This window comes from Falco rusticolus, chromosome 19 (genome assembly GCF_015220075.1).
Source record: "Falco rusticolus isolate bFalRus1 chromosome 19, bFalRus1.pri, whole genome shotgun sequence".
Taxonomy (NCBI): Eukaryota; Metazoa; Chordata; class Aves; order Falconiformes; family Falconidae; genus Falco; species Falco rusticolus.
The window spans coordinates 1,856,942-1,927,636 of NC_051205.1; the positions used below are offsets into that span (position 1 = coordinate 1,856,942).

Genomic DNA, 70,695 nt, shown 5'->3' on the forward strand with positions numbered 1-70,695 from the left:
TAGTTCATTTACGTTAACACCATCTGGCTGGCAACTGTATTATATTTTGTATCTTTTATATTTTAAATTCTACTGAGAGATGGGGGACAGACTGTAAATATTAATCTTGAAACTCCAGCGTGCAGGTCTACTTATTTTGCCTGCTTCATGTCCCCATTTGAGTGGCTCAGTCAGGGTCAGATGTGCTGGCACATCTCTGCGATCCACTGTAAGGCAGAAAATGAGCATTTAGTTAATGCATAATAGCAATGCTGCTGCCTTTAAACCGCACTCCGGACTTGTATGCACTTCTTGTACAGATCTCGTCACCCCAACAACCAAAGCAAAAGGCGATTTATGGTCTGAAGAGAGGCTTTGCTCACACTGATAAATGCTGCAGTTTATTCTCCTTTTTTTTTTTTTTTTATTTCCCCCTCCCCTCAATTTTTCTTTACAGTTAGTTCTGTGTGTACTCTGGGATAAACTTCTTTCCAAACTTCGGTGGCAGATCCTCACCTGCTCCAATTCGTAGAATCATAGAACAAGGATCTTAAAGACCATCCAGTTCCACCACCACCACCCCGCCATGGGCAGGGCCACCTCCCACCAGCCCAGGTTGCCCCCATCCCCATCCAACCCGGCCTGGGGTGTTTCCAGGGCTGGGGCACCCACAGCTGCTCTGAGAGCCTGTGCCAGCACCTCGCTGCCCTCACGGGGAAGCATTTCTTCCCAATATCTCATCTAAATCTCCCCTTTTTCAGTATAAAGCCATTGCCCCTTGTCCCATCACTCCATGCCCTTGCAAAAAGCCCCTCTCCAGCTTTCTTGTTACCCCCTTTAGGTACTGGAAGGCTGCTACAAGGTCTCCCCATGACCCAACTGAATTTAGCTGGTCCCAGTTTGTATTATGCTCCGTAATAATTTCATCAATGTTTTCTTAAAACAGTCCAGCTCAGTAACTTTGTGTCTAGCTCTCTCTCCAGTGCACGTCTTCACTCCAAGATTCAATATTTTCCAAACTGGGTAATACCTGTATTCTTGGCCACAGGCAGCGTTGTTTACAGGAGCCGGTGGCACAGAGCACTTTTCAGGAGGGAATCAGAATTTGTTCAAATTGAATGAGAAAAATCAATGATCATTCTAGAAGATGTTTTTAAGAAGGATCTCAGCCATCCTGAGAAACCAATAAATGCTTTAGCCCTCAACTTTCCCTGTACCCCTACACCGTACAGGAGAGACACACGGAGAGGGGAAACTCCATCTGTTTGTTGGGTTTTTTTTTTTTATTATCACTGCCCTCTAACAGGATTCTTCAGGGCAAGACTTTAGGCAGCAGCGACCCGATGGCCATCAAGGCTCGACCCCTTGATTGACACAACGATCAGTCAGATTGACAGTGGTCAGTTATCTGGGGGATGCAAAGGATTCAGCTCGCAGACTCTCAGCAAGTAATGAATTCCAGAAGTAAATTCCATTGGATATTATGGTGGCATCCCAGACTCAGGTGAATCCAGGTGCCTAACTTTATATAAGATGGAGGAGGATATAAAAGTTAATCACAAAAAAGGAGCTTGATTCATTCCCACCCAAAATGAACAAAGGGAGTGGACTGATACCAGGAAGGACCTGGTCATTGAAGATTTTAAAGGAAACGAACCATGAGATGTAGCGTTGTGCAACAACATGATGAAGCAGGGAACACCACAGTAATTAGGATAAGCCAGAAAAATTTTTGCATCATCAAAGTTTGCTGAATACGCAACAGATATCAGTTGGTAAAGCAGCAGGTCCTCGTGGAGTTTAAGACAGTGGAAAACAAGGAGTTTAAGAAAGTGGAAAATAGTGTTCAATTGTCAAATCTTTTCTGGACACTCCTCTTGCTATATGATCCCTGTAACCTGGCAAAGATTAAATTTAGTCACTGGTTTCCCGAGTATTGAAATGCAGACAGAAGGGCAGCTTTACTTGCTAACTATAAATTCTGTTAAAACCATGATTCTTGTAAGAGTTTGGCATGAATCTATCTCCGAGGAAGCCTTTTTGACTTAAGACAGTCTGAAAAGTTGTTTGTAAATTATTGGTCAAGGACTTCTAGGACAGCAGAAGGTTGTTTAGGGTCCCCTGTTGCTCTGATTTTCACATGGGTTAATCTTTACACATAATTTTAAAATAGTTTTCTAATTCCTTAATCTGAAAATATTTTGCTGTAAGCAACTTTTGTTTTGTACATTCAGCTTTGCTATGAAGTTGTGAGTATCCTCAGCAAGACTTTCCCAGTTGGCTGACAACTCACAGCATCCTAGAATTTTCTACGTGTGTGGGGATGGAAGGTTTCTGTACAGCCATTTTGGAGTGTATCACCAGACTTTTTGTTTAAACTTGAATTTAAAATCCATACTCCGGTCATCTGAGGCAATTCAGGGGTGTGAGGTGGGTGTAAGCAGTTTGTAACCATTCAGGCTTTGTCTAGGTAACGAAGAAAATCGCAGAGATGAGTTGTTTGACCCACACCATGGACTTGTAACAGCTCCACTTGCAGATCTTTAACTGATGCTGAGAGATGAGCAAGGGAAAACTGTATCAAAATGTGCATCTAAGCGCTATTTCTACAGAGGTTTCATGGAAAGACAGCTAAGGATTACACAGCAGGAAATATTCTTTACATCTTCAAGGTGCTGAGATGGTTGGCTGGTGGTGGGGAAATCTAAGCAGGGAGCCAGTGGCCACAGTCCTGTCCCTGCCCTCTACTGAGCTGTAGTTTTGTGAAGAAAAATGGATATCCTTGCACAAATACCCCATGTTTTCTGTTTATTTTTCTTAATCCCAGTGTGTTTATTTTTTTTCTCGCTGATTTCATCAAAATATTTGAAGGAGAAGCGAGGTAGAAAAATAAACCATGAATAAGAAAACATAAACAGAATTAGCACAAGGCAGGAAGATGATGCAGGTGCAGGCTGTTGGGATTCTGAATGGTCTGATTTGGTTTTTTCTTACTTCTGGCTTCATCCTGACAGAATTTCTTGCTCTCTTAAGTGATCCTTGAGGACTTAATGGTGACAGATCATCTCCCCTGAGGGAGGTCTGGTGCATGCAATGCTTGGCTGCATCAGTAGCTTCTCCTTGCCCTTTGTGACCCTTCTGTAAAATTGTATGACCCACTATTTTTCCTTCCATGTTTATTTTATGTCTTCAGGATGGAGATGGGTTTTCTGCCTTTCTTCTGGCCTGGGAGGGCAGGACCTGCTGTAGAAAATCAAACCCACCCAAATTCTAACTGTAGCGCTGGCAGGAATTGGCACACCTGTAATTTCCTTCCCAGCTCTCCCTCTGAATCAGAAACTGATGTGAAGACAAACACTTCGCCCTGATGTCTCAATTGCCTTTCCTGTTACAACCGCACAGACCACAGGGGTGTTGTGAAAACACCGTCTTTTCAAGCGAGGGCTGCATTCCTAACCGCATAGTCCCCGGCCGGCAAGACACACCTGCACCCACCCAGCAGCCGGCTTTGTGCAGGGCGAGGTCCCCGCGGGGCTGTGCTCCCAGCACTTCCCAGTGGGATTTGTTCCATGGCTGGTGTCCAAAAGGCAGGCAGATGTGCATGTCACCTGCATGTGTTTGGCTACCCATTGCCATGGCACGGATACCCCAGGAGGGTGCCCTGGGTGTGTTTGGGCCTCCAGGACTTTTAGGACATCACCAAACATCACCCATGGGCTAGGATGTAGAGGGAACAGAGCAGGTCTGACAAACCTGTTGGAGAGGTTGGAGAAGGTGCTGGAATTGTAGCCCTGTATCCATGATCTGTGCAGTGCACTGTGCTTGGCATTGCTGCCCTGGGTCTCTGACCCCCCAAAACAAGGCTGCAGCTTATGGTTTTGTCTTCGTTCATAAGCACGGCCACAATGTGGTTAGTTAAGTCCAGCTACACCAGGAGTTCAGGCACTTCAGCAGGTGGAAAACAATGTTTTCAAGGCTGCACAAGTCAGACCATCAGTGATTTTGACTGTTGTTTTGGGAGAGGAAGAAGCTAGTAAACCTCACCAGGCTTATTGTCCCAGGATGCATTTATTTCTCAGTTCAGGGGGAAATGCCTCTGTGATCTTGTGGCAAAGAGTGAATAGACATCCTTTTGCCGTACACTGAATCCTGAAGTATGCCCGTACCTTCCAGGCTCCCCTCACCCTTAATTTTTCAGTAGTGGTGCCTGACCTTCATTTCTTTCTCTTTCCAATGTCCTATTGGGATGTGCTGGGAGGAATGGTACGGTGGCTTGGATGTAATTGTTGCAAGGAAGGCTAAGGAAGAGCTCCACAGGTACCTCACTGGTTTGTAAGGTATTGGGGCTCACCATGCTCACAGGGACAGTAGCATTTACCCCACCGGAATGCAGGAAATAAGGGGTGGAGGTAGTGTTCACCGTGAATGTGCCTGCATCAGATTTTTCCTTTGGATTCCAAGGCTGCCAAACACAGCAAAACCATAGTACTTGTGTCAAGTCCCTGGCTGTGAAACATCTAGGATCTACGTCAAGGTCTGGGATTTCTTTTGAACAGCTTAAGTAATGCAAAAGACTAGTCATCAGGGATTATTTTAGCATCAGTAGGTTGCAGATTTTGAAACCATACAAATAAAAGCAGAAAACATGGTATTGCAATGCAGAAAGGATTTTATTGGAACTGACAAATGGGATTGATCAGACTACAGCAATACTACAGGGAACAATCCAGAGGAATTAAGTTAAATTTGCATGAAGGGGTTGAGCGCAGAGACAGAATGTTGTGAGCAGAGATCTGATACAAGTGTGAAATACAGTATCTGGGCTTGTTTCCCAGGATGTATGAGCGTGCCTGCCTAGTGAGGACTCCACTGCCCCTCTGAAAGCCGTGCTCCTCCCATCACTCACAGATTTTCAGTTTGCTTTTGTTTCTTCTGGGTTTTGCCATCCAGGGAATCCTTGCAGGGCTTAGCAGGGCGGTATATCCCACAGCTGCGGGAATAGCAGGGGTAGGAGTACCTGCCACCCAGGGAGGCACCCGACCCAAAGGAGCTCTGGGCATCCCAGGAGCCCCCGTAGCCAAAGGAGCTGCCCAGCTCCACTGGGGCTGAGGTGCCCACAAAGCTCTCCTGTGGGCAGGAGCTGAGGATGGGGCCTGGGAAGGTGATGGTCACGGGTGGCGGGTAGACCACGGCACGGGAGTCCCCACAGGAGGTGACGCAGGGCTGGCTCCAGGCGTTGGCATATGGCGCGGGGCAGCTCACGTCGCAGGGCGAGTAGCTGCTGGAGTTGCAGACCTGCCTGTAGGAAGACATCCTTCTGGCTGGAAGCAAGCCTGGAACACACACGGGGGGAGAGCGCGGGTCAGGGGCAACGGTGCAAGTGCGTTAGCAAAAGGGAGCCCTCATTTATTCACACCAGAGACAGTGAAGGAATACATTCAGTGAGCAAATCTGTTTCAAATTAAAGGTGAGAATGACAAAATGCATTTTACTCTATTTCCTATTACTCTGTTTCACATCTCGAAGTAGTTCTTGCAATACCCATCTGAATTTCTTAGAATTGAACTGACCTTTAGCTCAAAGCTTCCCCTGCCCCGCAAAGAACACGACTTACTTGGTTGAGCAGCAGAAGAGAACTGAGTCTTCCAGAGAAGCAGTTTGAAGACTCTGGGCTACAGGTGCTTTTATACAGTTTCTCAGTTTGCCTGGGGGAAGTGAACCACTCTTGTCCTCATGTGTCCTCATTGTCCCTCAAATACACTTTTTTGCTTGTGTCACTCAAGGTAATTGTTGGGCTTAATTGTTTCTCCTAACTGAATCCACCGTAGATGGTTTTACATCTACATCATAGCCTGTAGACTTCTTGCATGTCAAATGTGAATCTATGAATCTGCAAATTAATTTTTCAGATTAATTTGCTGTCTTACAACTTAACCAATATTTCTGTCTGAGTTGGCCACATATTGGTGTTTGCTTATTTTTCACAGTGTTATAAATACTGTGTCAGAGATGGAGATCTCAGACCTTTGTCCAAAGCCACAGTAGTCTGTTTGATCCTTCTGTTACTATTTCAGCTTAACTTTTTTGCTTTTGCTAGCAATTCATTTAGAGAGAAAGAGAAGTTGAGTTTTGGAAGCACTAATCGTAAATCCTTCTTTTTAAACTCAAAATCCATCTTCAGCATTGAACTGTTAGCTACAAGTTGTCATCATGGGACAGACTTTTGCAACACTCAGAAGTGAGCCCTGCAAAACAATGTAGTAGATTGTAGATTGTGCCCTGTTTAATGACAGGTCTTAACTTTTACGTATGAGACACAGAAATTAATATCCAGCTCTTCACGGATGTAACTGGGCTTAGAACTGAGGCAGAAGCATTGTCACGATGCTTAGCCTTGATTTAGGGAATACCCTTCGCTAATCCTAACAATTTCATACATCAACATGCATTGCTTACTGTATTTGGAAACAGAAGTGCGTGATTAAATCTCAGCAATTTGTATTAGCCACCATGTCCTCGTCCTATTATTTTCTTGGACTGAGACATGCCAGAAAGTCTGTGTCGGTTCTGTTGAGGGTACTGATTGTACAGCCTTGATTTCCCATAAATGAGCTTTTCTTCTGTGTTGTGCAGACAGGAATTTTTCTTCCCCTTATGTCTTGGAGGTGGACAATGTCCTCTTTTGTTTCCTGCAGTTCTCCAAATGGTGGTCCCTGACTTGGCGTGACAGAGCAGGAGATGAAAGAATGAGGACTTGATGTGCTGAGCGCTCCTCCCAGCTCTCCCAGTAATCCCCAAGTGTGGCTGAGAGCGCTGGTTAGCCTCAGCCTTTTAATAATCCCATCAAGAAATCAGCAATAAAATTTAGCCAATTCAGCTGGGTGTTGTACAAGTGAGTGGTTGTGTAGAAAGCGGTGAAAAAACGAGATTTTACATTCTCATCTGGCTTTTTAAGGATTTCATTCCAAGGCTTTTTCACAGAACCAAGGGGAATGTGTCACAAGACTTGAAGAGTCCGGTGTGAGGACACCCTGCCTTCCAGGTCTGACAGATCCCCAGGTTTGGGGTTTTGCCCAGGAAACTAATTTCATTTAAACCCATCTCATGGATCACTGCATGCTTTGGGTGCACACCACAGCCAAATTTTCATCTGATTTCTTCTGCCTCCAAGTTAACCTTTTCCTCTTGCAGTTTTGTGCTATATGATGCATTCTTTCCTAGCAGGTAAAATACTGCTCTGTGCCAGCCTGTGTAACACCCACGTGAAATGGGGAATCACTACTGATGATTTCTAGAAGAGATGACTAAGACAGAGGGCAAATAATTTACCAAACGTCTCTTGGCAATTAAGCGAGCCTCTGGGAGGAGATCTCGGGCATGTCTTGTACTTGTTAGTGTTATTATTTATAATTATCATTCTATCATCTCTTAGCTTATGTAAACGAGGTTGGCGCCCAGATACCATGAAAATAGAGAGCTCAGTCACTGCTGTCAGGAATCAATAAACGAAACCAACTAGTTTTAGGCATGGTGAAAGGAAGGATTACCATCCCTGCTGGTGAGAGCTTCCTGCAGTGAGCACAGAGGGCAGCTTCTCCTCGCCCCGATGCATGCAGGACAATGAGGGCATCTAAAAACCTCTCCCCAGACCCTTGGCGAAGGTTACGTTGGAAATCTGCCCCAGACCACTGGGTCTTAACTGGGAGATCTTTACCTTGCCTTGGGTCTGGACTTGATGCTATTTTCTATTTTCCATGTTGGAGTTTCCCTAGTAGGTTCAGGAGCAAGACCAGAGTAAAATCTCTGTTTATTATAAATAGCAAAGAAAACAATTTCCATCCCGCTTCATAAATCCAGAGGAGCATAGAATACAACTCAGAGTAGGGCAGGGACATGGTTCCTTAAATGAGTTTTGCTGCCCAGAGGGAATCATCATCCATAATCTAATTCAGCTCTCCAAGTACTGAATGGTACAAGTGATACTTATGACATATAAATCCTTTAGGATCATCAAATTTACACCTAGGTGCAGGAGGACCCCAACATCTGAGTGCTCACTTTCACCTGTGGCCTGTTACATCGGGGGAGGAGCTGGATACAATTTTCCAGTTGTAAATTTATTTATTGCAAACTCCTGTATGCAGCTAGACCTGTCTGAAAGGGTCCAAATGTCGTTTTTTAGAACAAAGTTGCTCAAAGCAGCACATTTTGGAGTGACTCATGTGTGAGGCTACTCCCTTCCTAGCATTTCGAAGCAAGGGTTTCCTTGCCCTTTTTAATATTTTTTTCAATTAGGGCAATATATAATTATACTCCCCAGGAATGGTGTGGGATCAGAAGGCACGTGCAGCACCTAAGTCCCGTTTCCCCTCTCTCCACCACCCCGACCCCTTCAAAACAGGCTGTAAAAAAACTTTAAAATAGGCTGTAAAAAAGGCCTTTGTCTCACAGAGCTGCTTCTCTGCAGCTGTCAGCAGGCTGATCACTAGACCGGAAGCACCAGAGGGCTGTGGGGTATAGATTTATTTCTTTTTTTTTCCCACCCCTTGAGGCAGAAGGGAGTGGGGATAGAAAGGGAGCAGCAAGGTACCCTGCGAAGGTGGTATAAAGGTCTCTAAGTTTCATCTCCCTTTGCAACTAAAAGGTTTGAAAACCTTCACACCAAGCCTGACAAAATCAATACATTGTTTAAAAAAATAAAGTCTATTTTGTGAAATCAGCAGTCCTCTGTTCTTCTGAGTTATGTTCTTTGAAGCTCGGACAAGTGGAAGAAGGAAGTTAACATCTGCAATGAGTAGAAAGGAACTAAGGGTGAATACTATCCCTATTTTGAGACGAAAGATTTCTTCAGGCTGCACTGTGGCTGTGATACCATTCGACTAATAATTGCTTAACAGCAAACAATATGCAAAGATTCCTCCACCCGTTGACGTGACAAATGCAGGAAAGTTTGTTTTGTAACTGGGAAGGACCGCATGCCCAAAGCGTGGCTCAGACCCTGGAGCTGCTCTGAGGAACCGTATAAAAGTCCTTGGAGCACATGGCTCTTCAACCTGCTCCTCCGGGCTTGCTTCTTGGCTTCTCCTCGGTGGCAAACTGAGTAAGTCTGACTTCAATTAATTCTGTTCTATGAGTTTAAGAGCCACTTAAATAAGAGTTTTAATGTACTGTTCTATGAGTTTAAGAGCCACTTAAATAAGAGTTTTAATGTACTTATGTCTGAGCACTTAATATGTCTTTGTCTATTATTGGAAGGATGTTCTTTTCATTAAAAAAGATCCTGTGACAACTTCCAGCTTGGCAAGCTTTGGAGGGATGGGATTTATGTGGAAAGCATGGGGCTTGGTGTTTCAGTGAAAGAAAGCTTAATGATTTTAACTATGCCTGGGAATGCTTTGCAAATGAAGAGAATAGGTTCAGGAACAGTTTTAAATAAATATTGCTAGATTAATCCTCGTCTTTCTTTAATGAAGCTTTGAGGACTTCTAATGTTATCTAATCTTTGTTATTTCTGCGTATGAATTGCAATCACACGTTACACTTAGGTATGGAAGGGTAACTTTCTGGACGTTGTGTGGTGTGAATAAATGAGGGCTCCCTTTTGCTAACGCACCTGCACTGTCGCCCCTGACCCATGCTCTCCCCCCGTGTGTGTTCCAGGCTTGCTTCCAGCCAGAAGGATGTCTTCCTACAGGCAGGTCTGCAACTCCAGCAGCTACTCGCCCTGCGACGTGAGCTGCCCCGCGCCATATGCCAACGCCTGGAGCCAGCCCTGCGTCACCTCCTGTGGGGACTCCCGTGCCGTGGTCTACCCACCACCCGTGACCATCACCTTCCCAGGCCCCATCCTCAGCTCCTGCCCACAGGAGAGCTTCGTGGGCACCTCAGCCCCAGTGGAGCTGGGCAGCTCCTTTGGCTACGGGGGCTCCTGGGATGCCCAGAGCTCCTTTGGGTCGGGTGCCTCCCTGGGTGGCAGGTACTCCTACCCCTGCTATTCCCGCAGATACACGACTTACAGTCGTGGGAGCTGTGGGCCCTGCTAAGCCCCACAGCAGCCATCCCCAGCAGGGACCAGAGTAAAGTCCCAGTCCATGAGGGAGCAGAGGGACATGGCTTTCAGAGGGGCAGCACACGGGGATGCAGTGGGGGTCCTCAGGAGCTGGGCACGCTCAGCCACCCTAAGAAACAAGCCCAGACCCTGTCTTTCCCTTCCTGTTGGATTAGGTACCTGGAAACAAGATCCCAACTCTGTGGTTGAGGGGCTGTTTACTTGAGAAATATAGGAAAGACTTTAGTTTAAATTCAAGTGGTTTATTGAAGACTAAACATCACCGCAAATTAGATCCTGTATATTCTGGCCTCTCTCATGGACTGACGTTTCATGGCTTTTTGAGGTATAGTGGAAAATCTTCTCAAATTTCCAGTTTGGGAGCTACCCTGTTTCACATAGTCTGGGATTCAAAAAAAAAACAAAAAGTGAAAACCAAACTCTACTCTCAAATGCTGCAAATGCAACAAAGAAGATCCTCTTACAAACTGCAGCCCCAAAAGAAGACACATCCTTCCTCACCAAACCCTGCAAATATATTCTGTACTCTCCGGATTGCCATGTTCTGCTGTTATGAAGTCCTTGTCCCAATTCAATTAAAGTTTATATTGCATGACAGAATTTGCCTTCTGGTTTCCTTTTCTCCTCAGCTTAAAACTATTGGACAATGATGCTAAAATGATGCCTCATTTGAGGCCCAGGCTCCTCTGGGTGTTCACCAACAGAAAGGACAAGGTCTTGGCTGTTGCTTGTATATTGTCCACTCATCCATAAGACATGGCCATCCCCAAAATCTTTTGTAAGGATTTGTGGTCAAAGGCGTGTGATTAAACAATTGCACCAGCCTGTTTGGTCAGAGGATATCTTCATCCTCCCACCAGCTCACAGAGAGAGAGAGAGAGGAGTTGCCCTCAGTATCTCCACTAAATTTAAAAATGTATTTGCTGGTTAAAGTCTTCTGCTAATTGCAAATGCCATGCAAGGAACAGATTTCCATTTTTATCCTGGGGAAGCCCTGGCTACATCTGGACCCAAACAGCACAGAAGCAGCGGGGACACATGCAGCCTGATTTTCTCTGGCTACTAAGAGCATCTCTTTCTGCTAAAACTGAAGGGCCAAAGCCCTTGTTTCCAAAGTCACCACGTACTTGTGACAGGAAGAAAACTGCCTTTTGGCGACTACTGGAAACAAAAAGAAGGACAAAAAGTCTTTTCATTGACGCAGAGGTAAGTGGAAAACTGAAGTGGAATGAACACCAGGTCAGTGCTATGTAATATGGCTTTTAATAGGCGTGAGAAGCAGGGCTAACAGTTGCAATGACACAGGGAATAAAGAGAAACACTTCAGGACTCTTTCTACCACAAACTTTGTGATATCAAGTCAAGCATTTGGTAAGAGAATTGCTGCTTTCCTCATTACAGCTGTAAAACTTGAGTTGTGTCTCCTATTTTACCCCTTCGCAATATATTCATTTTAAAGCAGACATACCAAGAAATAAGTTTCCCAGTGCTCTTGTACCTGTGGAAAGCCACAAAACAATGTACAAACTCTTACAACACATTATACTGATCATTGTTTAACCTCAGGAGTATGGAGGATCCCTCAATATTTGCAGTGCAGATATTTTTTTGTTTTGTAACTGAGCACCAAACCTCTCCCCCAGAAACAGTGCAATAAATGCAGAGGCAGGAATGTATAAACAGAAGATGCCAAAAGCCTAAAGTGTAAAATATGCTTATAGGTTGAGCTCCTTATATTTTTCAAATAAATAACAAGTTTTCTCCAAGATGGAGCTTTAGGGCAATGAAAATCTTCAACCTAAATGGGTAGAAAATAAGACTTTTGAAAAGTGGTTAAAAACATTCTGAACTAATTTGGACAAACACCTTCTGCTTTTAATTTTAAAAGTTAAAGTTTCTTTCAAAAACTGTTTTCTAATGTGGATTTTTTTTTTTCTTCTTCCTTGAAAGATTTTCTTTAATGGACCTTGACTAGATTTTTTCAACCCCCATCTGTGTGTGTATTTACACAGTTTGCCCAGCTCTACCTATGTACCTGTTTTTCTGGGCACTGCTGAGAGCTCCCAGCTCCTGCAGGTTTCAGCCAGAGCTGTGAGCTCCCAGCTCCGCTCATGTTCAGACTCAGTTTCCCATCCATTATTTGCTGCCACGTTTTTCACACCCTGATTGCTCCGTGCAATGAGGTCTCAGGAATATTTAGCATGGCCCACAGCTTCCTTGGCTGTAGGTGCTGTCCTGGTGTTAGGAGTATGGGCTACAATTTCCCCTTCCCTATGATGAGCATCCAGAATTGTAAGACCCGCTGTCATTGCATACACCCCCATAACCACTGGAGCCCCCAAGAAGGGTGAAGCCCCTTAAGCCAACAACATCTCCAAAGCCCCTTTAGCCATGACAGCACCCAGCACCAAATGGGTGGTCAAAGCCAAGTGGTCCAGAGCTGCCCACAGGAAAGCGTTGTGGGCAAGAGCTGAGAACCAGTCCTGGAAAAGTCAGGACAATGGGTGGTGGGTGAACGACAGCTCTGGAGCCATCACAGGATGTCGTGCACAGCTTGTTGCAGGTGTTGGCCTAGGGCTGAGGGCAGGGCACCCCACATGGGCTGCTGTAGGGGATGCACAGGTCTCTGCAGAAAGGCATCATGCAGGGAAGCCAGTGAACCTGAAACACAGAGAGAGCAGAATAATGCTTTGATCCCTTGCAACTGGTGCGCAGCTCCTTGCAGTGAAGTCGCCCACCAGTCCCCTTCTACACCTGGGATGAACATGACATGAGTGACAGAGAAGCTTGGAGGGCAGCCGGGTGCTCCAAGGCTTGTGCCTAGATTGCTTTCAGTAAGTAGCCAGCTCCCCTCCAAAAAAAAACCCGAACACAAAACGGCAAGTTGCATCCCAATTCCAAGCTAGACCTGATTCTTTTCATTTTAAAGCATTGTTAGAAACCCTGGTTACTTCAGAGTTGGGCAGAAGCATTAACTGAGCACAACTGTATGACATTCCCGTGGTGACGCCTGGAGCCAGCGCCAAAGCAGCAGCTCTCTAATGGGATGCCCTGTAGGCATTAGACGAGTTCCTGTATCCCTTAGGGCACTGACTGCAGCATCCTCTTGCCTCCAGGCATAGACAAAATTAAGAATAAGAAGCTCCTTTCACAGAAATATTTACAGTCAAGGAGCCTACTACAGCAAAACTTAGCACAAACATGATGGTAAATGGCATCAGACAGGGTCTGGAGCTAAAAAGGCTTGTTCTGGAAAGGAGAGAGCTACTGTTTGAGGTTAGACCTGGGCTCAGCCTAGCCTACTGTTTCTCACAGATATTCTAGTTTCTTTTAGTTTTCTGTAAGAAATATTTAGTATTTGATTATGGAGTTATTTCTGTAGGAGAAAGTTGCGCCCTACCCCGAAACCTGAGTCTTTCTATATGTTTCCACGTGGCCAGGAGATGTGAATTTGTGTATGCATGAAAAAAAGAAAAAAAAAAAAAAGAAAAAAAGAAAGGTTAAAATTTTAAGTTTCCACAGTTGCGTATGAAAGCACAAACATTTGATTAAATGAGAGCCTGGCTAAATAACTATCCTAAAAAATAATCTCCCATATCAGAGTATTTCTATAGTGAAATTGTATAAAGCAAAAGGGAGAATTTAGACCCCTACATACTTAGTGGAAAGTATCTAAAGCTCACGTTGGTCTCTAAGTCCCACATTAGCTCCCCAAACCTGTGTCATCAAAGCCACCACAGATGACTTGCAGTAGGAGACTTGTTTCTAGCAGACAGCTATAACCATTCTGAGAGTAACAAAGCTTAACACTAAAATTAAAGATGTAACAGTCAAAAGAATAAGCCAGATCAGACTTACTTGATCACTAAAGAAAGAGTAGCAGGTAAACAGCCTTGAGCTGCAAGTGCTTTTATACAATTTCTCCAACTGCCTGGAGGCTAGAAGACCTGTTTGTTGGTGATTATCTCATTTACTTGCAAATCAGATGTTGTTGCTCAGATCATTGCTTCAGCTGCTGTAATTATCTTTCTTAGGGCTAGCTGTTCCTTCTGAGCCCCATGCTGTGTGATGCCCATCTGACAACGGGGGGGGGGGGGGGGGGGGGGGGGGGGCGGGGCGCGGGGAAGAGGCGGGAGGCTTCTGTTCTGTCACCATCACCAGTAGTAGCTGAGAACACAGAACCTTTATTTGCAAAGAAAGCCTGTGAAATTCCTCATTAGATTTTGAAAAAATTGGCTTCAATTCCCTGGTCAATGTGCTGAAGAAATCCAAATCTTCCAGTTGGAAGCAGAGCTGGAAACTAAATAAACCTGTGGACTCTCCATTTCCATGGAGAATTATAATTTCTTTACACAATGAAATAGCAAGCAAAGTCATCACTGGAGAAGGAGGGCTTCTGTCGTTTGTGCTGCATATGCTTAATCAGGAGAGTTTAATTTAGCACACGGTAAAGGCCAGTTTTCAAACGTTTTTTAAACAGCATAAGCCCAGATTTTATGTAGAGTAATCCTTTTAGGTATCTTTGCAATTGATAGGGCAAATTTATACCATACAAAGACCAGAAGGTTCCTAAATTTAAAGCTGAGGTTTTAGTACAGCAGAGGAAAAATTGTCTTCTGTGGCAAAGAAAATAACCTTGACCTGCAGAGCTATGAAGGGTCTCCTTAGGAGAAGGATGAGGTCATGTTCTAAAGTGAAACTATTACTCATTATCAAGACCTAAAACTGCAACAACATGTCATTAATTTTATTACAGTAGAACTCCATATCTACAATGTGTTAATCACACAGAGGTGCTTTGAAGTCCTTTATTCCGTAGAAAAACATTAGAACAACCCAGATAAGTGCTGCCTAGAGCTTCCTCATAACGATCCCACATAACCTAAGTATAATCTATACCGTAAAGGACAGGGCTTGAATTTTGAAGGATGTAAACAAGCACGAGAGAGGAATGAAATGCAGCAAGGCATGCTTCTGCTGCCCAGCCTACACAAGCGGCACTCCGTTTCATCCTGCCAAGCCAAACAGCAAAATGCCAACGCAGAAAGCTGCATTATCCCACCCATCGGGGTCAGCAGTGCAGCTCGCAGCCACCACAGCAATGGACCTTATCCAAAGGCTGGGAGAAACAGACAGGAGAGTTTGTGCCTGGAGAATGGAAAGTCTCTGCCCAGACCTTCATAACCACGGTTAGCACAACCAAAGCCTCTGTAAGCACCATTTTTGCAAACCAAGACAACTGTGTGTTTGTTGTCACTCTTTATCCTTACCTCATGGGGATGTTGCCTTCAGCCAGCCCCACAGCAGAGGAGGATGGTGAGGTACCATGTGCCGCACCAGGAGTGTAACATCATCAATTACATTCCCAATTACAAGCACCTGAGCTGCTGCCCTGGGCTCATTCCTATGGTGATCACCTGAGAAATTAAAAGAAAAGTAAACAAATCATCTACCACAGCAGGCAGAGATCTTCCCAAGGGCAGAAGCTTTGAGGGTCCTGTGACATGTTGACCTAAAACCTGCAAAGCTGGTTAAAAACTGGGCATTGTAGTCAGTGGGGAGAGTGGGACATTCCTCCAAAAATGCAGAAGAGGAGCCAGAGACTGGAGGTTTCAAAATCTCCTTTTCTATGGACAACAGAGGGAATCTAGCTGGTTGGCTTATCCCCAGGGTGGGTACCTAAAGCAAATCCCTCCTACATTTTGTCTCATTTTGCACAGAAAGGCTTCTCTGGGGGAGGGTGAGTTGAGTCGCTGCAAGCCTGAAACATGCAGCAAGGAGCTGTAACGATAAATCAGTAAAAGCAATGGACAGGAGAGAGTGAATCCCTGGCCGCTCTTCAACGTGGCTGATATCCTTCTGGGGAATCAGCAGAAAATTCCAGATTAGTGCTTATGGGCTCATTATCTTGTTACGTAGCCTGTAAATTCCAGTAATTGTTAGATGCTCCAGTTATATTGGACACCCTAAAGGGACAGATACTGCACAAGCGCAGGCCATGAGACGTTGCCTCCCCTGAGGGTCTTACCATATAAGCAGAAAATAATAGCGTGCAAAATTGCAGGAGATGGATTTATAGAACTAGTAGTGGTAGTTATATTTAACAATCAATGAGTGCAAGAACAGCAGTGGCTGCTAAGAAACGATGCCCAGACTAATCCTTTTAAAGCTGACTTTAGCATTAGCAGTGCCTTTACTAACATTTACCTTCAACAGTCCTGCTTCCTCTGGTCAGTTTTTTGGTCTCAAGAACTTGTGAGTCAGCAGCAATAACAAATGAACGATTTATAGCATGAAAATACAACTTTAGGGATGAGCTTCCAGTAGCTTTGATGACAGTTTGCTGGCTGCTGCCAGGGGAAACATGTTGGTTTTATAATGGGGAACATGTGCATTGTCCTGCCAGTCAGACCAAGCCAGCTGCCCCTCCTTGACTCCCTGCGTGCCTTTGGAAAGGACAGGATGGGCACACTGGTGCTCAGGCCCTAGCTCAGGACCTCAGGAGTGTCCTGGCACATGCTCATAGCTCAAGTTAGACATTGCAATTGCGTGTGGAATCAAAAGTTTCTAAAGAAAGCCAGAGCCAGAACCGATGAACTGTGTAATAAGATATTTTTTGGCCTCCAAACACCCATCAATTAGAATCGAATCGAGTCACCCAAGCTGTCGTTATGGGGAGCCTTCAGCCTCTGACTGTCTCTCAGCCTCTTTCCCATTCCTCATTCCATTCCTGGGAAGCCAAATGGGTTTCCCAGCCCACCTTTAGGAACACCACGGCATCAGAGAAGCAAACACCCTGGCACAACCCTCCCACACGTGCCAGACCAAAACCAAGTATGATATTGGAGCATCTCACAGGCAGCAGCTATCCACAGGGCAGCTTCTTTCACACCAGCACTAGCTGGTGCCACACGCTCAGCTGCATCCCCAGGTGAGGGCTTGGCCCATGGTGATGAAAAAAAGCCCTCAAAAAAAACCAAAAGTAAAAACATTTTGGTTTAATTAACAACGTGACCATCAATTCTAAGGCTTTCAGTCATGACCTCCTTGGGGAAACATCACCAGAGTTATGTTTTAGAGAGGAACGATTAGTCAACACTGGGGCGTCTCACTCCAACAATTACTAGGATGGTAATAACCCCGCACACCACTGCAGTCAGAGAACCATCGCTGTTAACATCTCCCAAAATGCCTGTTCTGAGCAAGCAAGACTTTCCCAGGCTGTTGCTCCAGGGATTTCCATAGTGACTCACCATAATCCACCAATCATTTTGACACACTGGCATCAAGCTGGTCAACAAAGAGAAAAACATGAGCAGATTAAGGGCAGAAACACAAATATTTTTTACGGTGAGGAGTGATGAGTAATTCCAGGGCACAGAACTCCATTCTAACCTTTTCTGATGAAGCGCAGCCACCATCACCACAAGCTTTGTCACCATCCTGGCTTCTCCATATAAAGGACACCATGCCTTTTTCTCTGTCCATATGATCTGCATGTATGGGATGTGTTGTGGTTATCTATGCTTTTGGACGGTGTTGAGCTCCAGATCTGTATGTTCAAAAGAGTATTTTCAAGTTAGGTCTGTCTGGCTTGCTTATTCGGCATCTATTGCTTATGCCGCTTCGGCGCCTGCCGATTGTTGTAGTCTGGCACAGAATTGTTACAGGGAGGGAATGGTGACTTGCACCATGGGAGGATCTACCTCTTCTGCATTACCTTTGCAAAATAATATCTTGTGGTATATTAGCATGTCTTACTGACTCAAGTTTTGGAAACTGAAGTGTATTGCCTGGAAGATTTGCAGGGCTGATTCATGGGCAAAGATTAAATCTTGATGAGGGTTACAGCACTGTGAGCACTATGCTTGCCCAAATGTGTGGTGAAACATTCCTAACTGCTTTGAAAATGTTGCTTGCTCAGAATGGAATAATTGTTGATACTTGTCAGTTTTTTTAATACCTTCAGAGTATTTGCCTTTGTATTGCATTTTATTACAGTTGTTCTAAAGAATAACCATAGGCATGGGTGACCAGATGCATTGCTCAGAGCAAGGTAACCCTGAAGAGGAGTGACAGGAAGATGAAGACTTCTGCCCTCACCCCATGGGGTTTTTGTGGGGCCCCACACAGATCCACGGGGCCCAGACTTTCCAAAGATTTCATACTGAATAAGCTGGTTTGAAAGTTTGCTCCTTACTGAGTGTCCCTCAACTGTAAATACAAATCAATTCTCCTCCCAATGATATTTTTTTATTTCCTTCTCTATTTTTTTCTAGCTACCAGGCCAAAACTGTCTGGTATTTCATTTATATCAGGGTTGCCAAAAATTAAAACTTAGCTGTAGTGTTTAGGAAATACTATAATTCATGTTAGATCTTTCAAAAGATAGCAATAGCTGAGCCTAATCCAAGCTTCTCTGTGGAAGCAAGTCATTTAGCTTTAGGGCAGTGATTATCTTTTTTATAAAAAGTGACATCATAACTACCTACATCCTATAAAAAATTAGCGATGGCAAAAAGTGATGAAAAGCAGAGCAGCTGGGAAAGTGACAGGCAGCAGACTCGGAGCTGTCTCACAGTGTAAACAGAAAAAGAGATTAAGGGAATGGACTGGGGCAGGCTTATCACTGGGCTGATCTTCATTGACAGGCATTGATGAAGACTTTGCAGAGGCCGTGGCATAACAGCAGCTCTCCTGGGCATGTGATCAGCAGCAAGGGCTCTGGAGACCAACCCAGGTCACTTGCATGGCTGGTTCATGATAACCCTGTCTGGGCCCATGCACTTAGCCCTGCCTGGAGCACCCACCTAGACCTGCCTGGAGCACCCACCTAGACTTGCCTGGAGCACCCACCTAGACCTGCCTGGAGCACCCACCTAGACTTGCCTGGAGCACCCACCTAGACCTGCCTGGAGCACCCACCTAGACCTGCCTGGAGCACCCACCTAGACCTGCCTGGAGCACCCACCTAGACTTGCCTGGAGCACCCACCTAGACCTGCCTGGAGCACCCACCTAGACTTGCCTGGAGCACCCACCTAGACCTGCCTGGAGCACCCACCTAGACTTGCCTGGAGCACCCACCTAGACCTGCCTGGAGCACCCACCTAGACCCGTCCATAGGTTTTGCGGTCCCTGCTGAGCTGCCTTCCCATCACGGTCTGAGTCAGCCCAAGCTGGTTCCACAGGAGGGCAGCAGCATGGAGCTGGGCAACAGCACCTGCATCCCTGCTGCACCCTGCAGCCCCATCAACCTCACCTTGTCCCCTCAGGAGGGACCAGCCTCCCCCAGAGCACATTTCCCCGGCTGGGAAGGGAACTGGGAATAAAGAGAATCTTCAGATCCTGTGATGGTGACATGCATTAATTGCCCCATCAGACCTTGCCAGCCTTGGGAAGACAGATTCCTGGCTGTTGCCCAGCATCTTTGCAATGGTAGCTTGGGTGGTTTATCTGGAGCTGCTTTATTGCTCAGGTTTCCCTGTTTTCCTGTGTTTCCATCTCTTCTCATACATCTGATTTGTTTAACCTCTAGGATTAGTTGGGATTGTGTTGGGGAGCTGGGGGGACAATGTTGCTAGCTGTGAATGTGCAGCATTACGATTTTTCTAGCCTGATAGCCTGGGGCTTGGCAGGGTTGCTATTTAGTGCTTTGCATGATAAAAACACTTAGGCTGCTGGGCCAAAGTAGCCCTTTGAACTAACAAACTACTCAATGGAGGGATTAAAACTGCTTCTTTTTTTTTTTTTAATGTTAAAAAAACCTGATTGTTTTAAAATATGATCACCTGGACAGTGAACTGAGGGGTCCAAAAGTATTTTGTCAGCCCCTCTCTTAAACTTGGGCTGAGTGGAAACAGCCCTATGTTTTGATCATTGACATGAAAGGTATCATCATGAAACAAAAGAAAAGCAACTTCATAGTGAAAATCATCAGTTTACTAGAAAAAAAAATATCCTGAGAAGATATGGAGATAAACACGTGTGAAATCATGACCTTTTTTTTCCAAATCAGTTATTACAGAGTCTTGGGGAATGTAACCCAAGTAATATACTATTAACATTCTATTAACATACCACTTTACATGTGTAATACATCAGAATGTGTTTGTGAAGCACCCTGACTCCCTTTGTTCTGTGGAAGTCTTGGGTTATTTCTGGGTGGGTATAATTGCAAGAATGACATGGTATTTCCTAGGCACCAAAAGACCGTGACTTAAATAAGCAAACACATGTACGTAGCCATTATGGAAGAATGAAATTAACGTAATCTTTAGTATAAAAACAGCATCTCAAATTGCTTGTCATGAGCAGGACATACGTGATGTCCTAAACGGCGTCTGCCTAAAGGGATTCACTGCTGGCACCAGCCAGGCAGATGTAGATACCTGGGGCTTTGACCAGAGCATCCAGGAGCATGTAAGGAACTGGTACTCCAGCTCCACACGTGGCTGTTAACACTTACATGTGAAAAAGAATTCTTTGCAAAAGCAAGCTGCGAAAGTTTTGATGCAGGAATACGAAGAGTATCTTGAATCTTGCTCAGTTCGGTTTGTTTATGGAAAAGAAGGCTTCCAAATAGAACTGGTTACAAGTTACAACAGGACATTTTAAATATATACATTTTGGTATAATCTAGAAGTGTATACTTAGAAAGTGCAGAACCACATTTCTCTATGAATAGGACTTCTGCTCACTGGTTTCCAGACGGCAGCCTGCATTATACAACTGACATCTCATTTTTGCACAGGGGCCTGGAGAGCAAAACCAAATCCTTCATTTTACCTGGACATCAAGTTATGAGTGGTCCAGCAAGAGTCTCTTCTGTTCCTCTATACAAGGCTGAGTGTCACCAAGAGAGCATGGCAAATAAGTAGCAGAGGAAAAAGAGGATTCAGAAGGCCAACGGTTTGATGCAGAAGCATTTTAATGTAAACGCAAAGTGGAGTAAACATTTGCAGAAAGAATAATGCAGACTAGAAAGAGTATATTTCTAGAGACAAGAAAAGCTAAAACCAATCACCCACTCCAGTGTGATGCACTTCATCAAGGTGTTCACTTTCCTTATTCTTGCTGAGTCTGACATTCAAATCCCTATGTGTGCTTTGTTTTATAACCGTGGTCAATGTCAAATTGGGTAGAGAAAGTTAAAAGCGCAGACATAAGATGCAAAGCCACAAGAATAAAGAAAGCATTAATCTAAGCTAAAGCACTCTATAGGAATTAAACATAAGGGTCCTGGGTTTCAGGGGTGGTTCCCTTTCCAGTAGCCATGCCTGTAAATCACGTGCCATATTCTTTCACTTCTTTGCTTGTTCTTTTTCCGTGCCTGTTCTTTGTTTTAAGCTGATTAGACCTTCTTGCAAAAGCCCCTCTGGCAAGGATGCTTCCAGCGGGTGGAATAGGTGTAGGAGCGCTCGGGCACGCACTGGGGAGTGCACTGGGGAGCGCACGGGGGAGCGCATGGAGGAGCGCATGGAGGAGCACACTGAGCAACGCACTGCGGAGCGCATGTGGGGGCGCATGTGGGAGCGCACGGGGCAGCGCATGGAGGAGCACATGGAGGAGCACACTGAGTAATGCACTGGGGCTCACACTTCGTAGCTAACTGTGGGGCACACCGATCGATGCAAGGCTCCAAGCACTCGATGCCCTTCTGCCCTGAAGCGATCCCCACAGCCGACTCCAAAGTGCCGGCCAGCTCAGCTGACTCCGTGGAGCCCACGATAGTTTCCTGTGGGTAGGTGGTGAGGATGGGTCCTGGGAGGGTCACGACCACAGGAGGTGGGAATATAATCACGCGGGAGTCCGGGCAGGCGATGACGCAGGGCTCGTTGCAGGCAGCGGCACGGGGCTCAGGGCATTTTGCATCGCATGGGACAGAGCATGGCTCGGTGCACAGAGTTTTCTCGCAGGACATCTTTTAGCTGTGCTGTAGACCTGCAAGGTATGGGAAGGAGCAAATATAAACCCAAAGGACCCAGAAGAACAGGGTCAACACTTGAGCTAAACTAAGATGAGCCCTGAAGAGACACAAGTTGGCAGATAGGTTGGTACCCATTGCTCTGATCTTCTCCGTGGCCTTTCAGAGCCCAGTTCCTTCCTGCAGACAGCAAACAACCTCTTTGGGGCTGCTGATTCAATAACAACTGCTTTCTTCTATGTAATTTGGGCTCCAGAGGTGGAGTTCAGTAAAATTAGGGTAACACATCACCAAGCATTGCAGAAATGGAAAATACGTGAGAGGTTCTACTGTAGCAAATTTACATATTCTCTGGGCTAAGCAGACAAAAAGCAGAGAGAGGTATATAATCCCTATATTATACGTGATGAGGCAATCCCACAAGGGCACCAAGTACGATGTTTTTAGCGCAGTGAATTTGTAACAGGTGGCTTTGATACAGCATATTTAGTACCAAACTCGCTTGGAAAATCAAAGAGCCTTTTGCAAGGTTGCAAGGAAAAAGCTGAAACCAGGTCTCCTGAATTTAAATTTCAGAGAGAATAAAACTGTTCACAAACCTGGACTGAATTCTACACCTTCTTTCTTTCTTTCTTTTGAAAAAAAGTGAAGGGCGGGGAGGTAATTTGAAAAAACAAAACTCCATTTCAGGATGTCATTTCAAACTTATCCACATTCCAAACCAAAGCACCAAATGAAGGACCTAGTTAATCTGTTGTTTCAGATTAAATGGAATATTTTGGTTTCAGCCAAGGCAATTACTTATTTTCTGTCTAACTGAGCGGCATATTAGAAAAGCCTGGGTGGGGCCACAGTTTGACTCAAGCAATTTTTTTCCAGTTTTTTTTTTCTTTTGTTGTTTTAGACACAATGACAAAATACCCATTACTCACCTAAACTTCTCCTGACCTTAAACCCTAATCCAGACACTCTCTTCAGGTTCCCACCCCTTCATTCTACTACATCTATTAACTCTGTGTTCTTGACTTGACCTGCAAATCCCTCAGCAGAAAGCAAGCCAGAGAAAATAGCTGTAAAACAGACCCAAACACATAATACAAAACTTTTATAGTGGATAATATATTCTTACACAGCCTGTTGAATGCTGGCCTAAGATTACTGCTTTGCATAAACAGAATGAAAACACCCAAAGCAACTTCCCAAGGAATATGCACCTTAAGTAGACATTTTCTGGGTTCCCATTTCTTCTGCATAGCTGTATGGACAGATGATTTAGCAAAGCCCTGGCCGTTCAGACTGAGAATGAGTGCCCAAGATGTCCCAAAATTAGATAAAAATTGGAAGCCACAAGGTCAGAACAACAGTGCCAGATGTATACTCCCAGCTAAGATATTTCAAGGCTACTTAAAGCCTATATGTGCTAAATTCCATAATGTAATGGAAGTAGACATCTTTAATACCATCTAGATTTCAAATGTATTTTTAAACCTCAATCCATTAGTGCCTCTGAATGAATAATTAGCAAATGAGTCTTTCATGAAAATAAACTCCTGAACATTGTACGGAATTGCAGAATATTAATCCAAAACTCATCCCTGAAGTAAATGCAAAATTTCAAAAGTGATACTTTTTTTTTTTTCCTAGGAAGAAGTTATATCAGAATCCAACTTACTCAGTTCACCGAGGAGAAGCCAAGCGAACCTGCTGAAAGGTTTCTGAATCATGAATGGTTTTATATACCTTCCTGGACCACCAGGCTGATGCAAGAAAATAACGTCATATTTGTGCATTAGGTTCCATTACTCCCCAAACAAAATTTGACGTGTAATTACAGTAATTGTTTTGCTTACTGTTTGTGTTGATTATCCTATTCTCACCAGCATGTGACTTGCACAGTCCCATTCCCGGATTCCTTTCATTTCATGATTTTAAGCACCAAACTTGTTCTTGCAGCTGTGACGGTGTGAAAGCAGCTGGCAGGATGGAGCTCTGGCCACCGGAGCCCTGACACTGCTGCAGCTGGCCAGAGGCTCTGCAGGACATATCCTCGCAGGTCCTTAGAAAACAGGGCTTTGTTTTCCTTGCCTAACATCATAACCTCCAAGAACACATAAGAGCCTAACCTAGTATTAGTAGTAAATGTGCTTGCTAGTTTAAAGCTTGTTAGGACATGTTTACAGAAACTGTAGTCATGGCATGACTGTAGTGTCAGAACTGTCTCGGAGAGACACTCCTAGCAGAGTGCAGCATTGCCCATGGTGGCTCCTCATTTGATGTTTGAGCCTTTTCCATGGCAAGAACTTAGAACAGAGCAAGCATATATGCAGCAGTCGTAGCTCCAGTTTAGCATGAGAGGTCTCCTCCTCTGGAATACGTTTCCTAGCCAAGCCCAGGAAGAAACAAAAGAAGAGAAAGCTCATTTTGGTTAAAGTGGGATGGTGAGAGGGATGTAGGCATTGCTCAGTCTGGTTTGGAATAAATCACTCTACCCCCAGTCCCTTTCCCAGTGGTTATGGTCACAGCTGCATCCAAAAAATGCTTTTGAGTGTGAAGAAGGTGCTGCGGGGAACTCCAGGTAAGTGAGCAACGTCTGGCAGAACAAATGAAGCTCAACATTCCCCATGCAGGTGGGCCAAGGAAAAGAGGAGCAACTGATTTCCATAAGATTGCTCTGGAGGGGTTCAGTGATACAGAGGACCATGAGTTACAGCATTGCTTTGTGCCCAACTTGACCTGCTGTGATGAAGCAGCAATTCATGCCATGTTTGAAACACAGACCCAGCCCCCTCAGGTGATACAAATATAATACTATTTAAATCAGCAAATATACCCTGATTTGGAAAGGTGAATATTTGGCCAACTTATTTTAAATAGTATGATTAGGATAACAAATGCATAGCTGGCTTTTAATCAAAAAAAAAAACCAAAAAACAAAGGGCTCCAAATTCCTCATTGCCTGATTCAGAGAATCACGTGGGTGGCCCTGACATATATATTTTAAAGTGACGCTATGATTCAATACTGTGGAGTTTAATACTGGCAGCCTGTTATTAACATCATAGCACCACAGTACTTTGCATATATAAAACATTAGTGGCTGTTTGCAAAACTATCTGAAAGCATTTCCTCGGAACATTTCCAGTAAATGTTCTTGCCTAGAGGATCCTCCAAAATCACTCTGCTTCCAAGAGATAATTGATAGCATGGATGTTGCGACAATAATAAGCAAAAATGTTGTATATGCACAGAAATGAGGGAGGGGGAAAGAACCCAGAAACTGTTCAATGTGTGTATGTACACTTTGCCTGGGCTGGCAGGTCCCAGGATCATGGTGACAAGCGAACCGCTCCCTGGCTGGCGTGACACAACTAACTTTTACCCACTGCTCTGGAGGTACGCAGGGGATTTGAATAGCATCTCTCAGGAGCTGTTCTTCCAGATGCAACCCTAACGCATCAGCTTCTGGGAGCTTTGGAAAATCATGGAGTGACTGGCATTCATCCCCAGCTCCACTGATCAATGCTGACCCTGCCAGGCAATTTTTGCTGCGACTCCTCCTGCACTCTGGCTAACGCTCAGCTCACGTGGCAGCAGCCTCCCGTAGCTTTTGCCTTGTATTTGGCATTTCCAGCCTCAGAGGTTCATCCTTCGCTATGTTTCTGATGCAGGCGTTTCCCACCAAGCCCCATAGCAAGAGCAGGGCTGCAGGAATATCCACGCTCACCTTTCTGGCAGGAGTTCACTCACCCAAAGCAGCTCCAGAGGGAGCTTTTGAGGGAGCCCAACTTTCCCATGCATACATGCATTTATTCTCTTACATACATCTATTTATTCACACGTATAAAATCAGTGATAAGGAAGTAATTGTACAATCACTGTTGGTAAAAGGATTTCAGACTCCAAACTGCTGAAGCAGCAAATACTGTTGTGAACAGGTAAATTAAATGAATAAGAATTGCTTGAGGAGGTGAGCATTCTTCTAAAATAGTGCTGAGCAATGCCAAGGCATTTTTGCATTTAAAAATGCAATTAAAAAATCATTTGAGTAAAAACAGAATTATGGGAAATCATTGTGGAAGAGAACTGGTGAGGTTGCCCAAAGCCCTCCTGAATTATTGCTGGAAAAGCTTTGTCTAAGCTGCTAAAAATTTTCAGTACCGGGATTCCATCACCTCACTTGTAAATCTGTCAACACCTAGCTGCTCCAGCAGCTGGAAAGTGGAGTGTTTGGGGGTTTTTTCCCCTAAAAGTAATCTGTCTTCTTTGTTGTAATATAAAATGACTCCATCTCCTGTTTTCCACTGAATAATGAGGATTTTATTGCTTTTCTTCTTGAAGTAATGCTTTACTATTTTACATCCCTTCTTATGAGCCTCTCTAAAATAAATAAATCAAATGTGCTGGAGAGGTTCTGTGAAATAAGACCAAGAAGAGAATTAAACAAATGCAAGTAACTGCAAGGGAGGGGGAGATTTCTCTAATTAGGAAAGACAGTAATTAGAGAAGGAAGAACATGCAAGCATTTAATTATAAGTATAATTAAGCATTGGAATAATTTGGCTGAGATGAGTGATTCCGTACTGACTTTAAATCAAGTCGGCGTTCAGTCAAAAGGCGTACGAGAGTTTAAAGAGAAATTATTGAATAGAGAAAAAGAACTGAGTAATATTTTCTGGTTTGTATTGTCCAGAATATCCCTCCTGGCCAAAAAATCTGTAGGCACAAGAATACAAAATATCTGTTGTGCCTTAAGGTATGGTACAGAACCAGCACCTAGCCTCAAAACCTGTCGCTTCCCTGTTTTTCTTCCAATTGATAGAACAGCACAAATAGCAGAGAAGGAAAACCCATGCGGACACATGCCAGAAGAAAATAAGGTTTTGCAAGATTTCTGGTTAGATTTTAAAAAAAATAATAGAGCTATACAATTACATAATAAATTGTACAGTTATGTCTGTATTGACATTAAAACTGCCTACAGTTCATATAAATGCAGTAGACCTAGCTTCAACTTAGCTAGTGTAGCTACTTCTGGCAACAAAAGAGTTTCTTCCTATGATCATAAAATCTGGGTAGAGACCTGTGATTCATTTTCCACTGTTGCTTTCACTGGGCAAGTGAAGCCTGTGGGCTCAGTGCTTTTGCCTTCCTCTCCGTTGCTTTTCCAGACCTTTGGAGACATGGATGAGACAGCAGCAAATCATATTTATTATTTCTGTATCTCTGGTTTTGTCTTTTCTATTATTCAGATTTGGGTCTCATAGGCACACATATCTATGTCCTTCACGTTAGTCAGCAGAGCCGTCCAACCAGATTCTTAAGGATGAGTCATTTCCTTACAGCATAGTATCTTCATAAAAATTAAAAGGAGCGGGGAGCACTAAGTCAAGAGAGAGCTAAAGGACGTGTGTGCACGCAGATCTAAATACTCAGTGTTTCTTTAAGAAAAATCTAAAAACCAGAGCCCTTCACGTGAAAGATTTATTACATTACAATTACTTAAAACTGATAATGTATGCTCCTGCTTTCAAGAGGAGCATGTCTGCCGCTAGGTTGTATTTCTAGGAAGGCATCAGCGGATTTACTAGTTTGGTGCTATGCTACGTGACAGCACGAACAAAAGCTAAAGGATGTGGGGAAAAATTTATGTCCCCCCACATACACACAATGTTACAGTGCAGTAAAGGGGCCTGATTCTTCCCCAGGACACTCACAGGTTTCTCAAGGTTATTGCAGAATTACCCAAAAGATCACTTGAAAACGTGAGTTAAAATGAAAAAAAAAAAAAAACCAAAACATAGGTTAAGTATGAATGCAGCATAGCTTTAATGACAGGGAAGCACAGGGTACATTTGTTGAAGACAGTCCCGCAGAACACGGAGGATGTTTCCCAGGGTTTGGGAAGCAATGCAGCTCCATGTGTGCCAGCAAAGTCAATCGCTTGGCCATCACCAGGTTGCAGCTTCCCCCGCGAGCTCAGCACACACCAGGGATGCTGGAGCCGGACACGTTGCCCCTTCAGAAATAACCGGAGCTACAGCTTCCTCCACCAAACCTCCTGGAAGAAGAATAGCTCCCACCGCTCAGGCAGCTCCCCCCACCAAAGGAACGGCCTCCTCCATAGGAGCCCCCACCATACGAGCTGCCTCCTCCACAGGAACCCCCAAAGCCACCGCCGTAGGAGCCGGAGCCAAAGGACCTTCCGCCTCTGTACGAGCTCCCAAATGACCTGCCTCCAGAGCCCCCAGAGCCAAACGAACTACCCCCTCCATACGAGCCCCCCATCCCCATGGAACTGCTGCCCCCATATGAGCCCCCCATCCCCATGGAACTGCTTCCTCCATAGGAACCCCCTGCACCAAACGAGCCCCCTGATTCAATAGAGCCCATTGGCCCTGAAGACCCCCCAATGGGTGATGGGAACGAGGTGCCCACAAAGCTCTCCTGCGGGCAGGAGGTGAGGATGGGGCCTGGGAAGGTGATGACCACAGGCGGCGGGTAGACCACGGCACGGGAGTCCCCGCAGGAGGTGACGCAGGGCTGGCTCCAGGCGTTGGCGCACGGCTCTGGGCAGGTCACCTCGCAGGGTGAGGAGCATCCACTGCTCATGAGCTGTCCTCCTGAAGACATCCTCTGTGGTGTAGGTAAACCTGCATCACAGGTTAAGGAGTAAAAATAAAATATACATGCAGCTCCGATCCTTTACGCAATCACCATAACAATACAAGCTGTTTCTTTCCTGACAGAAGGGATTATTTTCTTATAAATGTGAGTAGTCGTCTTGTGGAGATATCTTGCTTTACTCCAGACTGAAATATCATGGTTAAAGCTAAATAATTCAAAAAAAAAAATGCAGCTTCTCTTGCAGACCGGTGTAGCTGCCAGTAAGGCATATCCCTTTCTAAAGCATCTTTAGCCTGCCTTCCTTCTGAGCGTGTATCTTATTGTCTTCCACCAACAACCTCTAGTTCTACCAAGGACAAATCACTAATTTATTTCTCTCAGCTATTGGGTTCTTTGGGCAACAGGTTTGACAGACCCTGTATTTGTAAATGGAAATCATCAGTGGTTCTTGCCATATGCATACATGTTTCTCTGTGCGTATAATGATAATAATAATAATAATAAATACCTAGCTGTAAGTTATTAAGTTGTAACCTCCTTATCAAATTAACAGGATTTAATTGACACTTTCCCTTTGTGGTTTGGAAGAACGCAGCCTCATATGCTAAGACCTGCATCTACCAATGGTTACCACTGAATGCTACAAAAATCTTCTCTGCCTAAGAAATAAACCAAAACTCTTATTGATGACCATTGCGGTGGACTGGCATCGAATTCATTCCCAAATTTAACATGGATGGCAACACCCCAGTTAATGCAAAGGAACTTAAAGAAAGGGTACTCACCAGGCTCACAGAGAACACTAGACTGAAGAGAAGTTGTTGGTGAAGCCGCAGGAACGCAGGGCTTTTATATTCCCCTTCAGACCGCTGCCACAACATGCAGTGCACTTTTGTACACGGAGCATAATAGTTACCCAGCAAAACATTCTGCTGTATAAGCTACTTCTAATTGTAATAATTGTTTTGATCACTGATAATGATTAGTAAATCAGCTGCACATCATACAATATCCGCAACACACCCTTGATCTTATTTTAATCCTTAAATAGTTTTTATATCCATTTTATGACTAGTGCCATCTCCTGACCTCATTTGAATTGCAATGGTGGTGAACTGAGCTCTTTTTGCTTAGCAAGGTAAAGGCATCAGTCTTTTCCTTAAGCAAGATAAAAACAGCAGTTTGGCTGTGTCGGGAGAAATATTTTCTGTTCTGCAGAAGACTCCATTTAAATTCAGAATTGCACAGAGTTGGGAAAACTGCAAATTTAATCTTTAGAGCTCCTCAGGTGGGAGGGGTAATTTTTTCTGCCTGTTTAACATCCACCCAAGTAACTGCTTACAGAAGTGCTTAATCACATGGCCACTGTCGTCCAAGTACAAGGAAGTACCGTGCGATAACATGTGATAAGCCAAAATACAAGCATCTTAAGAATGGCAAAGACTATTTTTTTCAAGAAAGCCACAGCAGCATTCCTGGACTAGTACTTAGAAATCTCATACATTAGGAGACAGAAATACAAGTGCATAAATAGGAAGAGATATTTGCAAGTAAAATTTCCTTTATCAATAACCAGAAATACAGTGAGAACATTAGATGGGATCAGTATTTTTGTGGGGTTATAACAGAGAAACATCATGTGCATTAGTGCCAGCAATATCAAACACCCAACTTAAATGTTTTGAACCAAAGTAAACTAAAGTAATTGTAGATTTTGACCCCCAGTCATAGCTGTGGGAGGAAAGCAGCTGCAGCCTATCTGTATCTAAATGGTTGGGGTTTCATCCTGTTCCGCTTACCATTCTACGTTTAAAGTTTGTATCATTATAACGTTTATGCTTAATGTTTATATCATTATAACATTTATGCTTAATGTTTATGTCATTTCTATCAGCAGATTTCTGGTGTTTTCAAGCCCAATTAGAGAACAGAGCACAGGGAGCTTAGATGGTTAAGATCTTGCATCAGAATGCGAACGAGTCCTGTCAGGCATCAGTGGGCAGCCTTTGATGTGACGATTTTGCTAGTCAGCAATTCTTCGTTAACTCCTCAGGTAACGTGAATCTTTTTGGTTTCCTACAGTTGGGTTGGGGAATATCAATTTAAATGAAGAACCCTGGGCACTGCTGCTGTTTCTCCTATTTCAGCGTGACTGGCAAGCGATAGTACTTCTATTAACCACCCAGTCATTTGCAATCCAGATTTTGAAGGAGAAAAGTGGAATATTGTGTACTAAATCCATTTATCAGTTCAATATGACCCTCACATGCATCTATACTCATTCCAGTTTTAACTCCAGAGAGGGCCAAGGACAATATCAGCTGTTAGGTGACTTTGTCAGGGTCGGAGTATAAAATAAAATGTAAGGTGTGTAATGCTTGTAACGTGATTTGGAATGAAGAATAAAGTTGTGATCACATCACTTAAGGGAACAATTAGAACAATTAAAGAAATAATCCATACAGCAAAACATAGTTTGGCAACACGTAGGAAGCTCTTGCACAAAGCGCGGCTCACATTCCACTGGTGGTCTGAAGAGGTATATAAAAGCGCTCTGAACGCTTCAGTTTCATCAGCGGCAGCTCTGCATCTGCACTTCTCCAGACCTGGTGAGTTCGATCTCCTTCATTCTCTATACAAACCATTAGGAAAATATTTTCAGTATTTAACTGTGGACTTAGTCTTCTGCAGAAAGTGTGGTGTTAAGCAATGCTGTTTGCCTTTTGTCTTACATTAATTTTTATAGTCATTTAAACGTATGCCATTGTAGACACGGTTGATGAGTTATGAGACTGGATTTTCTCAGGCACTTGGAAGAATTCAATAATGTCAGTTAGCTCCAAAGCTGTTATATATATGTTATACTATATATATATATGTATGTTATAATCCAACAAAATCCTGAAAATGAACTAATTCCAAAGACACATGGAGTCTGGCTTTGCTCTTGGTGATTACCAGTATTTCTAGAGCAGCAGAAAGTGCTTTGGGAAGTACTAGGTGTTAGCACACATGCGTTCAGACAAATGCCTAAGAGAGAGAAACCTGAATCTTCCTAAACACTTTTTCTGCCCTTTTTCATGCTTGCAAAAGATAGCAGAGCAAGCTTTTTTCCATCCTGGATTTGAGCATGGTACTTCACTTTATCTCCTGCTGCAGGTTTACCTACACCACAGAGGATGTCTTCAGGAGGACAGCTCATGAGCAGTGGATGCTACTCGCCCTGCGAGGTGACCTGCCCAGAGCCGTGCGCCAACGCCTGGAGCCAGCCCTGCGTCACCTCCTGCGGGGACTCCCGTGCCGTGGTCTACCCGCCGCCCGTGGTCATCACCTTCCCAGGCCCCATCCTCACCTCCTGCCCGCAGGAGAGCTTTGTGGGCACCTCGTTCCCATCACCCATTGGGGGGTCTTCAGGGCCAATGGGCTCTATTGAATCAGGGGGCTCGTTTGGTGCAGGGGGTTCCTATGGAGGAAGCAGTTCCATGGGGATGGGGGGCTCGTATGGAGGGGGTAGTTCGTTTGGCTCTGGGGGCTCTGGAGGCAGGTCATTTGGGAGCTCGTACAGAGGCGGAAGGTCCTTTGGCTCCGGCTCCTACGGCGGTGGCTTTGGGGGTTCCTGTGGAGGAGGCAGCTCGTATGGTGGGGGCTCCTATGGAGGAGGCCGTTCCTTTGGTGGGGGGAGCTGCCTGAGCGGTGGGAGCTATTCTTCTTCCAGGAGGTTTGGCGGAGGAAGCTGTAGCTCCGGTTATTTCTGAAGGGGCAACGTGTCCGGCTCCAGCATCCCTGGTGTGTGCTGAGCTCGCGGGGGAAGCTGCAACCTGGTGATGGCCAAGCGATTGACTTTGCTGGCACACATGGAGCTGCATTGCTTCCCAAAGCCCTGGGAAACATCCTCCGTGTTCTGCGGGACTGTCTTCACCAAATGTACCCTGTGCTTCCCTGTCATTAAAGCTACGCTGCATCACTACGTTTGCCCAATGTTTTCTCCTTCACCCTTTCACCTGCAAACCACTTTGATTATGAAACACATCCATAAAGCCAGATGACAGATGAAAACCTTCCATCTTAAGCCTTTAAAAGGCCCCTTTAGCTAAGAGCAGGAATTTGGGCAGTGCAAAACTTTTTACCCTGTGACATATTCCAGGATTCATGCTACTGAACTGGAATTCTGCTCCCTGATGATGTGTGATGATTACCTTAGCTCCTAACTGCGAAGCGATGTAATAATTGCAAACAAATTAGCTAACTGTTTTCAAATTGAGCCTGTTTCTTCAGTCATATTAACATTTTGCTTGGAGCTGATGAGTTTCTTGCCTGCAATCATTAAAGACAAATTTCTTTAAACATGGGAAACTTAAGCAATTACTTGATTGTGTGAGTACCCTCTAAATGCATTTTTTGTCTATCTCCAGAAAAGCTGTCCATTAAAATTTTTCTTATTACCATTTTCACTTCAGTTTTAGCAAAGAGATAAAAGTTAGATTTTTCAAAATGGGACCAGGAATCTATGACAGGGACATTCTGTATGCTGGCTCTTCTAATAGTCCCTGTGGTTCAGTTCATCCTTATTGACTTTCCAAACATGAACAATTCTGTAGTTCAACATGAAATATAAAAAAAAAATTACAAATCTTTCTTTGGTTCCTGGTCTCCCTCGTATGTTTTCCAACACCGAATGGAGCAAAGCCAGGTTTTAATACATCTTTAGCGTTCAAGAGACTTCTGGAGACTCATCCATCAGTCTCTGCATTCCTACTCCCAGCACTGACTATGGAAAACAGCAACACAAAACGTTATTTCTGGTGTGGTGTCACTCACAAGTTATGAAAGTCTCTCTTGCACACCCTTGCGATATGAAAGCGCATTATGCTGTCATATAAACACAGCCCTTTGATGGGGCCATAGTCAAAAGCATTTTCTAAATATCTTCAGGTATTTAATGCTGCAAGTTCAAGGTGACAAATCTCAGGAATCAAGTAGGGATTATTTGGATGATTTTCTTTGGTTACCATTCACAGTCCCCAGAGAACTGTATTTTTATGCTGGTTTGCATTCTTCAGGCACTCTCACCAACGTATTTAAGTTGTCTAAACCTCAGACATCTCCAGGGAACAATGATAATTCCTCATAAACCTTATAAATTTCCAATCTTCAACTGACCATGTCTCATCCCTTACACTTTGGGGGTTTTCCTACACTTTTCCCCATCAGGCAGGGAGAGATAATATTCAGTCTGACCTCTTCTGAAAAGGTCTTGTATATATGACATTTTAAACCTCAACCCTCATTTGACACCTAACAGCTGCACGGATGAAAAATGACTGATCTGAGCATTGTTTGTGGTAGGTGACTTCTGTTTGTTACCTGTTCATACACCAGCACAAAGTACTGGGTCATCAGCTTCGGAAACCTCTGTGCCCTATGGAGAAGCAATGCTGAACCTTGTGTGCTTAAATTTTGAATGTTTCATTCAACCATCCTTCTCACAGCAGCTTTATTACTTAAGCAATTATTATTATATGACCTTAAAAACACACTGGCGCTCACAGGCTGTGTAACCAGCTCTAAGGAGCCTAATGAGCTAGTGGAAAGGATAGGACCAAAACTATCTTATGGAGAAAGAAAAGCTGAACAAAATTTGATGATGCAGGAGGATTTTAATACAAATGGGAGACAGGATACACTGCAGAATGAGGTGGCACACACAAAGAGGACACTTCCTCAGTGCCAGAAAAGGGCACAGCATTCAATGCCTGTGAAGAGTCCATTTCCCACTAGTTGTTCTTCTCCACAGCTTTGTTGACAATCTTGGTGTCAGGCCTTGCAAATTACTTTTTTTTTCTTTCATTGGCACAGTGAAAATAGGGATCTAGCATTGTGAGATGATTAACAGAAGCTGTCACTAATAATACAGACAAAGAGAGACATGTGAGAGGTGTGGGCCCGGTTTTCAGAGGTGCTGAGCAAGGGTGGCTCCCGTTGATGCAATGGGTTTCACCATCTCTGAAAGCCAGCCCCAGCTGCGCGTCAGGATCTTGCCTCTTCACCTCCAAAGCTGTTGTGCGGCTCTTCGGGCTGCCTTAGAATGAGCCACAGTTTCCAAGGCGGGAGCCACGGCTGCTGCTGTAGGACCGCCTGCTGTAACAGCCCCCCATCCCTGAGGAGCCACCATACCCAAAGGAACCCCCAGATCCAAAGGAGCCCCCCATCCCTGACATGCCCCCAGATCCAAAGGAACCCCCAGATCCAAAGGAGCCTCCCGTCCCTGACATGCCCCCAGATCCAAAGGAACCCCCAGATCCAAAGGAGCCCCCCATCCCGTAGGAGTTCCCAGAGCTGTATGAGGTCAAGGCACCATACGGCTGGGGAAATGATGTTCCCACGATGCTCTCCTGAGGGAAGCTGTTGAGATTTGGTCCCGGTAATGTGAGGACAACTGGTGGGGCATACACCACAGCTCTGGAGTCCCCACACGATACCACACAGGGCTCAAGGCTGCTGGTGTAGACGTATGGCTGCGGGGCTGTCACCTCACTGGGGGGCAAGCACCGGGAGCTGACGTTGCAGTACATTGTTGTCAGGGCTTGGGCTGAGGCTGGAAAAGACAACGTGCAGTCAGGACACCATCACAGCCGGTGTTGATGGGTGCCCATCACACACATGACAGCAATGGGGTTAGGTAGGCAAATTAGATCCTTGTTCATGCTTTCTAGTCCTCCCTCAACCCTTTCTCTCCTGTGATCCCTTTTCTTCCTCCCTTCTTGCCCCTGTGGAGATGCCTAGGACTTTGTTTATTCAGTAGGGTTTAGCTTTATAGTCACATCTCAAGTTTTGAAAGGCATAAGAAAAAATAAAGTAATTCTTAAAATTCTGTCTTTAAACATAAAAATGATTCTTACCACTGTCTACAGGTTACTGTAGTGAGTCTCCTGTCAAAAATACAATTTCACTGTGACATCTTACCTTGCTAATATCACAGAAGAGACCTAGGAAAGATTCCTCATTTTAAACTATCACTACAGAGACATGACAGATATAAAATTATTAGCTTAAGTCAAACTCACCTAGAGCACCACGAAAGGTAAGTCAGGAGAAGTTTTCAGGAGACTCCCAAGATGTTCCTGCTTTTATACCTTTTTGCAGGCAACTCTAGGGATGCTTCACATCCCATAAAATATCTAGCACTTACCAAACTATTGGGTTTCTTTTCTGGGTGACTCCTTTAATACCTGTAATTATTTTCATAGTTTCCAATTAGTAAACCATCCAGAGACCTACACAATATGACTCTCATAAAATAAATTTGGGCTTTCTATTGTGTTGAAATTGCACAGCCAATGCAATAACATTCTGGTGACTCCACTGGTTTTACAATGGCAATCAATTGACTGCTGTTAATGATTTACCAAGAAAGGGCCCCCAGAAAGATCAGGTCTGCAAGTCTGCTTTCAGGAATGGCCTGACCCTGCTGCTGAGCGACATAATTTTGAAGTTCAACCTCACTTCTTAAGTTTGAGATCCACCTTGCAGCAAAAAGACCTGGTGATCTTTGGGTATGTCCTTTCAGTGGCTCCACCAGCATCCTCAGCACAAGGCTCTAAGCATAACATAGCAAAATGAATTTTGATACGTACTTGGGTAAAATTACTCAGAAGGCTCAGAGCTTAAAGAGGATGTCATGTGTGACTTCAACCCCATTTATCTGTGTTTTGAAAGACTTTTTGCAGGGCCTTTGTCCTGCCCAGGGCTCAAGAGCTTGTGAGCTGTCATCATGCTGTATCATCCATTTGGTCAATAGATGCAGGTGGGGTTGCAAAGAATGCTGACCCCACATCCAAGGTGGGGTTGGACAATTCCATTTGGGAGGCATTATACCTAAATCTAAGGCCTACAAATGAATTGTGAGACTGACACATCAGTAAGCCACCTTCCTTAAAGCCATTAAAGAGAAGCAAATGGAGAGATCAACTCCTGTTTCAGCTAGGACCTGAATGATGCCAAAAGGATTTTTTCCATTAAGTTTGAGACACAAGGAAACTGCTGGGTTTGGGGCACACATCAGTCAAAGTAAGTCTGTAAATGGATCGCTAATTATGACTTGAAATGAGAACAATTACAAGGCTTAGAAGAGTATCTTCTTCTTAGTAAGTGACAAAAAATTAGTGAACAATGGATGACCTCATGATCTTCCTATTGTCTAAGAAAGCGTATAAAAGGGTAGAGATCCAAGAAATCTTCTATTCTTCCAGCTCCACTGACTTATTCCTCCAGGACAACAGGGTAAGTCTAACTTCATTGCACTTCTTTGCAGCTATAGAATACTTAAAACTTTTTTATTTTTTATCTTACAAAATGCTAGCGATTTTAGAGAAGCTGAGGTACAGAGAAGAGTATATTTAGCAACAATTCTTAGAAAAGCTGGGGAAAAGGGAAGAATAGAGTAAGAAGATTCTATTCCTTTCCTCTGGAAACTATCTGAAGTTACAGGCAAATCTTCCTGGAGGTCTACTTTGAAAAGAGAATGAATGAGACTTTTCTGAGCAAGTAATTGTATAAGGAACAAGTAATTTAGTCCCAGAGAAAAGAGCAGTATTTTTTGAGAGATTCAGAAGAATAAGAGATGTGGATGGTACACAAAAGAAGAACTGAGAAGCCTTAGAAGGGGTCAATCAGGAGTGAAATAGCAGGGAAAATGGAGAGTGTGAGGGAGGGTTGAACTGGGGGTTGATGAGCAGCTGGAGGAAAAGGACGAGGAGCACCTGGATCATACTGGGAACCTCTTGGTTCCTGACTGCACATTGTCTTTCCCAGCTTCATCTCTGCTCCCCAAGAATGATGTTGAACGACATTAGCTCTGACTGCTTGCCTGCCGGTGAGGTGACATGCACACAGCCATGTGCCTACAGCAGAAGCCTTGAGCCCTGTGTGGTATCGTGTGGGGACTCCAAAGCTGTGGTGTACGCCCCACCAGTTGTCCTCACTTTCCCAGGCCCAACTCTTAGCAGCTGCTCTCAGGAGAGCATCGTGGGAACATCATTTCCCCAGCCGTATGGTGCCTTGACCTCATACAGCTCTGGGAACTCTTACGGGATGGGGGGCTCCTTTGGATCTGGGGGCATGTCGAGGATGGAGGGCTCCTTTGGATCTGGGGGTTCCTTTGGATCTGGGGGCATGTCAGGGACGGGAGGCTCCTTTGGATCTGGGGGTTCCTTTGGATCTGGGGGCATGTCAGGGATGGGGGGCTCCTTTGGATCTGGGGGTTCCTTTGGGTATGGTGGCTCCTCAGGGGTGGGGGGCTGTTACAGCAGGCGGTCCTACAGCAGCAGCCGTGGCTCCCGCCTTGGAAACTGTGGCTCATTCTAAGGCAGCCCGAAGAGCCGCACAACAGCTTTGGAGGTGAAGAGGCAAGATCCTGACGCGCAGCTGGGGCTGGCTTTCAGAGATGGTGAAACCCATTGCATCAACGGGAGCCACCCTTGCTCAGCACCTCTGAAAACTGGGCCCACACCTCTTTCTTCCATGTTATGCCTCATCTTCTAGCAATAGCAGTTTCATATGATTGATTCTCTCCTTAAATTCTTATTAGTTTTTTACTACGTCCTTTCTGGTGGAGTGGAAATGCTTCAGAATTTGCAAACGGGACTCTGCTACAAAGATTTTAGTTTTACCTTGTAACATGCAGTGCCTTTCATCATTGGCACAGTTGGTCTGGCTGCCTTTTGACCACAGAATGGACCATTCATGAACTGCACCATTCTATTCTGTCACAATTATTTCATGTGCTATTAAAAGTCTTGTTGAATTATATTACTTGCTTCCTGGTGTTTCTTTCCTTCCATTCTGCTTTACAAAGTAATTTAGTGAAACTGAACTCAGACAGAGTCAAAATAAGAGGTGGAGCTCCACATAGGCAAAGGAAAATAGAACTCAATACCCTGATGAGTGGGTGCATAGAAGCACCAATCTTGCTGTTCTTTCTGTGTAGGGAAGTATTTCTACACATTTTAGTGGCTGAGCCTGGAAGGAATCATTCCCGAATACTCATTTCAATTTGAGTAATTTGCTAATGGGCTTTGCAGAGGAGGAGTGGTAATTGCACCGACTTTCAGCTTCACGCAGTTGCACTCGCACAGAACTAAGAGGATCAGAGTCAGCGATTTTGAGGCTGAGCCAGGAATGCCTGTATAAACTGCTGTACACGTGACTTCAGTGAAGGTGATGCCTCACAATTTACAAAAGAGAATTACACCCCCACACAGTTCTTACTCAGTAGGGCTGAGGAATGAAACATTGAGTAACAAGAGTGAAAATTTCTGGAGCATTGCTGCCACAACCTTATCTGTCGTACATTAGAGCAAGGTCAGACGTTCCTGAGCTGAGAGTAAAACTGGAGTTACAACAGCTGAGTACCTCCTTCATTACCGTGGGACCCCAGTGTGTACACACACATCTCTGCACCTGTCTTCAAGCAGCTGAGAATACCAAATTTGCACTAGGAGGAAGGTTTTATACCCAAATAAAAGCAATCCTGCTTTTTCAACAATCGAAATATGTATTATTACTTAAGGCTGTGGATTATGAGCCAGCTAGCAGAACATCATTACTTTGCTTGATAGGCTTCTCATAAAGGAATGCCATTACCACTGGGTGATATAATTCAAGCAATATTCTGTTAATGTTATGGTGCAACACATGGCATGCATCAGCCCACAATATGAGCAGAGCTATTGGAATATTTCTCTTAAGATTTTCTGATTGAAATTCCTCTTCCCTCAAAAAGCTTGCAGGCATATTGTCTTTGAGAGCTGTGTAATAGATATCAATGGGGGGAAAAAATTAAAGTTGTGGTGGAAGAATTTGTTTCTTGGGCAGTTCTGGCAATGTTTGCACATGAGGCACTTTGTGATCCTGAATTCTGAGAGAGCACAAGGGCATCCATGTAGCTGTTGCCTGAGGGATCCCATGGTGATGCTTAACAAGCTCAGATCATTTACTGCATAAATGCTTCAATTAAGTTAACAAACCACAAGGATTAAGACAATCAAAGGAAGGAAATGAATGTTATGCTTGGCACAGCAGCGCTCGCTCAGCCTACGCAGGAGCCCTCTCTTGTCACATAGAGCAGCACAATGGAAATGGTTCCTAAAGAAAAAATATTGATACAGCTGCTGGGGTGAATTCCTCGGCTTACTTCAAGGCAAAGCACAAGACTTGTGGTCTGATTCTCAGCTGCATACAAACAACTCCTGCCCATTCCCTTCGGCCCTGCCTCCCCACAATACCCCGATCCAGGCTAACCTGCTTCCCTTTGCAGTCTGTAATCAGATAAACTATTTTAGCATCAAGCCTAGATAAATCAGAGCACGGCACCACCTTCTGATGGAGTCAGGAAGCATGCAGTCATTTCAGCCCCTGCTGAGCGTTAGAACAATTTCCTTAGGGATAGTCACAGAATGAGTGGTAATGACCCTGAGTAACTGACCTAACTTCAGAGTTATCTTGGGTTTGAGTTGGAGTTGTACCAGACAACTTTTTCTGCTCTATTTATTAGTATGTATACCGTGGTAAATATCAGAAAGGGAAAAAATACTTTATTGAAAAATTTCTAACAAATTACGTTGGCCACACAGAGGAATTAATTCTCTAATGAAAGTCCTCAATTAACGTGTAAGACTTGATGCCCAAAGTTAACTTCTTTCAGACTAGAAACTGCAGTGAAATGAAAGCCAGAAGACGGTGCTATGATGCAACAGGGCTTTAATACAAACAAAAAGTGGAATACATTCTTGCAGAATGAGGCAATGCAGAAACAAAGAATGTAATTTCCATTTCAACAAGGACTACAATCAATCAGTCATTCAGGGGAGCACAGGGCTCACAAGAGGTTCTTCTTTCAGCTGGACACTTTCACAGTCAAGTCCCATTACTTATTTTAGCCTCATCAGGTTCAGGAAGAACAAAACATAACATGAGCAAACGACAAAGTGAGACAACATTGGTGTTGTAAGCCTTAGATAAAGCGCAGAGATCCCAAGCAACCCCAGCTCCTATCGACATTGGCTGGAGCAGAGGCTGCTTGGCAAGTCTGATTTTCAGGTCTATATATCAACTGCTAGTTTTTATTTTATTGTTCTTTCAGTCATTACTCTCTCCTAAAGATTTAAAATGGCCCATAGTTTCCATAGCGATACCTATAATACCCTCTGGAAAAAAGGGGGAAATAATTTCTACCATATCCTGAATAAAATGAGTTTCGGTAAAAGCTTCCCAAACGGGAGATTCCACCACCACATGAGCCCTCCCCACCACTTGAACCCCCTCCCATGCCACCACAAGAACCGCCTGAACCATGGGAGCCCATCCCATAGGAGCTGCCTCCACCACAGGAACCACCAGAGCCCATTCCTCCACCTCCGGAGCCCATTCCTCCACCTCCGGAGCCCATTCCTCCACCTCCAGAGCCCATTCCTCCACCTCCAGAGCCCATCCCACCCTCAATTTCGGGCATGGCAGTTCCTACAAAACTTTCCTGAGGGCAAGAGCTGATAATGGGTCCAGGGAATGTCACGACAACGGGTGGCGCATACACGATTGCTCTTGAATCGCCGCATGAGCTGATACATGGTTCATTCCAACAGTTGACGTAGGGTTGTGGGCATGTCGGTTCACACGGCGCACCACAGCGGGAGCTAAGCATCTGTCCATAGGAAGACATCTTTCCAGAAGGCAAGCCAACCTGCAAGGCAGAGAGTACACTAGCCCGGTAAAATTACAGCCAGAGGAGTGAAAGAACAAACTGTGTTATCAGAACGTGGGTTGTGCAGGTGTGTTGAGTGGCATTCCCCTGAACAGATGCAGATACACATGTCCCAGTTGTCTACACTAAACTTAAGAGTTTGTGATTTAAAAGAAAAAAAAAAATAAAAATAATCACCATTTCTAAGGGAACAATCCCTTCTACTCTGAAATAGAGTTGTGCATTACAGATCTCACCAACCAAGTGAGATGAATTGCTGAGTAGAGGCTTCGAAGTCTACTCCCACTCCTCTCTAGTGCTCCATTGCCCCGTAGCCTACTCCTAAAATGACCTCTGGAAAAATGCCTCTCTGGCCTTTTCTCACATCATTGCCTGTGCTGGTCTTTTTGTCTGGGAGTCAGTCCCATCCCAATAATGTTTTTGGAGTGTCCTGTCTCCACAGATAGATGTTCAATTCCTAGGCATTGCTACCATCCACGTTTTTGAAACTCCCAATCTGTTTTCTTTTGCCGACATGTGGCAATGCCTATATCCACCCTATTTGCAAGTTACAGTTTTCAAGATATATACATATATCTCAATGTTTATAGATAATAAGGTCCTACCCTAAAATAGGGTAGGATATATAACCTCGTATTAACACTACCTATAAATCCATGTCTATAATTATAAACTGATTCAGTTAAATCGGACTTACCCAGTCACCAAGAAGAGTAAGTCAGCAGAGGCAGCTACAGAGACCTGAGTTACGAGCACTTTTATATGCTGTCATAGATTATAGAAATTGGGAGATACCTTTACGCAACCGTTCTCTGCATCTTGTGAAACAAATGTTTTCCCCTGGTGATGCCTTCCTTTGTTGCAACTGTTTTGATAACAGCTTATGATATTAGATCATGATTATTAGATCATTTACAATCCCACACAACATGCTGCGTCCATTTCACCCACCTTGTCTTTTTGTTGAAAATATCACAATAAATTGAGTTTGGGTTTCTCTTAAATACTTGCTAATACTCTTGAAGGTAGCTCGGAGATGGATAAACTACATGCTGCTAGTAAGCACAGGATTCCAGTTTATCATTTGTCATCTCAGACAATAATAATCAGTGGTCTTCTGGATTTTTCCTCTTTAAAGCTAGGAAGTTTTTTTAAATTAAATAGCCACTAGCGTCCATGGCCCTTGTGTACTTGCTCCAGGGGCTTTGGGAAGGAAGTTTATGGCTTGGGACTGTCCTTTGGAGAGATGTTCTCCTACATGACTATGCCACATCCCAGGTAAGTAGAAAGTAAGAGATACCAAAGCAGTTCATGCATTCTCCTGTGAGCACTAGGGTCAGGCACAATAATCCAGTTATCAGTTCAGCCAAAGACAGCACCTGCCCAAGCTTTTACGGTTTATCATCAGTTCCTCATCTCAAGGAATCATCCCCTTCCAAGGTGCCTTCAGAATAAAAACAAAAAAATACTAATAACTATGAATAAATTGAATTTTCCTTTCTGTGTATGCTTGTTGAAGGCCAATATGAGGAGAGGAATAATATGTTACCTGTGGGACTAGAGGATCCAGAGGAAACATTACCTAAAGTACAGGTGTGTAACACAGAACATATTCACAAACGCCAATTCTGTGATTCACATAATCACCTATACATTAAAAAAAACCAAACCAACCGCAAACTAAAAAAAAAAACCAAAAAAACCTCTTAAGTACATTTTTATGGTAAATTATTAAAATTAAAGCTAAAAAAAACCCACAAAAACTAAAACCCCAAACCAAATAATTTTATTTACATTTCATGACCATTAAATCAATATAATGACCAGAGGAATGTACATGTATGCAGCCAATAGAGATGTGACAGCAAGCTGCACAGAATAATGAGTCACGTAATTTGTGGGAATGAGAAGCAACTAATAATTAGAGCGATTGACAGCTGAAGCAATCAAAGGAGTTGCCAAACCAAATATTTTATAAAAGTTAATAAGGTTCTCATTGTTTTTGAGGTTTTTCCAATGTATAGAAAATTTGTTCAAAACACAGCTTCTTAACACACCCCACAGAAAATCACACTGGCTTCACCATCCATGCAGTTTGCTTTCCACAACCGATGCTTTTCCCTTGGCAGCTTTAAGTAAGGGGAAATCTTGTTTTACAGAAGGTAGAAAGCCAGAAGAGCAGATATCAGACTTTCAAGCTCAAACTGTAGTCGGCCCTCATATTCTCCAGATACCCTTTTAAAAATATAGCATGCAAAAAAGTTAATTGGCAATAAGCCAACATCCCCTTTCACAATGCCTGAACCCCAGCTGCCTTACATCAAAGAATTCTTTTAAAGATAAAGAGATATCCTCCCTCACCAGGTTAGAAAGCTAAATGCTTCTGAAAAGATGAAGGAAAAAAACATCAGGGATTCTGTATTTTTCTCTACGAAGAATTTGTTGCTTCGTATACAGAGCAACAAACTCACGTAAAGCAGCAGCCTGAGGAACCCCAGACTTACAGCTTTAGGTATAAACTCACCCCACATAAAGCAATTTTGAAGCATTATCTGAAAGATTCCTCATCTTGTTTTTTCCTAGCATGTTGTTGTTGTTGTTGTTGTTGTCGGCAGACTTTTTTGATTTTCTGGTTTTAGAAATGCCAGTACTGTGCTCTGATTCTTACCCAGCTGCTTTGCATATGAAGATTAAATCTGAAAGAGGAAGCTGGTTTAATTGCTATTGCTCTCACCTGTGCCATGCTATAATTTTCTAAATTGGTCTGAACACTCGCTTGTCTTAAAGGAAAGAGCCTATATTATTATCGCAGGTTGTAGCAAAACATTATCCTTAACCTTCATTTTTCCACAGATTTTATCATAGCAATTCCAGCGCTCCTAAGGGAATAACAAACAACACCATGCAGCAAAGTAAATAGGCTAAAACTGGGAATCATTGTGCAAGAGGCCAAAGGTAAGGCTGCTTTGCATCCTGGACGTCCATATTTTGGCGTAGGTTTCCAGGGTGGTCTAAGAGCTGTCACCTGGAAAACTATTTCCAAAACTGCTCAAAGTGAAGGGTCAATATTAATGAGTGCTTTTTCGTTGCCTAATTGGAAGACTGAAGATGAAATAAGGAACTAAGGGACTTGATCACCACTGTCTGCTTTTTCATTATCTGCATATTTGATGCTATTATATTGCTCAGACCAGAGCAGTATCTCAGTTTTGTATTTTGATGTTCATTTAAAGTTGTGCATTACATTTACTTGATTCCCTTTGTTCATCCCTATTTAAAAAAAAATAAATCTTTTTTTGTCGGCTACCTACTCCTTTCCCTGTGTTTAGAGCTGTTGGAGATGACTTAGACTGTACTGTTGTAAGTATAGGAAACCTCATGCCCGTGGTCTGAGCAGAGCACAAGAAAACAGATAACAATAAGGAAAAAAGTTTAGATTGATGATGGAATTTATAGTTGTCCAGAAAAACTAATGCTTCCCCCGGTTCCCAAAACCAAAGGAACTTCATTTCTTCTTAAAATTGCACCCATAGCCGCCTTCCGTATCTCAGGCTTTATTTACAACAATTTTCTCCATTTCTTAGAACCGAGATCCACTGCTTGCTTGCCCTGTCAGTCACTCAGTAAAGCACAAGGTGCCATTGTGCCTGAAAGCTGGACTTGGCTGTGTAACTGCGTGGTTGCCACAGGAGAAAGGAGGACGTAGGGGTTAGAGCCAGTTCCAGACTGAGACAGCTACACTTGGGTGTCTGAAAATAAATATCTGAGTTTCTCTTACAGTCAGCAGACATGTTTGGTGGACCCTGGAGATCTACCCATGCATTCCCCTTTCCCTAAGAGCTTGTGTTTCAACTGAGCAGTTCTGCCACCTCTTCAAAGCACCACCTTTGTGTCCTTTGAGGGACCTGGAAGTGTAGAAGCCCCACAGATATGGAGACCCCGTATTCCGCCACCATTGTGTGTTCCAGTTTCCACTGGCACTACGATGACTTCCTTCTGTTTTTTGTCTTTTCCATACTTCATCCCCTTTCAGAAGCAAAATTCACCCTGGTCCCAGGGGGAATTTGGAGTCAGTGACCTCAGTCTACTCATCTCCCATTTGCATCCTGAATACCTAGGCTCTAGCAAAGATGAATACCTCATCTTTAAGTATTAATGGCAAAATGCAGCTCTCTTGTTATGTGGATTTCCTCTTGTATGGCTAGGTTGGATCACATTTTCTAGCTAGGTGCAACAAAAGGTAGTGATTAAATAATTATACATACAAATAATTCTGAAGCTGAAGAATTCTTCCCCACCACTAAATGAGATTTGTTTGGAGCTCAGGAATAATTATACTACTGCGATCTTACCGGGTATCTTTCATCTTAGAAACAAAACAGAACTAATGCTCTTTAATATATGAGCGCTGCTTTCCTCAATAAAACCCGAGGGGATGTGAAATTGCAGCCCAAGGTGTAACTACAGCTTATGCGTCTGTGTATGCTTTAGTTTTGTATAAGAGCTGACCGATGTACACCTCTCCAGCTGTACACAACGTACCCATCACCCAAGCCTGTTTTCCAGGTCAGAGCCACCTTACTTGACCAGCAACAGAGCTGTAGCGCTCTGAGGGCTACTGGGTCACCTGCAGTCCCCAGGTGTGGGAAGAGCTGATGCAGCAGCATTGATAAGGCTGCTGGGTTGCTCCACCAATCAGCCCAGCCCTGCCTCACACCCCTCCACCAGACCCAGACTCTGAGGAGGAGACTTGAACCTTCTTCTCTGTGCCTGGGATGCTTCAAAGAGGTGAAGGACCTCAGTAAGACCCAAGAGGTTTGTAGAGGTGAGAAGGTCTTAGTGTGCTCGCTGGAGTAGTAATGGTGTATTTTGACAAAGACAGCCTGGAATAACACTTTTGTCCCCTGACCAAGGGGGATGAAGGGGTGTGGGGTTAGCTGGGCCTTCTTAAAATGCATATGTGGTGGAGATGTGGATAGGTGTGTTTCTTAGTAAAGTCGGTGCTCATGAGTCCAAGTTTTGGGGTTTTGGAGTGGAGCACCCTGGAAGTCCCACCCTTGCAAATAATCCATTTTTAATACTTTGTTGGTGCTCATAGTATGTGCTGATGCTGCCAGAGTGGATTTGTATTCCTGTATCACCTCATGGCTCACAGAGGTGTGGTGCTAATATCCAATTTAATAATATATTAATTCTAAAGCTGTTAATTAAATCTTCATTCTGGTTCATTACCTAATTAAGCATGCTAATCTCAGCAAGAAAAGCTGGCAGCTAATTTTCAGTTCCTTCAAGGCTATTAAGCTAAAACAGTACTGATCTGGTGTACAGAACCTTGTTAAAGGGATTTATAGTTGAGCTTAGAGACAGAGAAGACCCTTCTCACAAAATGGAAAGCAGAGCTCTGCTACCCGGAGAAAACATCTGAATTATGGTGCCGGTTCCTCTTCTGCTCCAAATACCTGTGTAGCACTTTGTCTTTCCACTCGGGTCAAAGGTAAAACTTCAGCCTAAGTAGGAAGCTCAGTGCACTTCTATGTTGCTTCTGGTAACTCATGTCACAGCTTGAAAAGGGATTTAAACAGTAAAAGCCGCCCTGCACCAGCACCTTTTCTGGGCATCCCATACAGGATTCCTTCTGCCCCTTTCCCCCATGTCTGTCCCAGGCCTTGGTCTCCCTGGTCCCCATTGTAAATCTGGCTGGTGTGCAATATTGGCATTGTAATGACAGGTTATAAGTAATAAGACTAATAATAATTAGGTGTGTCTAAGTCTTAGATCCACCCTTCTGTATAGAGTGTCCTTAGACGGGTTAGGTGGCTTTTGGGCATCGGTTATCCCGTAATAAGATGATAATTGTCTGTGCCATACAGGTGCAAAGAGAAAGAAGGTTTGCAAGAAGCAGCAAGAAGATGATGTGGGATGTTATATAATGACAATGAAATGCGGCATCCTTTATAATGACTGAAACAGCCGGGCTCCTGCATGCAATGCAGTACAGGTGGAAAGCATTGAAACCAGCAGAGGAAGAGAAAGAGGTGGAAAGTGTTTATGGGAGGCTGTTTAAATGGTAGGCAGAGGAGGAAAGGCCAAGAGACCAAGGCAAAATTGGCAGAAAGATGCAGTATTATCAGAAATACTTTTTTTTTTTTTCTTTTTCCTAGCCTGTTAATCAAAATGTCTCGACGTATGGCTTAGGCAGATGAGTAGAGAATATTGAGGGTTCTTTGAAAATGCAACGTGTCAGCACACACTGAATGGACCCAAACGACGTGCCTGTATTTCAGACAGCAAAGCACTATGGTGAATTCTACACAAAATTCACGAAAGGATCAAGCTCTAAGTTCCTAGGTTGAAGGGCTAGTGGCTCCTCTCTAAAAAGCCTCAGCAAGGCTCTTGGAGGACAGATTATCTTGTGCAAGCTGCTCCATTCTCAAGAAGAACCAAGTTAGTGGTTTTCAGGTGTGTAATTTTGTTTTTTTGAAAAGGAATAATTTGCAAGACGTCTTTGGCAGGGGAAAATAATCTTCTGAATCCCCTGTGCAACTCAGTTATTGTTAAACTCCTTGAACTGCTGGATTGGATGGGGTGTAGATAATGAGTCAAGGCTGGGTCCTTCGGAGCAGAGGTTCCTGAGAGCTCCACCCTGCCTATGACCTCGTTCCCAAATTTTTCACAACACTCTTTGCATGAGCCAGGCAATCAGCAGAGCTTATCTCTCTGACCTGCCTCCCAGCTTATCTAGGGCGTGACGCTGAGGCACCATTCACAAGCTCATCCTCCAAGATATAGTAATTACATCTTCATGTTGGATCAATAAAGTAGGGTACATGCTAATGTCTGCCAGATAAACAAGCAGATTGAGAGGAGTTCCCATCCTGTAAAGGGGAAAAATGATGTATACACCAAATATTGGAGGGGCTCGTTTTAGAGCAGATCTGCAGGGGGCACATATGGGCTGTTCCTCTCCCAGGCAGATGTCCAGGGGAGCCAGATGAGCAGACAGCAGTTCATAGTGAAGGTGAAAGCAGACGGATGGGCAAAACTGTCTTCTCAGTGGCTGGCAGCTTCCCAGGGAGACAGGGCAGGGTAAGCAGGGCGGCTGGCAGGGATCCAGGCTGCTTAGCATGTTATCATACAATGTTTTAACATTGCTGTAAAAAGGTTTCCGCAATCCCTTTTCTCTTTGAAGAAGTCTCTGGGAAAACAACTGTATCTGGATGTGGCTGCATGCAGAAGAAGGTGTGTGCCCTGATGTTCATGGGCACCTGCCTCCGCAGGCGAGGGCAAATTGTTAAACAGCAGCTCTTGAGACTCACCAGCCCAACGACGACGGGGAACTAGAGTTCAGTCAGCTTTCACGTTTTGGTTTTGGGGACAAGTTTACCCACAAATTTTATTTTACTTCTGTTAAACCGGGCTCTTGGCTTGTGAAGACTGACAGAGGTGCCCAATCGTAATCACAGTAATGTTCTTCTTGGGACAAAAAGGACAATGCTTGCACTTAAAATGTGTGGGAATCTTTAGAGGAATAGAAGCTTAGAATTTGAGGGTAGGGAGAGGGGAGCAAGAGTAGCTGGGGCTTTTTCCTGAACCAAAGTAAATAAAAAGGAAAATGTCTCTGTATGTCATTCCTTTTTATCTGCTTAGTGCTTTTCAGCCGACACATGGAGCCATGAACTCTAAAGCTGTACTTAACAGGGTGAGGAACAAGTGAAAGCTGTGAGATGAAAGTGAAAAATAAAGTCCTGTGCATGCGGACAGAGCTGAGGAGTGTGAGAGGCAGTTGATTGTTTCCTCACTTCATGGGTGAGCAGGAATGACAGATTTGGTTTTGATGTTTGCCATCTACATTTCACCAGTAGGTACCTGAAAATCAAGAGTAGGAGAGGGGAAAAAAAGCTAGAAAACCACCATAATCATGCAAAATAATTTTAATGGGAAGTGAAAGAACAAGACTGCTAGAATAAAAGTAAAGGTAAAGGGCACAGTTCCAGATGCAGATTCTGCCACTCGTATACTCCATTAACTTACATATGCAACTGATACATTTAGTCAAATACTTTTTTCCTTTTTCTTACATAGAAATAAATATGAAGTAAGGATCAGTTTCTCCCCACACACACATTTCTTCCCTGAGGTGAAACTGAAAGCCAGAAATAAATTATGTGGTTGAGGGGTGTGTGTATATATATTTATCAAAAGAAAAAGTGAATTATCTGGTGACTACTTGTCTTAAATGCTAAGACCAGTCTAATTAGGTCTGGCAGTGAAAGGGTTTGTCACGTCTCAATTGATCACATTTGTGGTGTTCTTGAACCTGCTGGTGCCTTTGTTTTTCTGGAAAGCAATGGGAAAAAGAACAAATTGTTCCAGAGAATCAGGGACTGTATGTTTTAAAGGGCAGGTTAACACAGATTAGGATAGGGAGCATTTTATTATTCTAATCACCTGCCTGAGAATGTACCTGAGGCAAAAAAAAAAAAAAAAAAAAAGTCAAGTATCATTTAAAGAAGTCAAAGGTAAATCCTCTTTAGGGAGGTAGTAGGAGCCTACGAGGCCTTTGGACTTGGTCGCCAGGGTTGGTGTCACTGTGTTATGCTTCTCAGGTCTCTTTGTCCTCACTTGCTGTATCAGTATTTTCAGTTTCTGGCTTTTTCTCTAGAGCACGCTCTTCGCCCTCGCTCTCAGATGGTTGGTAGCTGGGTCTACTGCAAGGATGCATCCAGCGGGAAGAAAACACATAGGAGCACCGTGGTGAGCGCTGAGGGATGCGTTTTGGGATGAATCTTTCTGCAGGTGGCTCTGAGCACAGGACTTCAGCTCGCAGAGATGTCAGTGGGGCTGGTGCCCCTTCCTCCAGGACCGCAGAACTTCCCACTACCGTCTCCTGTGGGCACGTGCTAATGATGGGCCCTGGGAATGTCACAACTACAGGAGGGGGGTATATAATGACTCTGGAGGCACCACAGGATACAACACATGGGTCATTGCAGCTGGTAGCAAGAGGCTGTGGGCACTGCACATTGCAGGAGTAGAAACACTGTCCTGCATCCCACTCCCCACTGAGGGACATCTGGGAGAAATGGTGGTGAACCTGTGGGATGTAACAGAGACCATAGGTGTGTTTCTCAAAGCATTTGCAACCCACACCCTGCCCTTCACCGCACAGACCCCTGCCCCTCGCCGGGGGTCTCCTGCTCTTCTCTCCTGTTCTCCTTGCAGCAGCGTCAAGGCAGATGCCACGGCGGGGCGTACGCTGTGGCGGAGAAGAAGGTGCAAGAGGATGAGAGTGCAGCTCAGGTATTTTAGTTATAGGGGCTGTGCAGGGAGCGTAGATGCTGCAGCAGAGATAACGTGAGCTGTGATTTCAGGAAATGAAGCTCAAAGGTCGGTACAGGTTTGCCCCCTTGCTCCGCTCACCCCATCACCTTGAGTCCTTCTCACACTGCCTCCACCCTCCCAAAAAGGACCCTTAGACCTCCAGGTTTAACCAACCTTCATCCCATTTTATCACTGCTATCCATCGCCAATGGGCCACTGCCCCTGTGCAGTGCTTCCTTTCACTCTCCCAGCTACAGATCCTGCCTGGGCAGCCACCAAGGGCAACTGGAGAGGTACTGCAGTGGTGGCCAGTGACTTCAGCATAGCTGCTGCTGCTGCCATAAAGCCACTGGTCATACAGGAATGGGGGTTTTATATCCCTCTACTGGAGAACGTCCTTACCTGGGATTATTTGTTTATCCCTGTAGTAGAGCACACCCAGCCCTCATTAGAGTAATTACGCACTATAGTATTTCTGTGCCTCTGCTGAGATTGCACTGAGCACTATCAATGTCCTGGGAGGTTCGTGCAGACTAGTGAGCCTGTGTCAGGCAGGACTGGGAGGAAAAGAACATCACTGCAGCCCTGCAAGCTGGGCACTGCTGTGCAGGAGATGGTAGGACCCAATTTTGGTGCCATTCTGCACGGCAGCCCCGAGCTCCTAGGAAAAATCTTGCCTCTGGGTACCTCCAGGTGGTTTGCAGAGACCATTCATGGCAGAGCCAAGAACCTGATAAGGATTTTTGGTGCCTAACTTTTTGCCTAGACCCTGAATCCATCTATTAGGTCATTCAACCTGAAAGAATTACAAAAATGTATTGTGGGGTTTATCTGTCAAAGTTAATAACTGCATGATGTAGCTGATTAAGTAGCCACTTTATTTTTTGTCCCTGGAGAAAAACAGGTACTTTGAGAGTGCAATCAAGCTCATTCAGAGGTAGGTGTTTAAATAAGTCATGATAAACATGATAAATGCTTGTTTCTGTTCACCAGTTATGATGGGAAGGTCAAGGGGGATGCCGTTACTTGTCTAGCTTTTCATGATCTGTCAACGCTCAGCGTCAGATGCTTTCATCAGAAAATGCCTGAAGTCGCTGAGTATGAAAACAATTGTCCTTGCAGAGTTTCTTCTTCCTAACAGTGCTACGATAAAGGTGTCTTACCCTGAAGAGCGAGGTGCCAGCCATGAAAAGACCTGCGTGGATGACCAACTGAAACCTGGGGAGACACAACTTCTTACTGAAATGAGCTCTGTGTTCTAGCTATGATTGGGGTGCCAACATGAAAGGAAGGAGGCGAGAAGATTGCAGTCCCTTTTTAACGCTTTGAGAACTGAATCTTCCCGATTTATGAACAAAAACTTTTGGAAAAGAGATTTGAACATCTCTGATCTTCTCCAATTATTTTATGAATAAATACTAATACTAATGTTACTGAGCAACCTGATCTTGTTGAAGATGTCCCTGCTCATGCAAGGAGGTTGGACTAGATGAGCTTTAAAGGTCCCTTCCAACCCAAACAATTCTATGATGCTATGACAACATTATCTAAACTCTACCTGAATAGAGCTTAAAATGCCTTTTATGTTGGATACCAGATAGCTATATACACTTAGTTGATAACAGAATTGCACTACCTTTTTTTAATAAGAATACTAGTCCAAATAGATATATTTTTAAGGCTGCACATGGTCCAAATATACAGCTAAATAATTCCTAGTAATTTTTTAAAGAGAGAATCTCATTTATATTTTTAGAAACCACAGACTGGCTTGCTGATAAACCGCAGCTCATGTTAAAGCAACATTTTACCCAATATAATTAGATTGAGGTGAATGGGACTTACCAGCTGTCCAGGAAGAAGTCAAGAGAAATGGCCAGAGGAGCCCTTAATCCTTTGAGTTTTATATGCTTTCTTGAACTTCCAGGAAGGTGAGACAACCTTTGTGCGTGAGGTCGTAATTACTTTCCAAACAATTTTTCCCACGTGTGTAATGCTTATAATTACTATAATTATTTTAACACTGTTTACTGGCTTTATTCAAATTTCCATGGTACATACTGTTACATGCTGTGAGGTTCCCTTTTTGTGTTATTTTTTTTTATGGTCTAAATTAATTGCTGATGTGATTCTGCCACTTCTGGGGGTACAACTCACTCCAGTTTGTTCAATTTTGACTTAAACATCGACCACATGAGCAGTGGTTTGCAGACAGCAGGTGATGTATTTTAGCCATACTGGTTGCACCTGCTGCTAGATGCGTGATTTTAATTCATTCCTCTAAATCCACCATAGCATTTAGTTGGAGGCACCACGGGCTTCGTCCCTATAAGTGGCTTGGAGGAGGGAGGAGTGGGGAACAGAATTTTGCTGCACGTACCCCGGGTTTGTTCACAACAAAGCTGATTTGCTTCATGTCCTTCGCTGACTGTTGCCACAGCTTCAGCCGGAGGACGTCATTCTGCTTGGGGATCCCTGTTCATACTCCAGGTACTGACCAGGTGCCGAGTGTCTGGCTCCAATCCCCGTGTGTGATCAGAAGGTTAAGAAACACAGTCTCCGAAGGATGCCCACTTACAGAAGAAAAGACTGGAAGGAGACAAGGTAATAATTTCTGCATATAAAAGGTAAATGCCCAGGTGAAATAATTTAGCTGCCTTTCGCACCTGCTGAGGAAAAGAGAAGTCATGGGCTAAAAGTGCATCGAGGGAGACTTCATGATGGGAGGAAAAAATTTGTAATCAATTGCAATCACATGGCTACTGATCTACAGGGATTGCTGAATTTTGCGGAGCCTCACTGATTTCCTAAGGATTCTGGTGGATTCTCAGAGTTGAGAGTCATCCGTTCAATTCTCAGAGGCTCAGCCAGATCTGCCTTTTAACCCGTTTCGCAATGATTCCTTTTGAATGCGAACAGAAACGCATGGTTTAATGAAAATGCAAAGTGTCCTTGTGTTGTCAGGGCTTGAAAACAACATCCTGTTTATGAGAGCAATGAAGGCACTTCCATCAAAAACTGCATATTCTAAAGCTGCTATTAGCCTGGAGGTGTTTGCCTCAGATAACATACTATTAATATTATAATGATAAAACACTTTGCATACATAAACCAGTGATGAATATTTTTAAAATGTTTTGACATTCCCTGTTGAGTGGAAACCTCACCTCACCAATCTCTAATTGCTGGGATTATTCTCCCCAGCCTCTCCCAAAAGACAATGAAAAGTGAACATAAGGTTATCCACAAAGTCAGCCCCACATCCATGGCTCATGATGGAGGCTAACCCTGCTGCGCTGCTGTTCTAGATCTCTGTTACTAGAGATAGCTGGCAATTCATGTGGAAAAATCATATTTCATATTCTTTGACAATTTCAAGTAGCTGGTGGATGCCTTGGTGACTTCTGAACCAATTTCTGACCGTACGCTTCTCCCTTAAAACAGACAGAAGTGTCTAGAAAAATGGAAATTCCTGTTTCTATGCCAGTTTACCTGCAGAGCATCCAATACCCCAAACTGGGAACTCATTTAAACCTCCCAGTCTTCTTTCTAGGAGCTGTTATGCCTTCTGCACAAAGACACCTTTGGAAAGGGGAGTAGAAACACAACCTTAAAACATCTCAGGCCTCTCAATAAACATGGGCAATGTAGAGTTTGTCTGGCGGGGGAATGCTGCACTAGAATCACTTTGGGCAGTGGTGGCATGGGAAGGCTGTGCAAAATCCCCCCAGAAAAGCTGCTTTGTAGCCCACCCCATCACTGCCCACCTGGACTGGAGCCCGTCTTTGCTCTAAACACTCGTTTGGTGGGTGAAGGTAGGAATAAACTGTCCCTTCAGTGTTTTCTTCTCCAGGGCAAAGACACCTTGCTCTCCCAGCCTCCCTTCCTGTGCCCTGAGCACCTGCAGCTTCCATCAGACCCGCTCCTGGCTGTCCATTGTTTTTGTGCTGAGCACTCAGAACCAGCCATGGGGGGTCTGGATGTGGCCCCTTGACTGCCAGCTTGGGGAGGAATCAAAACTTTTCTCCTGCTGCTGGCCACGCTCTGGTTCAGGCAGCCCAGCCTGCAGTTGGCTCTTGCTACCACAGGGATGCAGCATCGCCTCACGTCACCTTTTGGGCCACCAGGTCTGGGTGTTTGGCAGCACTGGTGACCTTTCCAGCAGCAGATCCCACCTGATAATCCGTTCGATGAGGGAGAGCAGGGTCTGCTGCCGGAGCAGATAGCAGGAGGAGAGAGGGAACAAGAGAGCACAAAAACCATCCTCTTGCAGAGAGCCAGTAGAAGTTCAGGCACCATTTCGCGGTTGCTTTGAGATTATTTCAAAGTGACCCCTTTATCAGGACCAAAACCACAGAAACAGAAGCTCAGAAGTTCCAGTTTCTACAAGGAAATGCTTTTCTGCTGGTTAATGTCATCTTCCCCATGCTCACTGAAGGGAAGTCAGGATCCTTTCGGGACCAGGAGTGACTGAGGCCAGCAGAGCCTTTTAAACCATGCAAGTGGGATAAATGCAGGTGGGAGAGCTTCCCCTGGGCTGTGCCACCCTTGTGCCTTAATTGTGAACCTCCGTCTCCCTCTAATGGCTGCAGACAACCAGGCCTCGCCGCCTGTCCTGAGCATGCTGGTGCCCAGGGTAAGCAAGGACAGAGAAGAGCCTGGTTTTTGATAGACCCACTGTAAGAAAGGGACTGATCTCTTGTGTGGTAGTCAGGAGGGAGCTCCTTGTTCAGGCCTTTCCTCTCTTTTTCATTTAATTTCCCACAGTTTGTGGTTTACTAGAAGTTAGAGTTAAATCTCTCTCAGGAGCAAGATTTCTCCGAATCCTGGAGGACTGCTGATAGCATTGGTCTCTGTTTCTACAGGCAAATCTATCACTTTATTAGAAAAAGAAGTCTCTAGAAATCCTGCTTGGTCTGTTTGGGGTGCTGCAAAGGAAGCCAAGGAGACAGGGGATGGTTTTCCCTCTGGGATTTGCCCAGGGAGCTGGCTGAGCAGAGCAAAGCAGTGATGAGAGGAGCTGCCAGGTCTCCCACTGCACCTTTAGATGGTGGCAGAGAGCTTCTGCTGCCCCAGGAGCACCTCCTGGGAGGGACTGTGGCAAAGACACCTGCTTTAGAACTTTGCCCCTTAGAGAGAGAGAGAGAGATACTAGGAAATCAAAATATTGACCAAGCACGGTAACTGTTTTGTGCTATCCAGGAAAATGTTACCATTAAGGAACAGCTGGAAAACTGAAAGTTCCAGGATGGAGTTGGGGATGATCTTGGACATGTAGGTGCCCTGGGGTGAGATGGACATGACAGGGCTGTTTGCAATTTTATAACCACAGATTATTGATGCTGATCACCCATCTTATGCAGACAGGGCCAGCCCAGGATCACAGCAGCAGAAGAAACCTTGTGCAGCATCCTCTCTCCCTCCTCCTGTGCCAGGGACTATCCCATACAACCTATTTTATAATCTGCTCAGCAGTGGATTGTGCAGGGACAAAACTGCAGCACAGGGGACACTAGGGGCAGCTTGCCCTGCTCCCAGGGTGCAGGAGTAAAAGCTCTCCTGCGTGACCCACATGCAGTTGGCCGTGCTCTGTGCGAGGCTGGTGCGACCGAGCTAAGGCTGGATAGACAATAAACTCCTGTCTGAGGTTTGAGTCTCATTACTTTAGCCAAGCTGCCTTCTAAATACCGCCCTGTGCTGCTTCTTTTCCTATGTCTCTGGGTAACTTTTGAACACAAAAGATTTACCCACAGATGGTAATTCTAGTCCTAAAAACATGATTACTGCTATTATTTTACCCAAAGGAGTGGTGTAACAACAGGGAATAGTTTTTTATATTAGTAGGTATTAGAAAGAGTTTTTAAAAATGGGAAAGAAGTCAGACAGAGAGCAGGAATCCAGCTGCAACCTGTTTAATACCACTGGTACAACCAGTGAATATAATTGATCCAGTAACAGTAAAAACCTCTCAGGGTGTGAACACCATAACAGAGTTACAGTCGGTTTGAAGTCAAAGCCTGAGCACCTGCTCAGAGTTACTTAACTTGTCACTAAATCTTTTCTGTTACAGGAATAAGTGTGGCAATGCACTCTATGAGTTTAATATGGGTACAATAAGGGGGTAAAATAAAGCCAAAGCTTCTCTGAGGGTTAGGAATGGGAATCGGGGGAGAAAAATAACCTCAGACCTCAGCTACATAGCTTGCTGCTCTCACAACTACTTCTTTATCTCCTTTAGCACAGACATTTTGAAACACAGCGGCTCTTCTTGGAGTGGCTCGAACGTTTCACTCCCCCTGAGTGATGCTGCGTCGAGTGCTGGGTGGCCCGTGGGTAGAGGCACTTGGACTTGCTTAGGTGCTGCGTGGATGAGCTCTTGTGCTTGGCTGCCTCCTGCGGCAGTGAGCATTTGACTGCGTGTTGCTGCGAGGAGCACTCCTTTATTGCCTGCCCAGGGGGGCACTTGGGCATGTGTGGCTGCGGCTGGCACTTGGTGACACGCTGCTGCGAGGTGTAGGTGGTGACGCACTCCTGCGTCGGGTAGCCCTTCATGCACTTCTGCTGGGGGAACCCGTTCACACACTCCTGCAGAAAAGACTGCGTTATGCACTGCTGCGGGGGGCACTCGGTGACTCCCCGCAGTGGTGGAGAATAGCCCGTCATCCCCTGCAAGGACCGGAGCTCAGCACCATACCGCTGCGATGAGCACTTGGATATCTTCTGTGACCTGCATTCATCCTTGCATGAGGACGAGTACTTGATCCCACATGGTGGGAACTTGAGTTTGCTCGGCTCCGGGCACCTGGGTGCGCATGGTGGGAGGCTCTTGGCCATGCGTTTTTTCTCAGGGTAGCTGGTGTCACAGGGCTGGAAACTCTGTCCCGGGCTTAGCTTCAGGCTGGGCTTTCTGCAGGGCAGAAGGCGAGTGGTCTCACAAGGCTCGGGGTACAGCAGGACACACCGCTGCACGTAGGGCTGACAGGACAGCAGAGGTGGCTGGGGCACGCTTGGCTGTGAGCACACGTAAGTGAGAGGTTGCGTGTAGCTTTGCCATCTTGGCATCGGGCTCTTGATCACGCTCACTGGGTGGCACGTGGTACTGTACCCATCAGACTGGGGCATGCATTGCTGGATGCTTTCGGTGACACAGCTCGATCCTGGCAGGTAGAGGTGTTTATACCGCTCCCCATAATAGTGCATGGTCACACAAGGCACTTATGCCTGAAAGAAGCAGGAAAAATACAGAGAGTTCACATAGGCATTGGCTATTTTTTTGTGATGCAGGACTCAGAGTTTCCCCCCAGGCACCTCAACATGAGGAGCCCACACCCTAGCTCTCTTGAAGGTCAGAGGCTCTCAGTGACTCAGGACCGGGCTGTGATTACCCAGGTGAGGAGAGGAGTCTATTCTTAGCTTCTGCCCCCACACCCTTCTCTTAAGAGCCCAGAAATGATCAGGTATCGGAGCCAGGCAAACCGGGGAGCTTTCATCCTGCCCTTCAAATACCAGCTAAGTGTCCATCAAAGCATTTCACCAAGGAGAAGTGACATTACGACTCTCTGCCTTACTTCCCGGAAACGTCCTGTGTCCCCACTGGGATGTCCTTGCAAGCTTATGTCCTGCAACTCCCAAGCACCAGAGATGAAAGGCAAGCCAAAATTAAAGGTGTGTCCATGCTGTCATGCTCAGGTGTGGCTGCAGTTCATGCGGGCAAACCCAAGCTGAGGTTAAATTAACTATCTGAGGGTAAGGAGAGGTTTGTGGCAGCGCGGAGCTCAGCACGTACGACCTGCCTGCCTATTCATGGTCCCACAGGGACCTGCTGGGCTGGCAGTGTGCAATTAGGGGCTCTGAGCTTGCTACTGTAGCATCAGCTTTGTTGCCTCTACCAGCCTTGCAGTCCCAGCTTCCTACTGTTGTGTAGGCATCTTCAAGGAAAGAAAAGAGGAAATGCAACAGGATTGTTTCGAAGTATTTGGTGAAACCACAGCAGGAAAGGAGAAGCTATCAAGGCAAAATCTCAGCTGGTGTTAACTGGTCAAGTTTCATGGAGTTAGGAGAATTACACCCATTTAAAGCAGCCTCCAGTCTCATGCAACAGTCATACCGAGCCATAGTGTCCTGGTTTTGTTACAGTCGCTCAAAGATCTACTGACAAAACGCCTGGCAGGGCAGCTCTGAGAGTGAAACCTCATCCTGGCAGCCCCTGTGCACGCAGCACAAAAGCGAGTCTAGCCGAGACTGTATCCCTGGGGAAGGGACCAGGCGGCACCATCCGGAGGTCCACACTTTCCTCCTGAAACCACTGTGAAATGCCTTACTTTGCCTCACTGGCAAGAGTCGTAGGAGAAACCATCACGCTTCAGTGCTAGCTTAAGGGTTGGGCTTGAGGATCTTAAAGGTCTTTCCCAACTTAAATGATGCTATGATTCCCTGCTGCAGAGAACATCACTTTCAGGGAGTTTTCAGAGTTTTTAACAGGATTATTTTGAGCACAACAGGTACTGGAACCACTGACATATGAAAAGTACTCTGATCAAAAATGTTTTTTCATTTCAACATTGTTTGTAGATTAAGGCATATATTTAAATGACTGTAAAGAAACTGCATTTTCCTGACCACCCCTACTTCTGTCTATGATTGCAGTAAGGCATTTTATTCTTCCAAAAGCCCATCACTGGGTGACTATTAGCAATAACAATGCTGTGTGTTACTATCATTAGGAAAACTTATTATCACTACAATTATAATAATCATCAACTAATAAAAACAACCCACTGAAAAACAGTGATACCAATTGCTACTACTACATGTACAATGCCATAGAGCTGGTGATGCTCATCATGATAAAAATCTTCTAAATTAGGGGGGATTATTTGCTTCCAGGGGATTGTTTGCATCTCAGACGTATTTTTCTCATTGTTAGCCTAGATACAAATTTTAACCTGTTCAGGCTTAGCTACAGAGTCTCTCTGCTAACTTCCACATTGGCACTGAAGTTGGTCAGCTTCTTCCTACAACCTGAGAAGTTACTTTGTTTAAATTCCATAAAACAGCAGCAAATCTCTCCACGCCACTTCCTTTAGAGGAGTCACCTTTTCGCGTGCAAGCTCATATCTGACTCCTGCCAGCATCGAGCCCTTTATGTAGTCAACAGGCTCCTTTGGACTAGAACTAACAGAAAGCGTAGAAAAGCCCACAAATCCCACTCCTGACTTCACAGTCCATCTGGAAGTGCTCTCCCAATATTCTTCAGTTTAGCACAGAGGAGATGCTCCAGCTGTTAGAGCCACGCATGCCGGTGCTGAAGGCAGCATCCCCCAGAGGATGCTTCTTCGCAAGTACACAGGCAGGACCTCTGCCTGCTCCGGCCACCCAGGAATAAACAGCATTTCAGGAGCTCCGCTAAAAGCCAGACTTACCCACTTCATCAGTGAGAACAACCGGAGAGAAGTGCCTAGGAGAGCCCCACGATGGCAGAGCTTTTATACAGTGAATAAGTGCCCTAGGGGAGTTAGGTGGTTTGGCTGGGTGATGCTCTAATTGCCTCCCAGTCCTGGCCGAGCCACGTGCAGCTTCGTGCTGGTGGGAATGGCTGTCCTCACTCTGCAGGGACCTGGCGCTGCTGGGACATCTGGCTTACCTGTGAGCTCTGTGAGGGGGAACCCCCTGATCCAACGTGTGAAGCCCCTGGCAGGTCAAGGACACCCTGTGCTGGGGCCACTCACCCCCCTCAGGCTGCGAACCCCTATCCACGCCGCCAAAGCATCCCTGCCTGCCCGTTGCAGATCCAGGCCAGCTAAAATGCTCCTTTACACCCAGAAAAAGATTTCAGTTGAGATCACCAAAGGGACTGCTCAAGGGACTCCTCATTTCCATGGGAGCTGCATGCAGAAGTCCCCTCAGTGCCTTTGAAAATGCCGTCCAGGAAGGACTCTCGGCGATTTTTGCAGACCATAATTACTGTGGCATGCAGACTTCCTTCTTACACAGGGCACCCAGGGAAGAGACGGATGATTGGGACTAAGAAAGCCTTGGGCTAAGGGCAAGACAGGTACTAAAAAGGATTTGCCACGAATAATATAACCTGCTGAAAGAGGTGACGCTTTTCCGGCACAACAAAGGGGAGAAGGGACAGCAGGAGCACTGAGGCAGCCCGGGGAAAGGCAGCTGAATCAAACCAAGCTCGTGTCCCGAAAACACAAATCACGTTTCCTGCTCTGCTGCACAGCCCCTGCACCAGTCATCCCTCCCTTTGTTCCCTGCTATGCCACGAATAAACCCAAGGGAAAATTAACAGTGGCATGAGCGTTAAGTGCTGACAAGGAATGCATTTTTTCGTAGTCATATTTGCGTAAGGGACGGCCCTGGCATTATTTTTTTTTTTCCTTTAATGGAAATCTGACACCTATGAATTGGATTCCAATATGCTGGGAATTCAGGTAAGGTCTCACACATTGAAATAAAAAGAAGTGAAATAGTTTAATGGAGTAGGTGGGAAATTTCTCACTGATACGAAGCACTGGGGATGCTGCTGCATTGCCATCTCTGGAGGTATTTAAAAAGCATGTGGACATGATGCTTAGGGACATGGTTTAGTGGTGGACTTGGCAGAGTTACATTTACGGTTGGACTTGGTGATCTGAAGGGTCTTTTCTAACCTAAATGATTCTATGATTTAAAGCAGAATATTAATCTCTGGCTTACGACCTGATGAATAAGTTGTCTATTTCTGTTTTCACTGGAAAATCCAGAAGCCTGAAGGTAGGTGTATTATTTACATTTCCAATTTTCTGACAAAAAAGTCTCCCTCCATATCACAGAAAAAAAATACAAAGTGCATGTTTTCCTGGTTGAGGCCAACATTTTAAGAGCTACAAAAATCGAAGGGAAGAATGCGTTCTTTAGGTTTATCTTCTTTTCCACAACTGAAGACAAAAACACTGATTCCAACCTGGATTTCTCCAACTTTCATTGTGTTTCACTCCCCTGGATTACAACACCCATTTTTATGTTAAATGATCTGACCCAATAGTTTAGGAGTTGAGCTGGCATCAGAGAGCAGGTAAGCAGATTAATCCGATTTCTATAAACTCCATAAACCCAATTCCTGGACAAGGGCCAGATCAAGTAGCCTTCAAGTAGTGCTAATATTCAGTTTAGTGTTTCCAGTGCAGGTAGCAAAATATTAACCTGATGATAACATCGTGCCCTGTCATCCGAATGTCCTTAATTAACATCTGTAAAGTCCTTTCATCTCAGAGAGACGCACAGTGCCACATGGGACATGGTTGTGGGGGCTATTATTATTCCCAATTAAGCACAGGGGAAACTGAGGCGCATTGCACTGTGGTCACTTGGCAGCGCAGCGTGAGTCAGAGCCAGGGTCAGAACCTGACTCCATTGCTGCCACCTCCAAAACAAGTCCCGTGCTCCAGCGGCCCCTCCACCCCATGAGTGGGCACCCCTGTGCCACCCAGCCACCCACCACCCAGGAAGATTGTCCTAATGATCCCCTGGGCTCTGGCTCCTATGGGAAAGCCACAGTGATGGTGCAGCTCCTCAGAAGGCCCCAGAAGGCTCATGCCTTGGTTTTCAAGGGAAGGCAAAAACGTTAGGTTGTGAGAGCAACTCTGACTCTGCGAGGTGGAAGGAAGCCCACGGTCACTGCTGCTCTGCACGCTGCCAAAGCATCGTCGCTGGACATTCAGGAGAAGGTGTGAAAAGGTTCTGCTCCCCCATGACCCACTGAGCACCCGGGGGAAGCAACCAGATGCCACCTCGACATTGCTAGATGCTCAGGTCTCAGACACCTCCTTGCCTCCCAAGGGCAGCCCGTGGTGGCACCCCAAGGTCACCGAGCAAGGCAGAGCAGGGCAGGATGCAGGGCAGCGTCCCAGCCCCGGTCACACCCTCCTCTTCGTCTTGCGACACTTGTTTTTGCCCTCCAAATACACATGATCTACTTAGCGTGAGCTCTACTCATGTTCCTAATGATAGGGCATATTACAGGATTTTTATATTTTTCAGACAGGAGTTCACTATATTTAATAAAGAAGAACAACCAGAGGGCAAAAAGACAAGATATTTAATCTGAGGTCAGACAACTATATTTATTTAAGTATGTATATATATGTATAAGTATACATATATATTTATATGGTTTGTTTTCAGTACAGTGTAGCGTACACATCTTCAGGCAGCATAAAGAATATAGCTAACTGTTTTTATAGCTCAAGCACTTATAAAAGAGTCGTGCTACAACCTGCAGCATTATTCCAAACACTTTCTTCTGTTTCAAGTATTGTGTTTTCAATATTAATTAAAGCAACCAAGTGAATAAAACACTTTCATGCATAAAATTTCAGCAAGGACCAACTTCACCGAGCCAGAAATCCCATCTTGTTGGGGAACTCTACTGAAGAAAGCGCAGAGTCTGTGTTTAGAAGCAGCAGGGATTTCTGGCCACCTTCCGAAATGAAGGCTGTTGGCGTGAGATTCGTATACCGTTTGCTTAGCAAATTTATCTTTGGCTTCCAAATCTGAGAGCGAAAACAGCTGTTGGGAGAACTTGCAGCTTCGTGGAATCCAAGTTAACGTTGTCTCCCAAGGCATGGACCAGCCCCCGGCACTGCCAGCCCTATTGATGCTGTTGTGACCTGGACTCCTTAAATATTTTCTTAAAAAAAATTTTGTTTTTTAATCGCTACTCATTTCAATTAAGTGAGAATTGAATAGCATCCCACTAAACTATGCCTTGTAGCAGATCAAGGTACAAGCCACAGGCACCTGGAGTGCAGCCATGGAAATAGTATCACACCTTGCCTTGAAATAGAGCTGAGCTACAGGGGAAGTACTGGAAAATGGAGATAAAGCAGAGTTCAGCAATAGCAACTAGTTGGCAGGTGGGACGAGGAGAAAAAGAACCCCTGCCCCAAAGCTGTACCTCACTCTCTTCCCGTGGACCTTCCTTTCTCCTGCTCCTTCTTACCAGGGCCATTTGGACGCAGAGCAGTACTTCTTAGAGTGACTTGAAATTTTTACTCCACCCGACTGACTTTGCTGTGGGACACACTTGGTGGCACACTGCTGCTGTGGGACACCTTTGGTGGCACACTGCTGTGGGACAGCTTTGGTCACACACTGCTGTGGGACACACTTGGTGGCACACTGCTGCTGTGGGACACCCTTGGTCACACACTGCTGTGGGACACACTTGGTGGCACACTGCTGTGGGACACCTTTGGTCACACACTGCTGTGGGACACACTTGGTGGCACACTGCTGCTGTGGGACACCCTTGGTCACACACTGCTGTGGGACACACTTGGTGGCACACTGCTGCTGTGGGACACACTTGGTCACACACTGCTGTGGGACACCTTTGGTCGCACACTGCTGCTGTGAGACACCCTTGGTCACACACTGCTGTGGGACACACTTGGTGGCACACTGCTGCTGTGGGACGCCCTTGGTCATACACTGCTGTGGGACACACTTGGTGGCACACTGCTGCTGTGGGACACCCTTGGTCATACACTGCTGTGGGACACCCTTGGTGGCACACTGCTGCTGTGGGACACCCTTGGTCACACACTGCTGTGGGACACACTTGGTGGGACACTGCTGTGGGACACCTTTGGTAGCACACTGCTGCTGTGGGACACCCTTGGTCACACACTGCTGAGAGACACCCTTGGTCACACACTGCTGCTGCAGGACACAAGTTGTCCCACACTGCTGTGAGTCACACTTGGTGGCACACTGCTGTGGGATACAAATGCTAGCACCCTGGGTGGCACACTGCTGTGGGACACACTTGGTCACGCACCTGGTGGCACACTGCTGCGGGACATACATGGTGGCACACTGCTGCGGGGCACAAGAGGTCACAAACCGGTGTGAGACACCCTTGGTCGCACGCTGCTGCGGGACGCATGTGGTGATGCACCTGGTCGCGCACTGCTGCTGTGGGAAGTACATGGTCACACGCTGCTGTGGGATGCACTTGGTGGCACACTGCTGCTGTGGGACACTCTTGGTCAGGTACGGCTGCTGTGGCACACACGTGGTGATGCACCTGGTCGCACACGGCTGCTGCGGGATGCACTCTGTCACACGCTGCTGCGGCACGCTGGTGGTCTCACGCTGCTGCTGCGGCACACACTTGGTCACACAAGGCTGCTGCAACACCCCCTCAGTCGCACACTGCTGCTGTGGCACGCAAGTTGTCACACACCGGGTGACACGTGGCTGCTGGAGGATGCGCTGCGGCATGCAGTGCTGCTGCGGCACACACTGGGTTGCGTATTGCTGCCGTGGCACGCACTGGGTCACACACTGCTGTTGGGAGAAGCTGGAGGACATGATCCGCTGCCGGGGGATGCAGGGGGTCACATACTGTGGGCTGCACAGCGCTGAGTGCCAGGTAGGCACTGACAGCTGTCTGGCAGCATAGGTTGGTGGGCACTGGATGGGGACGGGGTTCTGGTAGACTGGAGGGAGGCACTGGTGTAGGTAGCACGACATCTCTGTGAGGTTTTGGCAGGACTGGAATGACACGTGAGAAAGCAGAGCCTTTAGACAGGCACCCGCCTGGGTTTCTCATGGTCCTGCTACTGCCCACACTGCAGGACTGGCTCGCTTCACAGGGTGCTGGAGACACGTCCCGCCTATGCCACGGTCTCAAAACCAGCAGCCAAGGACCCAACCCATCATTTTAAATTCTGAAACATGGCACTAAGTCAAAGAGTAGAGAAATCCAGAGACAGGCAGCATTAAATACCTCCCCCAACTGCAACTCCTTCCCCACCACCTGGACCTCCTCCACAGGGGAAAGCTCATCCTGGGCGTCAGCAGAGGAATGGCTGATCTCAGCACTGCCTTTCAATCATTAAATCCAGTTTTCTCCTCCTGCTTTTGGTTGGCGACCGCTTCTGACCTCTTGCCGATGCATTGAGAAAAAAAAAACCAACCCAGAAACAAGCTCTGAACCTCTGGCCACATCTGCCATGGCAGGAGAGGTGAAGAGCACCCAAGGTGCTGCTGCTTGGTGAGCCTGTCACACCACAGGCGGGCAGAGGTTCACAGCTCAGTCCCAGTATCACTAAGCTCATGCTCATTAGGGAACTGAAGCCTATTAAAGGGTAGCGATACCACAATGGGACACAAACCTGTGTACTGCTCTTCAGGCATAATGTTCCCAGCTACACCAAAGCACCCCAAAAGCACACCACGGTAGCAGCACCCCGATTACTGCTAACAACCTTTCCTCACATTTTTCAGGAGTGGCTCTTGGACTCAGATGCCCAGCTGCGGGCACTGAGAGCACGCTCCCACTCCAACCCAGCAATTCAAACCCACTAGTTTTAAAAATAAAATTCCATCAAGCATTATTTTTTATATGTAAGAAAGCAGAAATAAATCTGCATTTCAGCAGCTATGGAGGCTCAGCACAAACCAGACTTACCCAGCTCCCTGGTGAGAACAGCTTTGTGATGTGACCAGCGAGCCCTAATAGAAGGAGAGCTTTTATATAGCTGCTAAACATGCCTTGAAGGTATGAGGTACCCACGACATATCCCATTAGCTCCAGTGCAAAAGCTGTCCTGTGTGCAATACTCGTAGTGACTAGCATCATCGTACTCATCCCTGAGGATGAGTAGTTGAGTGTCAGCTCCCCATAGTAAGAGTAATTATCTTTTGTGTAATTGTCCCTGGCATGGTAAGACTGCATGGTATTTGGAGAGGCAGCAGCAGTGGCATCCCCTGCCTCAGGGGTTCTGCAAGGCAGCAGGGCACCCAGTAACAGGCAGCAATGGCTTTTCTCATGGAGCCAGGCTTCATAGACCCTGGAGAAATGTCCTGGTGGTCCCCCAGACATGGGGCCATCCCATCACTCAACCTCCTTCCACACACGCACAGCATTGGCTTCATACCATGAAGCTGCGCTGACCGCTCCACGTCCTTCTCTAACATTAGCGCCTGGTTAGAGCCAGCGCACTTCTCACCTGCCCGATAACGCCCAGCAGCCAGGGGTGGTGGTGTGTACAGGCTGGGCATGGGCACTGGCTCCTTTGAGGAAAACCAGGAGCTCTGAGAAAAGCTCCAGTCACCCCCTTGGGTGGGTGCAGTTCATCATCCATAACTTCATTTTTAGCTCACATAGCTCTGGAGAGCACCTGGCTGCTGGTGTCCCGATGCTCCCGTGATCCCGATGCAATCAACCTGTCACCGGAGCAGTGGGAATACACCATCCAGTGACTCTCAGATGAGTGGAAAAGATGAGCTACAGTCACGTTTGATTGCAAGCCCTTGCACAACAACCTCAGCTGTCAAAACTGTGACCGGCAGCAGGACCAGGCACGAAAAGCACCAGGAGCAGATAAACTTCCTCCAGTCCTGCGGGTGACTTTCTCGGTGAGTCAGCTTCTTATCGCACGCTGCGCCCAGATTAAAAAAAAATAGTTAGAAAGCCAGAAGATTACTTTTTTGAAGTCACTGAAGGTCTAACCAATGCCTTCGTGTGTATGCTGTCACATAAAATAATCCCCCAAAACTACAATTTCTTCCTGCTGCCTACAAGGAGAGCTGAGAGGGACCAGCACAGAGGAGTGCTTGGCTGCACTGATATCTAGAACTGGCTGAGATGAAACCCACCCCAAGGGGATCAGTTCCTGAGGATGTATATGAAAAAAATGTAGTTTCTTGTGAACCAGAGAAATGGCTCTGCCCAGGTGGTTTTTGAGGCGAAGAAAAAGGCCCATCAATAATTTTGCAATGAAACTGAACAGCAAGGAACTCCTGGACAACTCTGTCCCACACCAGAATCACAGAGAGTTAAATGCTCCTTTTGGCATAGGCTTCTCCAGCAAGAATGAATCCTGACCCTTGCTGGTCAGCACTGAGTGTGTTTGTCTTCACCTGAACCACAAGAAATGCGGCTTTGTTGTGGCAACTCTGCTGGAGAAATTGGTTCTTTGATCCACAGCCTTAACTCTTCATTGCTTTTTAGCTCCGAAGGTTGTAGGTGTGATCCTCCCTGTTAACCAAAGTGAGCATTCAGATGTTTTGGTGAGGTGTTTTTTTTTTCTAGTCTGCATGCAGGCACTGCCCCAACCTTCAAAAAAACCCTTATTTCAGTCCATACTTGACTGAACCCTATGTGTACCTGTGTAACTTACTGAAAGCCCAGGAGGACTTTAATTTTTTGATCACAACGATGACTTGTCTTTCATGTTAATACCCAGTAATGCCTGTAAAGCTACGTATCTAAACCCTCAGTATGCTCCAAAACTACAGAATCAAAGAAAGAAAACCCCCAGAAATCCAATTTGGCTCTATTTTAACTTTGGCAACAGCGCAACTTTGGAGACTTTCACTATTTAACAATTGAATAAGTGTTTCACTTTCACACGACAATGCCTGTCAAAAATGTGTGCTTCTGTTGTCATCACCTGTGCATATCCTGGTAGTACCCACCTTCTGCCCACGAGCCAGTCCTGCCCTGCAGTGGTTGGCACCTAAGAAAATCTGTGTTGTTTTTCAGCGTGCCTGACTCAACCTGGAAAACATCACGAGATGATGGTGGGAAAAAGAAGTTAAAACAGGGCTGAGGCACTGAGAAGTCCAAAAAGGGAAGCTGAAAAACATCCTGGAGGAGATGCCAGGTAAAGGCATTAGGGACACCTTCCCTTTAATAAGTCAGGAATGCAAAAGGAACACCGTCACAGCGCAGCAATTTTGGAGCATGAGCCAATGCACCAGGAATGCAAAACTCCCTGCCTGCTCCAAATATAGAAATTTGGCAGGAGAACAAGCCAGTCAAAAAAGAAGATAGAAGAAACAAGGTAAATTGGCTAGGTGTGATCTGGGATATTGGGTTGAAACCTCAAGTGGTGAAAATTAGCCTTTCTCCATTAACGGTAACAAAAGAATACCAATAAACTAGGCAAAGAGCCGTAAAGCAGGAGGGAGCTACAGCAGGGAGCTGTTAGGTTTTAAAACTAGCGCTCAGTGAAGGACACTACACACATTAGACTACAAAAGCAAAGCCAAGGAAGAAAGTCTTCCACTGAAGAAACAGATCTGCCTTGGAGAAGTACTTGCATGGGGCTGGGATGAGCATTTCCTCCAGTCTCTTCCAGACACAGACATTTCCTCCAGCCTCACCAAGGCATGCCCATGGCCATTTGCTCCAGCCTCACCAGGGCATGGCCATTTCCTCCAGCTTTTCCAAGGCATTGACATTTCCTCCAGTCTTGCCAAGGAATGGCCATTTCCTCTAGCCTCACCATGGCACAACCGTTTCCTCCAACCTCACCAAGGCATGGCCATTTCCTCTGGTCTCACCAAGGCATGGCCATTTCCTCCAGCCCCGCCAAGGCATGGCCATGTCTTCCAGCCTCACTAAGGTATGGTCATTTCCTCTGGTCTCACCAAGGCATGGCCATTTCCTCCAGCCCCGCCAAAGCATGGCAATGTTTTCTAGCCTCACCAAGGCATGGCCATTTCCTCTGGTCTCACCAAGACATGGCCATTTCCTCCAGCCCCACCAAGGCATGGCCATGTCTTCCAGCCTCACTAAGGTATGGTCATTTCCTCTGGTCTCACCAGGGCATGGCCATTTCCTCCAGCTTTGCCAAGGCATTGACATTTCCTCCAGTCTTGCCAAGGAATGGCCATTTCCTCCAGCCTCACCATGGCATGGCCATTTCGTCTGGTCTCACCTAGGCACAGCCACTTCCTCCAGCCTCACTAAGGCATGGAAATTTCCTCCAGTCTCTCCAAGGCATGACCATGGCCTCCAGCCTCACCAAGACATGGCCATGCCCTACAAACTCGCAAGCCGTGGACGTTTCCTCCAAGCTGTACAAACCACTAGAGCGCAGCATGCACACACGCAACCACCCCCAGCAACAGCCTGGTAGAACCAGATCCTGGTAGCTGCGAAACTGCCTTCAGACAAGCTCTCTCTCCAGGAAAATAGTTTAAACTGGCAGCCTGTGACCTAGACCGAGCCCAGTGCCTCTGTGCCATAGCACCCTAATGTCTGAATGCTCCTTATTGTACCAACGCACCAGTGCGAAGCTAAATGTGAGTTGCCAATGCTCCCTGCAGCGCAACCACAGCCTCCTGTTCCCATCGCCGTAAAAGCCAGGGTGCTTTATCCCAGCTGCTGGAATTATTCTGGGCATTGAGAACACACACTGACACGGTAGTGGGGCTGCTCTTCATGTTCTTCACAGGAGAGTCTGTTCAGTTGATGGCTGCGGGGCAGTAAGGTGCATGCAGGGAGAGGAGGGAGGAGGATAAAGGAAACACAAAGGAGCAAGCAGAGATAGCCTTTTTGTTGTATCAGACTCGTAATTAGAAAGCAGCATACAGGCTGTAGATAATAGAACTTAACATATTATTAGCCCAGCAAGCAGTAAACCTGCAGTCTCACTATTTCAATGATTTAAGAGCACTGAAGGCAAAATACTAACCCCATTATGCATTAGAATGAAATGCTCCTCACTTGGACTCCTTCTTGCTTCATTTTAAAAATGTTTTATTACTTAATGAACTCTTGCTGTTCTGCAATTAGTAGCCCCACACACCTCTTTGTTCTCATTGCTACCAGGCTCAGTGGAGGTTAGACTCTGCTGAAAATCTGACTACATGATCATAATAGCCCTGGTGGCTTTTAAAATACTTAAGCTGAGTTGTGGAGTTTCAACACAACTTTCTCTCTCCCCAGTACCCATATCCATCAGCTCCATCCATTAGCTGGGCTTCCAATGGGAGAGAAACCGGGGTGCTGAGGTTTGAACCCAAACCTTGATCTCAGCCACAGCTGTCCCCTCTGCCAAGGGACATTGATGCAAAGGCACAAAGCCCCCAGGAGCACAGCCCCAGGGTCTGCCAGCACCTCTGCTCTCACTGAGGAAGCAGCACGTGGTCGCCCAGGCACCCAGCTGCAGAAGATGAAGCTGTAAAATAGATCTAGCGGAGCCTCTATCACAGCAGCAATGACAGC

At 45.4% G+C, this 70,695-nt stretch overlaps 5 protein-coding genes across 6 annotated transcripts; 2 read left to right on the forward strand and 3 right to left on the reverse strand.

The window, feature by feature from the left end:
* The first annotated feature begins 9,659 nt into the window (after positions 1-9,659).
* Positions 9,660-10,022, forward strand: LOC119140166 (scale keratin-like). Its single transcript, XM_037371252.1, has one exon. The coding sequence runs from the start codon at positions 9,660-9,662 to the stop codon at positions 10,020-10,022; it is 363 nt and encodes a 120-aa protein (XP_037227149.1).
* Positions 10,023-21,513: 11,491 nt separating this feature from the next.
* Positions 21,514-32,352, forward strand: LOC119140169 (scale keratin-like). Its single transcript, XM_037371256.1, has 3 exons — positions 21,514-21,626; positions 24,481-24,548; positions 31,757-32,352. Exons 1-3 carry the CDS (start codon positions 21,514-21,516, stop codon positions 32,350-32,352), a joined length of 777 nt encoding a protein of 258 aa, XP_037227153.1.
* Positions 32,353-40,367: 8,015 nt separating this feature from the next.
* Positions 40,368-44,196, reverse strand: LOC119140075 (claw keratin-like). Of its 2 annotated transcripts, none has more exons than XM_037371119.1 (2): positions 43,879-44,196; positions 40,368-41,333 (listed from the first exon to the last, which is right to left on the reverse strand). In XM_037371119.1, the coding sequence occupies exon 2, from the start codon at positions 41,310-41,312 to the stop codon at positions 40,758-40,760; it is 555 nt and encodes a 184-aa protein (XP_037227016.1). In that variant the 5' UTR covers positions 41,313-41,333; positions 43,879-44,196; the 3' UTR covers positions 40,368-40,757. The 2 variants fall into 2 exon arrangements, 1 of the variants encoding a protein (XP_037227016.1); XR_005101546.1 differs by lacking the exon at positions 40,368-41,333 and adding an exon at positions 43,566-43,589.
* Positions 44,197-56,909: 12,713 nt separating this feature from the next.
* Positions 56,910-57,875, reverse strand: LOC119140172. The gene has a single exon (XM_037371261.1). The coding sequence runs from the start codon at positions 57,873-57,875 to the stop codon at positions 56,910-56,912; it is 966 nt and encodes a 321-aa protein (XP_037227158.1).
* Positions 57,876-63,662: 5,787 nt separating this feature from the next.
* LOC119140022 (keratin-associated protein 10-7-like) lies at positions 63,663-65,204 on the reverse strand. The gene is made up of 2 exons (XM_037370997.1): positions 64,398-65,204; positions 63,663-64,343 (listed from the first exon to the last, which is right to left on the reverse strand). The coding sequence occupies exons 1-2, from the start codon at positions 65,202-65,204 to the stop codon at positions 63,663-63,665; spliced, it is 1,488 nt and encodes a 495-aa protein (XP_037226894.1).
* Between the last annotated feature and the right edge of the window lie 5,491 nt (positions 65,205-70,695).

Excerpts from the sequence above, each read along its gene's own strand:
- LOC119140075 (XM_037371119.1), bottom strand. The coding sequence starts at position 41,312 with ATGTCTTCCTATGGACAGATGCTTAGCTCCCGCTGTGGTGCGCCGTGT.
- LOC119140166 (XM_037371252.1), top strand. The coding sequence starts at position 9,660 with ATGTCTTCCTACAGGCAGGTCTGCAACTCCAGCAGCTACTCGCCCTGC.
- LOC119140169 (XM_037371256.1), top strand. The coding sequence starts at position 21,514 with ATGGAGGAGCGCATGGAGGAGCACACTGAGCAACGCACTGCGGAGCGC. Across the intron at positions 21,627-24,480 it reads CACATGGAGGAGCACACTGA|TGGTTATGGTCACAGCTGCA; the intron begins GTAATGCACTGG and ends TCCCTTTCCCAG. Across the intron at positions 24,549-31,756 it reads GGTGCTGCGGGGAACTCCAG|GTTTACCTACACCACAGAGG; the intron begins GTAAGTGAGCAA and ends CTCCTGCTGCAG.
- LOC119140172 (XM_037371261.1), bottom strand. The coding sequence starts at position 57,875 with ATGCACTATTATGGGGAGCGGTATAAACACCTCTACCTGCCAGGATCG.
- LOC119140022 (XM_037370997.1), bottom strand. The coding sequence starts at position 65,204 with ATGTCGTGCTACCTACACCAGTGCCTCCCTCCAGTCTACCAGAACCCC. Across the intron at positions 64,344-64,397 it reads AGCAGTGTGGGACAACTTGT|GGTGTCCCACAGCAGCAGTG; the intron begins GTCCTGCAGCAG and ends TGTGTGACCAAG.